Source organism: Gopherus flavomarginatus, chromosome 18 (assembly GCF_025201925.1).
Source record: "Gopherus flavomarginatus isolate rGopFla2 chromosome 18, rGopFla2.mat.asm, whole genome shotgun sequence".
NCBI classification, from domain to species: Eukaryota; Metazoa; Chordata; order Testudines; family Testudinidae; genus Gopherus; species Gopherus flavomarginatus.
In genome coordinates this window covers 6,896,679-6,957,626 of record NC_066634.1, presented here as the reverse complement: position 1 = coordinate 6,957,626, position 60,948 = coordinate 6,896,679, and the positions used below count along the sequence as shown (strand labels likewise).

General features: G+C 49.6%; 1 protein-coding gene across 3 annotated transcripts; it reads right to left on the bottom strand.

Moving 5' to 3' along the window:
* Positions 1–2,447: 2,447 nt before the first annotated feature.
* On the bottom strand, positions 2,448–55,889 carry TRIM28 (tripartite motif containing 28). 3 transcript variants are annotated; one of them, XM_050927595.1, is made up of 18 exons: positions 55,392–55,885; positions 24,138–24,250; positions 21,635–21,767; positions 20,704–20,839; positions 19,409–19,525; positions 18,711–18,825; positions 18,238–18,384; positions 15,387–15,501; positions 14,384–14,511; positions 13,855–14,001; positions 7,027–7,063; positions 6,575–6,611; positions 6,163–6,376; positions 5,680–5,981; positions 5,307–5,427; positions 4,945–5,019; positions 4,499–4,633; positions 2,448–3,653 (listed from the first exon to the last, which is right to left on the bottom strand). In XM_050927595.1, the coding sequence occupies exons 1-18, from the start codon at positions 55,612–55,614 to the stop codon at positions 3,432–3,434; spliced, it is 2,517 nt and encodes an 838-aa protein (XP_050783552.1). In that variant the 5' UTR covers positions 55,615–55,885; the 3' UTR covers positions 2,448–3,431. The 3 variants fall into 3 exon arrangements, with proteins under 3 accessions (XP_050783552.1, XP_050783551.1, XP_050783550.1); XM_050927594.1 differs by having other exon boundaries at positions 3,561–4,633; positions 6,575–6,608; positions 55,392–55,889; XM_050927593.1 differs by having other exon boundaries at positions 3,561–4,633; positions 55,392–55,888.
* Positions 55,890–60,948: the final 5,059 nt, after the last annotated feature.

The window sequence follows — 60,948 nt, the reverse complement described above, 5'->3', positions numbered from 1 at the left end:
TAAGCTTAGTTTAGGTGTTTTACTTGCTCAATAATCTACTTGGATTGTTTACTATTCCTTATAACTACGATCTAGCTTTTGTAGTTAAACGTTTTTGTTCTCTCTCAAACCAGATTGTGGAATTCATAACTAGGGGCAGAAGGCTGTCCATGTCTTCCTCCACACTGAGGGAGGGAGCAAATTTCATGCACTTACACTAATTCTCTGTGCAGCACAGATGATATAATTTTGGGTGTACAGCCCAGGGGGGTGCACTGGCATTTGCTTAGCTGAGCTCTCCCACAACGCTGATCTCAGCACGTGAGAGAAACCGGAGCTGGGTATGGCCCTATCTGTCTGTGTGCTGGAAGGGGGCTTGAGAGCCTGTCATAACAGCTGCATAAAGGAAACCCAGGCTGGTGGGTCAGGCGATCTCAGTGGTACCCCAGTTCTTAGTGGCAACCTAGGGGGAACCCATCACAATGGTGTCTAAAGCTCAGAGAGCCACGGTGGACAAGAGGGAGCCGGTGATGCAGCAGGGTGCTTGGTACAAGCCAAGACCTGGATGAACCACAGGGTAACCACAGAAAAACTTCCCAGGGGGGCGGGGGTGTTTGGTGGACTGACCCCCAGACAGAGCCCTTGCTGATCTCTGGTAAGAAGTCCGCTTGTAGGTCCTTTGGTTTAAAAGGTTTTCTGTGCAATGCTTTCACCTTAAGAATAAATATATTTGCTTAGAAAGAGCTGGGGGGGTAGCTAACCATGTTTACAGCCTCTGAGGAGAAAGCAAAGTGCAGGCACTGGGGAATTCACACTGGAGGCAGGTAACTCAGCAGCCTAGAAATACTCTGGCCAGGAGGGAGGCACCCCACGGTCTGGTGAAAAGAGGGAGCCTGACAAGAGCAGCTGAGATACACACCCCCTTGGAAGCTCTCTGGAGCAGGCTCCAGCTCTTTGCCATACAGACAGCAGCAAGAAGTGGGGGACTGCAGTACAGCTGATTACAGCACCAAAGCCCAATTTGAAGTTCTGGCCCAAAACATGAGTATGGGGGCCCTGCCCTTCCCATCAGTAGCAGGGGGCATCTATTTGTCCACCTGTGGCAGCTGTAGGAAACCACCATTAAACCTGCACTGGTTGGAGCTAGACATTCACATGCTTTCTTGTGTCATCAGTTGCCCTGACCCCAGAGCATCATGCAGCTGGTGGGGTAGATGCAGGCAAAGCAGGGACAGCTGCTCTGAGGGGGAAGGTGGTGGAAGGGAAATTGGGGCCTAGGCAGGATCTCATGCCCCAAGACCTAGAACTATGCCAAGGAGATGGGAACATGGCAGTTGCTCCAGAGGCTACTTGGAAATTCCAAGGGGATCATACAAATTCAGGGGACCAGGCTCCTGATAGGAGCCGGTTTACATCCTCTTCAAAATCCTGTCTGTAAGTTTGTCCTTTCTGCTACCTGTAACTCCTAAAACTGAAATCCCTGAGTTACCTATTTCTACACCAGCCTGGTCTTCGGTCAGTTTCACTCTTCCCCCACTACAGAATTGTTTGCGCTTTGGGGGGCGGGGGGTGTTTGTCCCACAGCAGCTCAGGGGGTTGAAACATGGACTAGAGCCAGCAGCACCATGGCTGGTTTGCACACTAACCCCGCTTAAGAGGGATTTCAGCCCTTCACACCATGTTGTGGTAGAGCTGGCTGCAAAATTAAAACATCCTCCCCTCCATTTCTGTAACAGTGTCTACATTTCCCATGGATTTTTTTAAGCAAATTGTTTCAGCAGAAGACTGGACTATAACTCCCATGATGCCCCAGTCTCCAATGCCCTTCAGAGAGGGACTGTGGTGCGTGATGGTAGATGTAAACCCACTAGGGAGTCTGGGACGCTTGCCCCCACAGAGCCAGATAGGAGTTGTAGATCGGTTGGCATTTTCCACTACATTTCTGTTCCGAGGTGACTTGAAGTTCTGGACTTCAACAGAACACTGTGGACCAGAGTTTCAGCCGCTGCACAACTGGGGGTCAGAGGAGGAGTGGGTTTAAAAATGGTATTTGGGGCCTCAACTCCAGCCCCAGAGCAGGCTCCAGCACACCAATTACTAGTTCTTTGCAGCCAATTTCTGAACACTTCACCAAGGTCCTCACTGCACAGTTGGGGAAACTGAGGCAGGAGACTGGACATAGCAGGTAAAGGAGACCCCAGCAGTCTACCCACTAGATCAGCAGTCCCCCTTAATCCTGTTTGTGACCCCCTACCCCATCGTTGGGAGCCAGTCACAGTTGAGGCCAGGAGTAGAGCTGCAACACGGGTGGGACTGGGAGCAGAACCACAGTTGCGGGGCCAAGGACCAGACGTGGAGCCACAGTCAGAGCTGGGGGCAGAGGAGGGCTGGATGAGGCTCCCTCCCCACCCCTCTGTGGGGGCTGGGCTTGCCTGGCCCAGGGAAGGACGAGGCACCAGGCAGACCAGTACATAAAACCCAAGATTTATTCCGTTCTCAGAGAAACAAGTTTCCATCGCACAGGTCGCAAACAGTTACCGGGGACATGAAAGAAGCCATCTAAAATATACAAGCAAAGCCCAGCCTGGGATCCCCTTGCACCCTGGAGAGAGACAAAGAACCAGGCCAGAAAGTGGCTGCCCTGCCAGGACAGGTACAGGAGTCGGAATGGCCCTGCCTCGGGCATCAGTTACAAAACCACTGAACCACAGCTTCCCCTGGCGTGGGAGAGAGCGAACCGGCACCGCAAGCAGGGGGAGGGGAGAGAAGGGACACAGCTAGAGCTGACAGTGGCTTGGAACAGCTTCGAAGGGGAGCACTTGTGCCAGGGATGTTGAGATGAACATGGAGCATGGGGGCAAACCCAGGGAGTTTCCCAGCAGGACAAGCTGTTGGGAACCAACCCCGCCAGCCTTTTTCCTCACTGACCCACCTGCCCTCACAATCACCCCAAGTTCCCCCACACATGGCAGCAGAGAGCAGCACTTCATCCCAGGACCCCACAATCAGGGCAGGTGAGCCCAGGCGCTGGGCTAGGTCCCTAGCATGGAAAGTAATGACAGCCCAATGCCTGGTGCTCCAGTAAGCCCAGCCATGATCCCTTGGCCTGACCCTGCCTGCAGACAGCACCCCCCACCCACCCTGCACTGAAATCCCAGAGGAAAGATGGGGGGAGCCTGTGTGTGCGCCGCCCACTTGCAGTCAAGGCAGAGAGCAGCGCCGGAGGGGGAGGTGGGTGTGTGACCCTCAATGCAAACTGTGTGTGAAGACTTCATGGCAAAGGAACGGGCATGGGGAGAAGAGGGCTCCCCATTAACAAAATTTCAGCTTGAGTGGGGGGCAGGATGTCCCGCTGCCACCACGAGACCTGGGGCAAGAGGAGAGTCCCAGGCGCTTTTGGTCATTGCCTGTGGGACGCCTGGCGGCTGCGCCGGTCAATGCAGGCCAGCCCCTCACTCCTCCTCCCCAGTGCCCGCCGAGGCAGCGGGGGCCTCGCCCAGGGAGCCAGCAGGGGAGCTGCGGTGGGTGAAGCTGCTGCTGCTCTCGCTCCGCTGCTCATCTAGGGGGATGGGCTCCACCAGCACCGAGGAGAACTTCCGGTCGCCGAAGGAGGCACTCCACTTGGCCTCGAAGAAGCGCTGCAGCCCGATGATGGACTGGACATCCTCCTTGTCCTGGCGAAGGGGAGCACAGAGAGGCTGGGGTCAGGAGCCACAGCCAAAGACACCCACCATCATCTCCAAATCTGGGATATGCCCCCACATCATCCAGAATGGACCATGGCCTGCTCCCAGAGCAGCCAGGGTCTCCCCACCCCTACCAGGACAGAACCAGGACACCCTTCTACTGTGACCCAGAAACCTGCTAATGCTAACTAGCAGAGAGCGTCGTTTGACAGAACGCCCTGGGGCACATACACCATTCACCCAAGGGTGGGGTCTCTACCAGGAGGCAGTAGCCCCAGCAGTCCACTGGCCGCCAGTCACAGCGAGTTGTATGTAGGGAGTTGGGTCTATGGTGGAAACTGTGCGCTCAAGGTTTAGAGGTGAAGGCAGGTCACCAGAAGGGGGTGAACATGCTCCTCTCAGGTAGATGCTGCTTCTCCCCCACCCACTGGCTGGTCAGGTGCTTCACAGTGGAGGCCCAGCTACCATCTGGGCTGAAAGCGCATGAAGAGATAGAGAAAGTTACAGGAAGAAACAAAACAGCAGGAAGGGAGGCCGTTTCGGGGAAAAGGTGCCAGCAGCAGATCTGAAAACCGTGGGTACCCAGGAGGGCGCTGGCCTGAAGAGAGTCGGCAGAGAGAAAAGGGCTGGGGTGGCCTGTGGAGCTGAGCCTCATTCAGGTGGTAGCGAGGTGCCTCAGCTCTGGTCACCCCTGGGGTGCACCCCATACCCGGCCTGGCCGATTCATTACAATCAGGATATACCCCTGTCTGCCCCCCTAGCCCAGCCCCAGAAGGATCATGCCTCTCTCCACACTGCCACCAGGGGAATACGGGTCCCAGGTCACTCCTCACCTCTGTCAACTTGTTGAACTGCTTGATCATCCGCCAGACATCCTGAGCAAACTCCTCAGAAGAGCCGTAGGGCGGGGAGAGCTTCTCCTGCAGCCTGGCTCGGATCAGGGTCAGGTCGATAGTGTCCTGACCATCCTGAGGGGGAATGGCAGGGGTCAGGCCTGGCCCCACCGGCCAGAAGGCCCTGCCCTCCCTGAGCCCCACCCTGTCTCTTATGACCCCTCTCCCTGGCAATCCATATGCCAGAAACCTTCTCCCCAGAACAGGGTCCCAGCACACAAGTACTAGTGAGACTGCCTCATGCTTGGGGCTCTCCACAACCCATGCATCAAGGGTAGCCCCTCCACCTTCAGCACCCCCCACATGCCCCATGAAGTGAGCACATGCCCCACACAGCATCAAGTACCTCCCAGTGAATCAAGCGCAGCCCCACCTCCCCAACTCACCGTGGCGGTCGAAAGCCGGTGGAGAGGCCGACACGGCTCATGGCACAGCAGCTCCAGCAGGACACGCTCACACTTCTGCCAGGCCAAGGGGGACACAGCAGGGTTAGGAGCAGGAACTCCGTAATATCCCCTCCTACTCAGGGCCAGGCCAGATGCCCCCCAGCACCCCAACCCTGGCTGTGGCTCCATGGAATCACACAAAAGCAAGGCCAGGCCCTGGGGCACCAGGCCAGGCCCAGTCATGTGCCCCCACAGACAGCACTGGGCCCATACGCCCACCCCCTGCCTGGTGCTCTGAGGCAGAGACACACTTGCTCTCCAAACAGATCCCTGTCACTTGGCCCCCAGCCTGACAGACGAACCCTCTGCTCCAAGGGGGAGAGTTTATTGGGGCGTTCGTCATCTTCCGAGGCGGAGAAGTTGGTGCCGTCCTCCTCACCGGGCGCCGGCAGTTCCTGGCACAGCAGACACTTCCACTCCTGACTAGGGGGGAAATGAGAGGAATGAGCATCGCCCCCCACACTCCCAGCCAGACAGCAGGGGATTCCAGTTCCGAGAGGACATCTGCTCTCTCAGTACATCAATAGTACAACTGGGATAGAACCCCGGAGTCCTGGCTCCCAGCACCTCACCAGACCCCCCCTTCCCTCCCAGAGCTGGGGGCAGAACCAGCCCCTCCCTTCCCCAACCATTAGACCTCACTCCCATTCCAGGACTGGGGAAGGGGATAGGTACCTGGGGATCTCCTGCAGCACCGGGAGGTGGCAGTCCAAATGATAGCACTGCTCACACTGGTTACACATCACAACGGAGCCTGCCTTCCGGCACACTCTGCAGTGGGCAGCACTGGCCACCTCCTGGGCCCCCTCCTGGCTCTGGCCTGGAGTCACATCCAGACTGGAGCCGATGCTGCCACTAGGGGAGATGAGGCGGGACACAGAGCCCTCAGCGGCCAGGACGTCCTGGGGCAGGACAACAGGCTTGGTGTCTCTGGAATCCTCTGCCGGATAGTCGATTGCTGCCTCCATCTGCTCCTCCTGGGGGGACAGCACGGGGTTAGTGTTGGCTCCCAGCAGCCCAGCAACACACTCCCAGTGGGACAGGGACACCCCCAGAGCTGGTTTCCACATGGCCAGGACCCCAGCACCATCCACCAGGACATAGACCCACACTGGCCCCCTAGAGCAGGCTGACCGGGTACCCCAAAGAGGCACCAACCTTGACTATGGCTCCGGGCAAGATGGTGCCAGGGGGCTGGGCGGCACCCTGCTGGGCCCCACGCTCAATGACGATCAGGTTGTAGTCCTCGTTACTGTTGCCGGGGAAGACCTTGAAGACAGGCGGCTGGCTGTCGGCCGTCAGGTCCAGGTCCAGCCGCTCCAGGCTCACCCGCGGCACCTTGCGCATGACATTGCCATCCGAGGGCCTGGGCCTGCAATGCAGCACGGGGAGCTCAAGGCATGACCCCTGCCCCACACCCAGGCGGAGGAGGTCACAGCAACAAGGGATCCACAGGAGGAAGGGGGACAGACAGCATGCAGCAGGCTGACAAATACAGCCCCACTCCCCACCCCATGACATGGAACCCACTCCTTCCCCAGACACCAGGGCAAGGATTCCGCTGACTTACCTCTTCATTCCTGATACATGGGCCTCAGTGTTGTCTGCTGGGGAGAGAAGCCAGACACGAGTCAGGCAGCCTTCTTCTCCCCCCCCACCTCCACCTCCAGCCATGCTGCCACAGGAAATCCCAAAGGAGCCAGAAGAGGCAGCCTGTTTCAAGCCCTGGCATGGGCAGGAAGGCAGCCTTCCAGCAGCCTACCTGAGTCTACAGGGAATGATGGCTGGTGGGTCTCCTCAATTAATCTCAGTGAGGCATCAATGCTCAGCCCTGATGAGACACTAACTACATCCCTGCGGAGGGTGTGGGCCGCTGGAAGGGCAATAGGACAGGTGCCTGCCCCTGGGGGAGATACTCCCACACGGTGCCATGCCACCCTCTGACAAGCCCCCAACACCTCGCTCTAGGGCCAGCCAGGAGCTCCAAGGACAAGGTGACACACTGCCCCCCCCCAGTCTTACCTAGGTCTCCAATGCCTTCCTCCTGGGTGTCCATGGGCTGCAAAGGAATGAAAAGGAGGACACGTCAAGGAGAACTCAACCAGATCCCCCCCACGCTGGGAGACCCCAATCCCCCCCATTCCCAGCTGCCAGCCCGCCTCTACCCAAGAACCTCTTAATGCCAACTGACAAAGGGGTGCAGAGGGGTGGTGTGATTCTGGTACATGCATCTGAGGTCTCAAATGAAACCTGGTGTCAGCACTGATGCTCAATATCTCAGTGAACGAATGCACAAGTGCTACGAATGCCTGCTGAAAATATATTCCTGAAGTCTGTACTGAGGTATCAGCCAGCAGCAAAAACTGACAAACAGGTTCTCTCAGTCAAGTGGCGTACCTAGCTGTCTGTTTAAATGTAAATTAAGTATTGTGTATTTCACAACAATCTGGACTGGATGCAAGTGAAAGCTTGTGAGAATTTCAAAGAGAAACTAAACAGGAAGGAAGCAGCTGCCCTGTCTGCAGGCGAACATCAAAAGGTTGTGATCTCTGGGAGGCAGAGAAGAAACTTCCCCAAGAGACGGGTAGCTACATCAGCAGCAGAAGCCCTCCCACAGCGCCCTGTCTATATGGAAGGGTTAGATTGGTATAACCACATCACTCAGTTGGGTGCTTTTTTCACACCCCCAAGTGATGTAGTTATACCGATACAGGTCTGTAGTGTAGACCTGGCCTACATGCCGTGGTGGTAAGCGAAGGGGTGGCCCTGAGAGCTGCATCCTACAAGCTGGTGGATGGTACTACCAGGCCTGGAGATTTGATGAGTGTTCAGTGGTTAAGGGGCTGAACTTGCCCAGTGTCTGAGGACTGGTTGTGAGCCCATCGCTATCTGTCTGGACAGCAATAGGTTGCCAAAGGCTAGTGGTTTCAGGGGGGATGACCCATAGTAATCAGACATGACTCTCTCATGCTCTCAGCGAGCAGTGCTGAGGGGCCACGCAACCCTGGGTACTGGCATATACTCATCCTCAGCACCCCATAAGGAGTGGACAAGTTACAGGAATCTCCTGGGTCTGGCACCTATACACGAGCTTGCCAGAGTCATGTCAGGTTAATACTGGAAGCCTGTCTCCCACTGCTCAACTTGTTGTATGCAGCGCTGCTATAGCAGTGTTGGTGTCCCAGGATATCAGACTCAAGCTGGGTGACGTCATATCTTTGACTGGACAAACGTCTGTTAGAGAGACAGACAAGCTTACAAGAAGAGTAGTTTATTGGATGAAAGATTACCTCTACCATCTTGTCTCATCTTCATTGTCATGAGATATGTGTGTGTATACATACACACACGCATGTGAAGAGTTGTCTGTAGACTGAAAATTATTCTCTGGAGGAAATTTTGCACATCTGAGGACGTGAAGAATTTGTATTTTCCTGCCTAAAATTTCTTGCCTAAGTGCTGCAGTTCAGCCTTTTGCCCACCAGAGGCCGATGTGGCACCACAACAGCCAGCAGCATTCATGCCAGCTGTTTAGCACTACAGTGGCCTCTGGTGGGCAACAGGCAGAACTGCAGCACTTAGGCAAATATTTTTGATGCAGGCAAATACAAAATTCTGTGCCCAGTCCCGCAGAACTCCCCAGTCCATCACAGCAACCTGTCCTCGGAGCCAGTTTAGTACAGAGTGGGGAACACAGGGCTGCTTGGGGGTGTCAGACTGGGGTTCAGAACGGCTAGTGGGGGGGACAGACTGGAACATGGTCTCAGAAGCTAGTGGGGTGACAGGAACTGCAGAGATGTATGGGGATGAGGGGCAGACATGCCTGACTATGGGAAAGGCTTGGGGTCAACCAGGGACTGCCTGGGGGAGGCCTCGTAACACCCTGACAATCTCCCTTTTCCCCCAAGAAAAACCTCCCACCCACACCTTCTAGGTTCACTCCTAGGCTCCTTGCCTCTCTCAGCTCCTCTGTTACCCCTGACTCCCCCAAGCCCTTACACTGCTTCTGACAGGTGCAGGAAGAGGTTACTTACCTTGTGCAGTAACTGAGGTTCTTCGAGATGGCTGTTCCTGTGGGTGCTCCACTTTAGGTGTCTGTGCACCTCCGCACTTCTAATCTGAGATTTGTAGTAGCAGTGCCCTAGCTGGCCATGCACACACAGCAGCCATCTCACATCACTCTGAGCAGCTACCCAGCGGGCGCAGCCAACCGCACCCCAATTCCTTCTCTACCCAAGAGAAACCCCAAAGCACAGGGGAGAAGAGGGGTAGTGGAGCACCCACTGGAAAAACCATCTCAGAGAACCTCAGTTACTGCCTTTTCTTCAAGGACTGTCCCTGGGAGTGCTCCACTATAGGTGACTGGAGAGCAGTGCCCCTCTTTGGAGAGGAGTTCCTGAATGCCAAAGCAAGCATCAGCAGCTGAATGTTGCTCTAAAGCATGATGTTTGGGAAATGTATGGACTGATGCCCAGGTAGCTGCTTTACAAATGTCAACGGTGGTACGGCTGAGAAAAGCTACTCACATGGATATAGCTCTGGTAGAGTGCCCGCAAAGTCCATAAGGAGGTTCCAGAGCACGTTTGATAGGATAATCTGATACAGTCAGAGATCCATTTCAAGAGTCGCTGTCTGGAAATGGTTTGACCTTGGGAATGCTCTGTTGTGGATATAAATTGAGATGATTTTTTGAATTTTTCTATATAGAATGCACGCGCGCTACAAACATCCAGTGTGTGAAGGAACGCTTCCCTGCTGTTGGCATGCGAATGGGAGCACTCTGTACTGGTAGTGGAGGTTCCCAAGCGTGAATTGAAAGAACCTTCTGGGCGCCGGATGAATAGTGACGTGAAAATAGGCATCTTGTAGGTTGAGGGCCGACAGCCCATCTCCTTTCTTCAATGCTGGAATTATGGTTGCTAGGGTTATCTTGAAGTGCTGTGTTCTGACAAATAGTTTAGCTTGTGCAAGTCCAACATGGGCCTCCATCAGCCTGTTTTCTTCTGGGTAAGAATAAAACCTGCTTCCTCTGTACTTGCTAAGTACGGGATCTACAGCACCTAGTTGCAGGAAATGGTTTACTTCCTGCTTTAACAGGTGCTCATGAGATGGATCCCTGAAGAGGGAAAGGGAAGGGGGGTGGGTAGGCGGGATAGAGGAAAGGATAGAATAGCCTTTGCATATAATTTCCAGAACCCACTTGCCTGATGTAATGGTTGCCCAGACTGGATAGAAGGGTGTTGGGTAGTTCCCAAATGGGCAGGAGGTTATGAGGGACTTTGACAGTGGAAAATGTGGGGCTCTTGTGCCCTCGACCAATACTTCAAAATGCTTGTCTGGAAGTGGATGGCTGAGACATTGCTGACTGCTTTGGGGCTTGGCAGCGTCTCATCTGATGTTGGTTGTGGTGCTGGTCATGTCATCTGAGGTTGGGCATACAGGGCAGTGGAGAAGCATTGGGTATAAAATCTGCCCTGTTTCTTTCTGTTCACAGGGGCATATATTCCTAGGGTTTTCAATGTGTTAAAGGAATTCTTGAGAGTGTGTAAGCTTGTATCTGCACCTTCTGTAAACTGTTTTTGACCTTTGAAAAGCAAGTCCTCTTCTGTTGCCTCAACTTCCTTGGGGAAGCCTGAAAGGTGGAACCAGGATGCCCTCCGCATGACTATGGAGGTGACGATGGAGTGGGCCACCACGTCAGTGGAGTCTAAGGAAGCCTGTACAGCCATTCTGGCAATGAGGGAGCCTTCTCTTATGTTAGCTTTATATTGTTCTTTATCTGTTGGATGACGTTCAATAAAAGTTGCCATTGTGCAAAAACATTGTGTGTACTTTGCCAGTAATGCAGAATAGTTTGTTAAGAGAAACTGGAGGGTCGTTGAGGAATAGGCCTTTCTGCCAAAGAGGTCTAGGCACTTCCAATCTTTATCATATCCTAGTCAGACATTGCTCTCCCCTTCGATTAACTGCCTCCACCACCAATGAATTAGGAGTGGGGGGATGGGGAGCGAACAAAAACTTGGCTCCCTTAGCTGGGACATGGTACTTCTTGTCTGATCTTTTACAAGAAGGTGGAGCTGTAGCTGGCGTCTGCCAGACAGTTTTGGCCGGGTCCATGATGGCAGCATTGATGGGTAGCGCAATCTTGGGATTAGATGTATGGAGAATATCTGTCAGCTTATGCTGCGTGTCCAGCAGCTCCGCCAAGGAAATGTTGAGGGAGTCAGCCACTCATTTAAATAATTCCTGGAAGGATTTAAAGTCATCGCCTGATGTCGGAGGAGGCGGCATTAGTATTTCATCCAGAGACGAAGAGATGTGGGTGGATGGGATGGTGCCACCTTGTGGTGGCTCTTCAATTGCTTCTGCTTCCTCCTCAAGAGCTTCTGGGGGGTACCGTCAGCACTGAAGAGAGGCGCTCCTGGAGTGGACATGATGTGAAGAGGTCTGCCTGGCTAACAAACTGCTGCAGCACAGGCAAGCTTAGCGTCAACGAGGGCGGCGGGGTTTGATTAGAAATCATTGTGTTCACTGCCAGTGCCGTAGACTTGCTGAAATGTACTGGTGCAGCAGGTGGCTCTGGGTGCTGATGGTACCCACATTTGGTGGGCGGAGATTGCCTTTTCTGAGGCGATTCTTGCCGAGGCAAGGAGCGAGACTGCTTTTTTGTGGCTTTCTGCTGGACTGGGTCCTTAGCTGTTTTGGAAGAAGATATCAAGTCCAATGCCACCATGGGTGAGTGCTGGTGGGGAGGGGTCCTGTGCTCAGGATCAGACACAGGTCAAAGGGATTTCTCCAGCATTAACTGGAGATCCCTAGCTTTTCTAGTTCTTGCTGTCAGTTTTCTCCAGTGGTGGCACTTCTGGGCAATGTGGGTCTCTCCCAGACAGACACACTGAGTGACTGAGACTGGTATTGACAATCTACAGCTAAGAAAGCATTTAAAACCTGGAGAACCAGGCATGTCAGAGAGGCTGTTCACAAAGGAGTGGGAATAGTTCCCTACAAGTCTCCGACTAGAAGCGCAGGGGTGCACAAACACCTGAAGTGGAGCACCCACAGGCCTGGTCCACACTACAGCGTTAAATTGATTTAACGCTGTACCCGTCCACACTACAAGGCACTTTAAATCGATTTTAAGGGCTCTTAAAATCGATTTCTGTACTCCTCCCCAACGAGAGGAGTAACCCTAAAATCGATATTACTATATCGATTTAGGATTAGTGTGGACGGAAATCGAAGTTATTGGTCTCATTCTTTTACTGAGCTACCCAGAGTGCACCGCTCCGGAAATCGATGGTAGCCTAGGACCATGGACGCACACCACCGAATTAATGTGCCCTAGTGTGGAAGCGTAAAATCGATTTTATAAAACCAGTTTTATAAAACCCGTTTTAATAATTTTGATTTTATGCTGTAGTGTAGACGTGGCTGCAGTGGTGGCACTTCTGGGCAATGTGGGTCTCTCCCAGACAGACACACTGAGTGACTGAGACTGGTATTGACAATCTACAGCTGAGAAAGCATTTAAAACCTGGAGAACCAGGCATGTCAGAGAGGCTGTTCACAAAGAAGGAGTGGGAATAGTCCCCTACAAGTCTCCGACTAGAAGCACAGGGCTGCACAAACACCTGAAGTGGAGCACCCACAAGGACACTGCTTGAAGAATAAATACTTCTGTATTGTAATTTAAATTAATTACACAAAGTTCTATATTAATATGCCTAGTAAGGAATCTATTTGTCAAACAACATTTACTGAATCTTTTTCTCTGTATAACTGCAGACATACTTGCTCACAGACATTTTGAAATAAATTACCAAAATAATTGCAACTGGTTTATTTTGACAAATATGCAGAATTCTGCAAACTTTTCAAAGATTGTGTGCAGAATTTTAAATTTAGTGCAGATTTTGCCCAGGAGTAAAATTATGTTCTGAGTGGGGGCCTGTCACCAGAAGTTGATAAACAAGCTGAAAACGTTTGTCTCCATCTGCCTACACTAACTGTTTGTTGCACACTTCACTATGAACGCTTATTTACTGTCTGAGCAAAATGTTAATTAATTGCAAACTTGGGGGGAGATTTTAGATAGGAAAATACAAGCAGCTGGGGTTACCCTGTTTGCAAGGGATGACAACGGATTTTTGTACTGCAAGACTCACTTTGCATCCTACACCCAGGAAGTAAGCAAGCCCACTGCCAGCTTCTGGGAGAACAAAAGATCACAGCATCAAGCTGTTAAATGCTGGGAGAAGAACTTGGGTGAGAGACCAGCCTGCCTAAAACTTCATCTTGTTAAGTTTAGGCCCTAAAATGTGTGTTGTGATTTTTACTTCATATGTAACCGTTCAATTCCCACAGTTCTCTAGCATTTGAATCACTTGTGTTAAATGAACTGGTACTTGCTTTCTCTAAACACAAATTTAGTTGCTCTGTGTTAAGCGGAGCTGCCTTCAAAGCTGCGGTGTACTGTGCCTTTGGGAACAGAGGATCCAGGAATTCTGTGAGTGTCCAATGGACCAGGGAAAGGACACCAAAGAGGGACCCTCTGGGTAGATCTGTCTACACAGACAAGAAAAACCCACAGCTGGCCAGGGCCAGCAGACTTGGGCTCACAAGGCTGTTTCATTGCAGTGTAATGTGCAGGCTTGGACCAGAGCCTGAGCTCTGGGACCCTCCCAACCCAGAAGAGCCTAGAATCCAGGCTCCAGCCCAAACCTGGAAGCCTACACAGCAATGAAACAACCCAAGCTGGCTGGCATGGGCCAGCTGCGGGGTTTACTTTACTGCCTAGACACCCTCCAAGAACCTTGGAGTGCCTGTCTGGCTTCTCCTGGCCCTGCTCACCTGCACAGCGGAGGATGCCGGGATGCTACCCTCACTGATGAAGCAGTCTGCCTGGCTGTTGGGAGAGATGATGGGCTGCAGTAGGGCTTCTGGGGCCAGCTGTCCCTTGCTGATGATGGTGGATTGCATCGAGACTTGCTGCACGCCCTGCAGGGAGAGGGAAAAGTGCCTGTTATCCCCATAGGAAGGGTGGAGCCTGGTACATGGGCCACCCCGCTGTCGCTAGCATTGGAGAGAGGCTCCCCCACCATCTGCCAGGTAGCTGCTGGAGCGTGGCACCCACCTGAGTCCCATTGACCTGGGGCAGGAGTACCAGCTGGCCGTTCATCTGTAGGAGGCCGCGGGGCTGCACCAACTGGAGCTGCATGGGCTGTACATAGGTGCTGCCAGCACCACTCTTAACCACAGGGGCCGTGAGGATCCGGGCAGGCTGCACTGGCGGCTGCAGAGGCGGAGGCTGGCTCTGGGAGACAGCAGCCTCGGGCCGGTTCGGGACCATGACAGGGACATTCGTAAGAGAAGCCAGTACCTGGGGAGTGCCGGAGACCTGTTTCACCCCTCCTCCTGCCGCCGCCGGGCCAGTGGCATTGGCACGCTGGATCTGCGCGTTGGGGGCCGCGGCTTGCAGGGCGCCGCTCCGCTCTGAGACTATTGTTCCTGGGGGGAGGATGGGCATGTTAGGGTGCGTTGAAACAGAAGCACCCAATAAGGGAACAGGGCACCAAGCACCCGATAAAGGAACAGGGCACCAAGGCCTGAGTTAGGTCCACCTTTGGGTTTCCACAGCCCTTTGTGTACCCAGTCCCTGCTCCCAGACGCACGTCTAAGCTACAACAAGCAGGGTGTCCCCCATGAGAGCTCCTGGAAATATAAATAGCACAAGGAGCCGCTGAGGCAGGCTGGCCGTTTGGGATCTGCTCCTGTGGCACAGCGGTTTAATGCCCATATCACACCACAGCACTCCCCACTCTTGGCTGGCCCTGCTGGGAGGAGTAGGGGGAGATTTCAGGTGGAGCCCAATGATCAGAAAGCAGCTGCAGGACTGGGCCACACAGCCCAGCTACAAGAAGTGTGGTCAAGAGCTGCTCTGCCTGACTCCCCTCCACATGGGATCCACTCAGCTGTGCCCAACGGGGCAGGAGTAGTACCTGGGTGTTGGTTGAACCCTGACGTCAGGCTCCCCAGGTGCAGTGGCACCCCACCCACCGACTGCTGCAGTCAACCAGACATTTCTGCACCGTCCCTGGCTCTGACATTATGGTATGGTCTGGGGACCTGCGTACACCATGGTCCCCTGCTGTGCTGCCACAAGCCACTCAACAGCCAAGACCCAGTCCCCGGGGGGGAGGGACAGCCAGGGCACTGGGCTCCCAGCACAGAGAGCACAACTCTTTTGGGGGGCGGGAGGGGGGAAGAGGAATACAGAGGCCAACACAGTCTGGGATCTCTGCAATCCCCTTCCCTCCACCACACATGCCCGCAGCTTCTCAAAGCCAGTGAGTCTCCCAGATACCCCCAGCCCCACGGCTCACCGAAGGTCTCCGCACTCTTGGTCCAGGCATTAAGATCCCACTGGAACGTCATATCTCCCTGGGGCTCCACGGGGTCTACGATCATCTTGAGGGCACGATGCAGCTGGAAGTAGATCTGGGGTGGGGGGAGAAGGAGGGGAACAGATTGTCATAGCCAGGGTAACGATGCTGCTGAAACCCAGGAACCTGAGGCCATGTCTACATCTAAAATTTTGCAGCGCTGGTTGTTACAGCTGTATTTGTACAGCTGTATAGGGCCAGCGCTGCAGAGTGGCCACACTTACAGCAACCAGCGCTGCAAGTGGTGTTAGATGTGGCCACACTGCAGCGCTGTTGGGCGGCTTCAAGGGGTTTCGGGGAACGCGAGAGCAAACCGGGAAAGGAGACCAGCTTCGCCGCGGTTTGCTCTCGCGTTCCGCGAACCACCCTGCAAACCGGAGGGAAGGAGACCTGCTTGCTCGGGTTCGGGGAACGCGAGAGCAAACCGGGAAAGGAGACCAGCTTCGCCGCGGTTTGCTCTCGCGTTCCGCGAACCACCCTGCAAACCGGAGGGAAGGAGACCTGCTTGCTCGGGTTCGGGGAACGCGAGAGCAAACCGGGAAAGGAGACCAGCTTCGCCGTGGTTTGCTCTCGCGTTCCGCGAACCACCCTGCAAACCGCAGGGAAGGAGACCTGCTTGTTCGGGGAACGCGAGAGCAAACCGCGGCGAAGCTGGTCTCCTTCCCCGCTTTGCTCTCGCGTTCCCCGAACCCCGAGCAAGCAGGTCTCCTTCCCTGCGGTTTGCAGGGTGGTTCGCGGAACGCGAGAGCAAAGCGGGGAAGGAGACCAGCTTCGCCGCGGTTTGCTCTCGCGTTCCGTGAACCACCCTGCAAACCGGAGGGAAGGAGACCTGCTTGCTCGGGTTCGGGGAACGCGAGAGCAAACCGCGGCGAAGCTGGTCTCCTTCCCCGGTTTGCTCTCGCGTTCCCGGAACCACCCTGCAAACCGCAGGGACGGAGACCTGCTTGCTCGGGGTTCGGGGAACGCGAGAGCAAGCCGGGGAAGGAGACCAGCTTGATTACCGGAGGCTTCCTCAGGTATGCTGGGATACCTGCTTATTCCACGGAGGTCAAGAAAAGCGCTGGTAAGTGACTATACTTGATTACCAGCGCTGGATCACCAGCGCTGGATCCTCTACACCCGAGACAAAACGGGAGTACGGCCAGCGCTGCAAACAGGGAGTTGCAGCGCTGGTGGTGCCCTGCAGATGTGTACACCTCCTAAGTTGCAGCGCTGTAACTCCCTCACCAGCGCTGCAACTTTCTGATGTAGACAAGCCCTGAGTTCACAACTCCTCTTCTCCCGTGTAACCTTGGTGTGGCCAGAAAACCCAGACATCTCAAAGCGGTTGGACTTTGGATCTCTGTGCAGCGTCCAGGAGATCCCATCCTCAGAAGCTCGGGGGGGTGGGGGGGGAAAGATATGCTGGTCCCAGCCTCCCCCTAATTGTCACAGGTTGGTTCACCAATGAGACAATGCTATGGAAACAGGGAAGCTTCAATGCTAGCCATGTTAGTCTGGATCTGTAAAAAGCGACAGAGTCCTGCGGCACCTTATAGACTAACAGAAGTATTGGAGCATAAGCTTTTGTGGGTGAATATCCACTTCATCAGATGTTTCCTCCCATAGGAGGAGTCAACAAGGATAATTAATGCCAGCCCCACCCCTGCAACAGTGCTTGCGCTGACCTGGCTCAGAACTGCTCAGCTATCAGCTCTGTGCTGGGCAGAGGGTTACCCACTCAATCCAAGAACTCTCAGAAGACTAGCAGGCCAGGGTGCATTTAAACAGAAGCACCTAAACAGCCACCCACCCACAGCAGCTCGGAGCTCCAGAGCCACTGCCCCAGTGGCCGAAGCAGAAAATGTCCGAAGTCCCAGTTCCCATGCCTTCCACGACCTCTGAGACACAATCTTAGCCTTAGTCATGAGCTTCAAGGGGCTCAATGTAAATCCCACTCCTGCAGTTATGCAAATACCCAGCCTTCTGAACATAAGAAGGGCCAGAGTGGGTCAGACCAATGGTCCATCTAGCCCAGTAGCCTGCCTTCTGCCAGTGGTCAATGCCAGGTGCTTCAGAATGAACAGAACAGGCAACAAATGAGTGCATCTACTATCATCCAGTCCCAGTTTCCAGCAATCAGAGGCTAGGGACACCCAGTGCATGAGGTTGCATCCCTGACCATCTTGGCTAATAGTCACTGATGGACCTACATGAACCTAGAATCACAGGGCTAGAAGGGGCGAGAGGTCATCTAGTCCAGTCCCCTGCACTCATGGCAGGACTAAATATTATCTAGACCATCTGTGATATAGGTTTGTCTAACTTGCTCTTAAACATCTCCAATGACGGGAGATACCACAACCTCCCTAGGCAATTTATTCCAGTGCTTAATCACCCTGACAACTTATCTAGCTATGCCCTGAGGAAAGTGCAAGTCTACTGATTGATTTGCCAGGGGGATTTACAGTGTAGTCAGGGAATTGCACAGCCTGGCAATACCCCAAGCAGGAGGAAGAGACATGGGTCTCCGCCCAAAAGAGCAGACAGTTGTGTAGCCTGGAGTCAGCGTCCTTGCTGGATCATGGAGGAGGAATGCAGATGCAATTGCCCGAGCCGTGACATGTTGCACTACACCTGCAGGAGCCTCATCCTTTTCAGAAAGCAAAGTGGAGAGAGGATCTCCACCTGAACGGAGCATGGAGAGCACCTTGCAGCAAGTACAGCTGAGCCAGAGATCAAGGTCTGGGACCTGGCACTAGATGAGCCCCACTGTGCTGCACCCCATCCCCCTGCCCATCTAGTCACTCACCAGTTTCTTGGAAAGCAGCAGGGCAGTGTTGTTGTCACTCTCCAGGGCCCAGGAGGCAAAACGCAGGATGTGCTCCTGATGGCGCTGCAGCTTGGTCATGGCCCAGTGCTGGCGCTCCAGCTTCTCCTGTTGCCCCTCAGTCACTTTCTGCAACACAGCCAGGTGCCGGCACCCCATCAGCAACAGCACAGAGACCTGCCCCCTCCCCCGAAGCAGGATGCTGCCACGTGCCCCAGGCTGCAGTGCAGACTGTGTGGACAAGTGAGAACTGCCTAATATTTTAACAAATGATATGCATGGTTGTGAACTCAGTAGGGATTGGTGCCGATGCAGGACAGACTCCTGCTTGGAAACTTCTCAGCTGGATGCGCTGGGCACTGCTCATGAGGTGGGCCGGAGGGGAAGAGTCAGACCCCTTGAAGGCTGGCACAATGGAAGGGTTCCTCCAAAGGACTGTTTAAATGTGCACTCACCTGTGCATCATTGACCAGCACCTTGCCCCGCTTATTGAGCTCCTTCATGATTTGCAGAATGGCCATCTTCACATCAACCTGCACCCGCTTCTGCACATCCGTCACCTGCCGGATCCTGAGTAGCCAGCAGAGCCACACGCTGAGTATACCATGTATCCACACCTGCTGCCCTCCCCAGGGCCTTCTGCATCTCAACCAGCCAAGGCTGCGAGAGGTTCTGCAGTAGCACAGCTCCTCATCCCATCCCTTTGGCTGGTTAGGGACAGATGTGCTCCCATGCAGCTGCTGCTAGGGCAGGAGTGCCTCTGACAAGCCCAGGCCCAAACTGTCCTCTGGAAGGGGGCACCCTTCTGCCAATCCCAACTACTTCCTCCCCAGCTAACAGCAGCCCTGGAGGCCTCTGTCTTGACCGACCATGCTTGCCAGTTAGGACCCCCTCTTTGGCTCACAGGGAATGCAGAAAGTCAACAGGAGTCTGTTTGGCGATGCAGGCATGGACATTGCTGGCAAAGATACTCTGGTCCGAGGCACATGAATAAATACAGGGACCAGCACTCAAAGCAAAGATCTCTCAATCCCCTCCCCCCATCATGGGTTTCCCTGCGCATCTTTGGGGGTGGGAGAAATCCTTCGTTGGGGTTCAGCAGCGTGGGCAGGGACCCCTTCCCAAGGTCGGGACTCTCAGTAGGGCTACGTACGAGGTGCGCACTTCCTTGGTGGATTTCTGCAGGTTGGCATGCTTGTCCCCCAGGCGCTTCACCAATGCGGCCAGCATCTTGCGCTGATTCCTGACAGCATCCTCCAAGAACTGGTATCTGTGGGGATGGAAGTGGAGAGTGATGCTCAGAGCTGGCCGGGCAGAGAATAGGTGCAGGGGTAAATGTACATACACACGCTTAAAAATATGTTCTTAGATGCTGTATCACAGCAACAGCAGAGAAGCAGGTTTCCTGCTAGAAAAGGGACCTTAACTGGCTGTCTTTTGACCAGCAAGTAAATTAAGCACTATAAGCTAAAAACACAGGCATGCTTACATAGGCAGTCAACAGGGAAGGAAAGAGCAGGGGAAGAGAACCTCATCTTGAGATACACGTCTAAGGTTTGCTGGACTACATTTGAGAAACAGAAGACCACCACCACCACCACCCCCTGATCCCCAAATCTTGTCTTCCCACAGGAAGTAAGTGGGCACTGTGTTCACTTTCATGAAAACGGACACCCAGCCCACCTCGGCTGGAAAGAACGTCTGAACTTTAAGACAGGAAGTTAGTCTCTTAAGCCGATGCTCTAGGAAGTGTGTTCGTATTTTGCTGGGTGTGTAACCGTGTGTGTTCATTTCCTCACTATCTCCTGACACTGATAATAAATTTGTTTTCACTAGACATCTCAGGGCTGCAGAACTATGTAAGGCACTGATCCTGTGTTGAATCACACAAGCTGGGGTACCCCTACTGCACTAAGTGCAGGTGGATACAGCCCAGAGGAGATTGCTTGGGTGGCTGACAGGCTGGTGGTAACAGAGACGAGGCAGGGGTGTAAAATGACTGTTTCGGTTACTCTGAGAACCATCACAGGGGCCCAGGTGAGAACAGGTCAAAGAACACCAGGACCCAACCTACTCGCAGCACAAAGGGCTGGTCTAGCTGTCTCAGCCCCACCAGCAGCCAGGAAACGTGGTGGCGGTCAGCAGTGCCTAGCAGAGAGGTCTGGCACAGCCATCTCAGCCATGCTATCCAGGAGAAAGGATGCACAGGCTGGCAGAGAGGTCTGCTACAGCCGTCCTATCTGGAAGAAAGCACAGCACAGAGTGGTAGTGGGTGCCCACATCTCCAGCCCAGCTGGGGAGAGAGCCTGGCCCAGGCCAGCCACACCATTAGTATCCTCGGCAGAGGTAGGGGCAGTGCAACCCTGCTCCAGAGTGGATAGGGAAGGGGTAGCGGAGAGCAGCCTAGTCGCTCACAGCAGAGTACAGCCAGCGGGCGTGCATGCTTACTGGTGATCCTTGTGGGCGTTGAGCTGGCAGTCCCGACAGGTCAGAGTGTCACAGGTATCACAGAACAGCACCAGGGGCTCATGCTTGTGCACGGAGCAGTAGACTGTGCGATCACCCTCCTTTGACTTTGATGGGCCTAGAACATAAGGCGAACATTACCCTTCTCCTCCAGCCAGGGCCCCAGGGGCATCACAACCACAGCAGCCAGCCTGGAGCAGACTGCAGGTTGGGAGTGAGGGGCACTAGCAGAGCAGGACAGTGGGAGGGGATGATGGTGGGGGGGACTGAGGGATAATGGCAGATCTGTGCATTGGAGTGGATCCAGGGGGGGCTGCAGGTCTAGGTTAGGGGGCAGAGCTGAAGGGGAAGCCTGCTCAGCCATCACGTGCAACATGTCCAACTACACCCTGCATGTCCAGATCTCTTCTCTTTCCCAGATCCCCTCTTCAAGGCTTCCAATGCTGGCCATGGGCAGCAGAGCCCATCCTGTCAGGGGGTGGGCACTGGAGTCTATCACACTAAAGTCCTCTCCCTCACCAGTGGGAACCTAGCTTTCTGCTTCTGGAACCTTGTCTACATGAGGAAGTTGCACACTGCCCAAAGGGGAGAATTCAAACTGATTCAGTTAAAGCAGTACAATCCCAGAGAAGATGCTCTCATTCCATCTGAAGAATGGACTGTATCACCCAAGAACAGGTTAAGTTGAACAGAACATAGATAGCATAAACAAGGGTTTGCAATGATTTAGCCAAATTCATTTCAAACCGGTTTAAGCCAGCTCTCTTGCATAGACACCCAAATGCAGCACTCTGGGTGGGCAAGGAGAAGTAGTTACACTCCATGACCCCAATCCCCTCTTCAAGGGGCAGGCAGTACCAGGCTAGCTCAGCATTCCCCTGCCACGAGTAGGGCAGGGTGGCGGGGCACTGACCTGTGGATCTGACCGTGTGGTCCTTGGTATACTTCACCCTCTGGTGGGCTTCCACACATGTCTCACACAGCGGCTCTGAGCACTCCACACAGTAGCTGGTAGCAGGGGCGTTGTCATCACAGCTGGTGCAGCACTGGCGGACAGGAGAAAGGGTGAGCACCAAGGAGCACACCAGCCCCATAAATTACACCACAACCGTAGCGAGACAAGCCTAGGCACAGGGCAAGGATAGACACTGGGGCTCATTTCCAAAGGTGTTCAGCATCCCTGGCTCCCAGTGCAGTTATGGGCATTTGTGGTATTGCACGGAGCAGATGACCCTGGGAGCACAGCTCCGGAGCCCTCCAACTCAAACTGAATGGAAGGAGATGGGCTGCAGATGTGCAATAGTCTTAAGGCAGAGAATAAGTTATAGTAAAGGCTAGCGCCAAATCTTTCTACACTACATCATTTATAGAGGAAAAGCGCAGCTGTGCCACTGTTGTGCTTCTGGTGAAGACGCTGTAAGCTGACAGGAGAGCGCTCTCCCATCTGGAAAGGGCTGAGATAGCACTGTCCACACTGGCCCTTCCATTGGTATAACTTACATCATTCGAGGATGTGGACATTTTTAGCGTAGACATAGCCTAAGAGGATGACTGTATGAACATAAGGGCTTCATTCAAGCAGGCAGCCCTTGTAATGACAGAACTGAACTTGACCTAACTGCAGCCATTTTGCATGGCTTTAGTTGAAAACCAAATACACCACATAGATAGAACTCGGAGGCAAGGCCAAATAGCCGCACTTTTGCAGTTTTGCTCATCGGAATAGGAGGATGGGACAAGAGTTCATGGACTATGAAAACGGAAGGAAAAACCAACCTCAGTTCTGAGTGTCCCTGACAATTTTTATTGGTATGATTAGAAGAAATGCTTTGCTGATAAGGCATAATGAGCAATTTACTGAAGTTTGAAGAATTGGTGACCACTAGGGGTTACTATGGTGACCTATTAGGTTTGTGCTTTGTTTAAGTTAGCAACTATATAAGGTTCATCAAGAGAACATACTTTGGAGCAGTTTGAAGGAGCTTTTCTTTGAGCATTGATTGACATCTTCTCCCTAGCAGCTGGACTAGAGTTGCCAACCCCTCAGGATTGTTCTGGAGTCTAAGAGTTAAAGATTACGTCAGGTAATGAAACCTCCAGGAATATGTCCAGACAAAACTGGCAACCCTAAGCTGGATGGAAGGAGGGCCCCCAGAACCCTGGCTACTGATCACTCAAAACTATCTCAAACTTTGGGTAAACTACTTGGTGTGCTCTAAAACCATTGCTATGGCATGTGAGAGTGCCTGAGACACAGAAAAGCAGCTTTGGATGAAAGCACTCTTTTGTGCCCATCGTTCAGCAGACAAGAGGAGCTGTGTCCCCATCAATTTAATTCTGACATCGCCTGGGGAAAACCAATTAAGTTACCACAGTTTTGAGTTCTGAAAACCCTGGGTAATGGCCTGACAACTGCTCCAGGTAATGCCTAGGCTATTTACTTTGAAGTTCTGGTTTCTGCGACCTGAGGAGCTTTGGCTGGATAAAAAGACAGGCCCTCAATGACAGGGACAGACAAGCCCTCAGAGCAGAGGTCAGGGTAAGACAGGCCTGGCCTGAGCTTTTATTTAAGACAGACATGCACTTAAACAGCATCTCTTATTCTTTGCCGTGTTCCCACTGTTGCACTTTGTTCTAAAGCAACTGTTTGTATCGGGTCACTATTTGCTGCGCAAACTGAAGAACTGCAGGCACTGGTCTGTTTGGATCTGCTGGGTAAGCATAGATGGTACACAGGAAGACGGTCTAGGAGTGGGAAAGTCAGGGAGATAAGTCCTGAGGCTGGACACCTGAGGGGGTACTCTCAGAAAGGGGACCCAGGGGCAGCAAGACAGGTAACAGTGATCACGGGTCATCTCAGAGGGAGAGTGCATCAAAGAATCAAGGCCAGGACCAAGGGCTCTGCTCACAGCCAAGTTCTGCTGTGACACATCAAGAGTCTCCTCCCGTCCCCTCCTTACCGCTGTCTGGTCTATTTATAATTAAATGCTATGGGCCGAGCTTGTGTCTTGACTGTCTGCACAGCACCCAGCACAGCCGAGCCTATAGGTGCTACTGTAACAAACTGCCACCTCCGAAAGTGGCCTGTCAAAGACTCATGAATGCACTGCCTGCCCTGGGCAGGGCGTACACTGGGGATACCTCAACATCCCTGATGAGACAGCCCCTTCCGACCCCAGCAGCCAGGAGCAGCATGGAACACAGTGTCAGAAAAGGAAGGGCCAGCTGCTCTGCACCTCTTCCTTTTACCAGGAAAACTGAGCTTATCTATGGCCAGAAGGACTGCAAGCTACCCTCACCACAGCCTGGTCTGCATGGCAAGTTGAGAAGAAGGTGGGGAGCAGAACTGTGTTCTGCTGAGGGGGTTCAGTCAGAGCCCTTCTGGGGAGGAAAGGGTAAGAAGGTTGCACCCCTACCTGGTTGGCATCCCTGCTGTGTGTGGCTGCATCCGTTCCGCTGTCTCTCAGGAAGTAGTTCTCCACGATGTCCTTGAGGTAACACTGGTGTCTGCACACAGGGCAGTCCACCACTGCAAAGTAAGGGGAGCAGAAGAAAGCGTCACGCACTCAGGAAGCAGCAGCAGATATGTAGCTAATCCAAGGGGTGCCACTCCTGGTGTGGAGGGAAGAGAAGCCCTCCTGTCAACATAGCGCTGTCTACACTGGGAGTCTGGTTGATATAACTGAGTCACCTCTGAAAATCCACACCCTTGAGCGACCTAGTTATGTACCAATACACCTCTGTACAGCAGACCAGGGCTAAGATACCAAAACTTAGCACCATCTCTGAATGGCAACTGCAGGCATGGATGTGGGATGTAAGGGCTGTCTGGTAGGGTCTCAATCATGCACTGAATCTTCTGCAGCTGCTCACGCTCCATGAGCATAACAGTCACTAGGCTCTCCTCCCCCTCCCCCCACCACTTAGGTTCCTCCAGCCTAAAAGTGTAGCAACATTAGGGGCCTCCATACTTGCCAAACACCAGCCACAGGAACCTTACACATCTTACAGCCAGAATATGTGGAGATGGAGCCATTTCCCTTCCCCAAAAAGAGTCTCCCAACTGTCATGTCAGAGGGCAGAGTCTCTCCTTTCAAGTGCCCAGAACTCAGCAGAATTTGCCCCCAGTGAGCAAGACGACCCCACATGAGTCCTCACCTCTCCATGGGGGAGCAGCCATTAAAATGGAGAGGTTATATAGGGTTACTCGTGAGGAACTGGCAAGCTGGTACTTTTGGTTCTGCCTAGAGTTTGGGCTCATGGAACATCAAGGTGCTTCTGTATTGAGGGCTCAGTTCCTTTATTGAGTTGATGTCGATAACCAGGTTCAGTTTATTAACTGAAGATAAATCAGCATAGAAAGCTGACTACATTACCAGTCTGGGAAACAGTCTTGCAGCTGTTATGCTCACTGTTGCTCATATTTATATTCCGCTTCCTTAAACTCCATAGCCCTTACACACCTCATCTATTGCTGCATAAAACATTCCAAATATTAGTAGACCAGAGACATCTATTTAGTGCACAATACATTTGGCAAACCTCACCAGAATATACATCTGATATATTCTGCATGTACAAAACAGGTTACAGCAATATAATTACAAGTAAGTTTCCACAACATTAATACTTTGCACTCATGTTCATCAGCAATTTAGATGCCTGGAGGTAAGCACGTTTTTAAAATCAGCAATTCAGCGCGCCCCTTGGGAGCAAAACACCACAGACTGCTGCCCCTTGCAGATCGCTGCCCCAAGCACCAGCTTGGAATGCTGGTGCCTGGAGCCAGCCCTGCCCACAACCAATCCCACAATCAGCCATTCTGCTACTTTGCCCGATAAAGGCTCCAAAGCTTCCTACGCACACCTCAGCATGCCCTTTGAAGCCCATCCACAGCAGGATTTACAGGTGAACATTAGAACATGTTAGCTAGAAGCAGGTGTTAACATGACTGAAGAGTACACATTTCAGTTGGCACAGGCTTAGCATGTGTTAAAAGGCACCTGGCCTCAACCTCTCAACATCACACCTTGTCCTATAATGGGAGCTCCTCCACTGAGCAGCACAACTTTCCTCCTTCGGGGATATGACAGGAAGGCAGTGCCAAGATTAAGGAGAAAGGAGTGGTAAGAACTACCCAACAGCAGTGGCACGTCCATTACAACTGTTTTCCAGCCTGCGCATTATCCTGCTTGGCTCTGCTGCATAGCCAGCCTGGCGTGGGCGGCTAAACTGGATGCAGAAGGAACAGCTCGTCTGCCACAATCAACTCAGTATCTGGCATGAATCCTACGCCTTGGGAAGTACCCATCCAGAACACTCAGTTCCTAGTTTATCTAGGAAAGTGCCTCTGATGGGAAAGGACACTGAGGAAGAACCACCAAATAAAGAGATGCCAAAAGGCAGAATTCCTCAGTGCATTTATGTTCAAACTGTAACGGCTACAGGTGCTGTGTAACACAGAAACAGCAACTGGAGTATATAATACACGGTATCCTGGCTAATCCTTTCCCCATTTTATCTAGCTACCACAGCAGAAGGATAAATTTCAGCTTGGCACATCTTGGGTGGGATGGGCAACTTCCAGGAGACCTGTGCAGCTCAGCAAAACAAATGATGCTGTAGCCATCTGGGCATGAGCTGTGGATGTGGCAGCCATGGAGACACAGCTCCAAAGAAATTCAGGTGGGAAGGCGGCCTTAAATTCAGTGTCTAGATTCTGAAGGGAATGATTACTGCTGAGAACTATACTACAGCAGTAATGCTAACCAGGAACAAGACAAACCCTTCAGAGCAGTCAAAGCACCAGAAGTGGTCACCACCTTGTCCCACAATAGTCATAGCAGGCCAGAAACAGACTGAATGTGGCAATTTGCACAGGGTTCTTTGTACGTAGGGCAACCCAAAAAAGCTTCCTTCTCCTTACTAAATTACATTCAAAAAAGTGTGGGCAGGTGTTAAAGCTGAAACATTTCCCCCACTATGGACCTGAAGTTCTCATTTCAAGACACTTCGAACTAAGTATTAAACTAGAGCAGAAAGTCTATACACGAGACTTCTGATAAAGCAATTTGGCAATAAATCTGTCAGCATCCCATTTCCAAGTCTGGGAGTTGCCAGTGATAACATGCCCAACTCCCATTCTGAAACACAGCATTCGACTTGTCTTAGATTGCTGAGCATGGAACCAAAACAAATGCCTTTTAGCTTTTCCATGATTTTAGTTCAATTTTTCATATATGTCAGAACCAGCTGAAGTTTCATGCCCTGCTCATACAAGGAGCTACCACTGACTTTCCCCCAGATCATTAGAGCTTAGGATCGCACAGGGTCTGTGTGCACAAAGCAAACTCATTAACTTGCTGAAGATAATGGCATAAGAGGAATTCAACTGCTTTTTAAAATCTGAATCCTAAAACTTGTACAATAATACATGAGTGTTTAGCCACTAACCAAGTTTGATGCAATGTTGTAGCCATATGGGTCCCAGGATGTTGAGAGAAGGTGGGTGAGGTAATATCTTTTATTGGACAAACTTCTATGGGTGAGAAGCAAGCTTTGGAGTTTACTGAAGAAGAGCTGTGTAAGCTCTTAAGTTTCTCTCACCAACAGAAGTTGGTCCAACAAGTTACGAGAGTCAGCTGCCAGTACCGGCTGCAAGGCTAGCTGCACCCTACCCTTTCTCATTCATAGATTCCAAGGCCAGAAGGAACCTGAGACACCCAGCGCCCCGATATTCTCCACTGTCATGTAATAAGGATATGTTTTGTACAAAGTATGCCTTGAAGTACTCTAAAAGACTTGATCTGCTAGACATTAATATCTTGTTGGATTGTATGTGCTATTGTCATATGAAGTTTGGCTACGAATGTGTTACTGAAACATGTAGGATGAAAACACCCACAAGCAGCCTTTCAGGTACAACAGTAAAGGCCAAACAATGTTAATGGCTTATTGAGGAAATGCCACACAAGCACAAGGATTACCCTTGGAATTGCATACAATAGAAACTCTCAGATAGCACTACACAATGGAAACTGGAACTGTATGGCCCAGGTCACAGCAAGAGCTCTCCAGCAAGTGGGAAGAAGATATAAAGGGGGGAAATGACATCATGAGGGGACCTCACTCTCCCTGCAACACCACACCAGAGGAATAAAAACCAAACAGGGGAGAAGTGATTGTTCCAGACTAAGGGATTGCTAACCTGTGTATGAAAACCTGGGAAACCCAAGCTGCAAAGCCAAGGCAGCTTGTGTCTTAAGAATCTGCCAGCCTGTTCATTACTTAGGTTGAGAATAGTAAAGTAATTCATATCTTACCTATCCAGTATGTTAAGCTCAGTTTCAGTAAATAAGCACAACTTAAGTAACGTGCTTTGATCTATTTGCTATCACTTAACCACTTAAAATCTATCCTTTTGTGGTTAATTAACTTATTTTGTTTTAAGACAACCCATCGTGGTTTGACTAAGGTATCTAGGGAAAAATCTCAGCTTGGTTACCACAAGCATGCATGGTCCTCTCCACATTAGAGGGAGAGGCAGACCAGGTGTTAGATCCAATATACTGGCCAGATTTGACCAAGGCAGGGTAGTGCTGCTCTGGGATCCTAAGCTGGTCATTAGAGAGCCTGCATGGGACTGCAGCTGGGGGTGCCCCTAACTGGGTGAATGCTGGTGAAAGTGCAACCTTGGAGGGCTTTGTAACTTGTCAGAGGGTGGGTCAGAGGACTCAGTGGTACAACAGGGGGGGAACCAGTCACAGAACCACTGTGATGTAGTTTGGCCCCCAGTATGACACCAGACATAGAAATTCCCCAAAATAATTCCTAGAGTAGATCCTTCTGGCCTTATGCCTTTATCTCCTCTGAGTGGGATTACACAATTCTATCACTCAGTCCCTAGGCCACCACATCCTATACATCAACCATACTTTATCACATATCCAACTGGGCTTGGACATCTGTACTACTTCCATTCTGGACACAGGGAACAGCAGCATCCAGTGAAGAAACATACCAGCTGTTCATTTTAATAGCAGGAACTTCAGAGCAAGACAAAAAAAAAAAAAAATAAGACATCTTACCCCCAAGCCCTATTAATCCTGCCATCCTGAGCTAGGCAGGCCTAACCTCTTCAGTCACTCCAGTGAGATCCCGCTTGCCAGTCTAGTCTCCTCAAACTTCAATTCCTCTCCAATGTTGCTTTTTCAAACTGCTGCAGTCTTTTGAATTTCCCAGGCTTGACATCTCAAGTGTTTCCTGAGAAGTGGTTTATCTAGCGCAATTCTTCCCTTCCTGCTTGTTTACACTGACAATTTCTGCATTAAACTAAACCATGCAAGTACCAGGGTCATCATAAATTACAAAGCAGTTCCCCTTCTTCAGCACCAGCGCCTCGCATCTCATCTTTCATCCAAAGGTCTCTACGTTCTTGCCACTTTCGCTATATTAAGATGTGATCCGTAGAAGAGATGACCAGATGGATTTGTGCCCTCTTGTTTCCTTGATGTATAAGAGTATGGGGCTTTGGGTTCTTTAGTTAATTAAGATGGTCCAGTCTGAAAAATTCTTAAATGTTTGGGAGGTATAAAGGCACTGAGAGGAACCCTGTCTGCCTTCACAGGTCTCAAGGCTAAAATGGATCATCTAGTCTGACCCTTTGTGTAACAGTGTATTTCTCCCAGTGTTCACTAAATTGAGCTAATTCACATGGTTGAACAAGAGGCTTTTACTATTATTATTATTATTATTAAGACTTCTGGTTTCAAGCAACAGAATCCATCATATCCCTTAACGAACAGATTTCATTGAGACACACAAATGCTAAGCATCCTCACACATTAGTTACAGGAGGAGAAAGTTACTTTAGTTCAGACACTAAAGGCACTGGGAATAAAAGAACAAGCAGAAACTTGAGCCACCCTTACAAAACAGGGGAACAAAATAAATCGTTTCCTTCAGTACAAGCTGGCAGACAGGTGTTAGCATTAAAATAGATTTGAAAGCTCAAGTATTTGAACAAATCCAGTTCTCCATTAGAAAAAGACTGTCATGCAGGCAGGAAGCCCCAGCATCACTAGTGCCCTAGGAATTTGTGCTGTTTCCTCTGCAACACACCAGCAGAAGCATCATCACTGTTTAAGGAGCATTTCCTGCTGCAAGCCCAAAGGCAGATGTTAAGATCTTGACAAAAAGGGCCCAAAGGCATTTGCTTGTTTAAGGGCACTACCCTGGGAGTACAATGGAACTGACAAGTAGGTGATCAAGGTAACCAGAGATGTGCTTCATTGCAACTCCCATTGCTCAGCAACACCTGTGGCTCTGGCCCAGATCAGACTGCGACATAGCCAGCACTTCAGTGAAGGTCACATTCTTGCCCTCTGGTCAGTGTGGTGATAAGGGTGGGGGAAGCACTGGGGTTCAAGAATTGGGAGTCAGGAGACCCTGCCACAACTACCCCTCTGCAAAATATGGATATTGGTGTCCCCCTCACAGGTCAGCTTTGGCATTGACATGTGTGAAGGGTTTACATCTTATCCCTTCAGGACAAGCCAGGGGCTCACTGGAAATCTCCCACTCAGAAATAAACCTTCCACCACTCGGATAGAGGCCAGCGTCTGCCTTGCCAGCATTCTCCAGGCCACTGACTCACCTTCATCCCAGCTTCCCCACATTGCTCCACTTTCGCTTGCATCTCCTCTCAGGTGTAATCAACTTGCAAACAGTCTACAGCCTGTTCATCTGCATCTGTGGCTGTGTCTTCACTGCCATAAAAAGGTGTTTACACAGCAGGATAATTAATTCCCATTAGCCATCTCACTGCATAGTCCTAGTGGAGACAAGCGCTGCAGCTAGCTGACAACACTGCAGCTCTTTGGGACAGAGACCCTGTTTGTTCTAGGTTTGTACAGTGCACAGCACAGTGGGGCCCTTGTCCATGACAGGGGCTCCTATGTGCTATTAGTAACACCAGGCAGGGGCATTAAGCACTCTCTCTCCCCTGTGCTGTGTCTCCACTGTGATTTTACAGGGACAGCTAACAGGTGTTACACTGCTGTAAACGGAGGGCAAGATGTGGCCTGGGTGCATATCAACAACTCCCTATGATCCCAAGATCAGCTGCAGCAAGACCAAGGCGCCCCAGAGGAAATACACAGCATCACAGCAGAACTGCCTGCCACACAGCTTTTCAATGCAAAGGGAGCATGGTTACCGGCAGACAATACAGAGCCAGGACGGAAAGGGAGCACGTGGACTGTGGCACTCAGCCAGCCGCCATGTAAGAAGTGCTCTGCACTGTAGGGAGGAGTTACCCTGAACTTCCCAGACACTGACATACCAAACACTGCTCTCACCCTGATCAGTGTCCACCAGCAGCCAGTCAAGCTTGGACAGTAGATGCTGTACTGCCCCTTTCCCTTCCTCCCCATCCCGCATTTTAAACTTGCAAGGAAGAAGCACAGCAACTAAACAGAAGTGTTACAATATCCTAGATCCTCCCCAAAAATCTTTTTGGGAAGGAAGGAGCCAGACAGACTGTCTTACTGGGAAAGTGTGTTTAATTCCCAATCCCACATCAAGTTGCCGACTTTGGAATTACTGTAGACAGGGAGGCTTTAACGGAAGAGATCGCAGGGAGGGTATGTGGAATGGCCAGTTTCCAGTGGTATGGCAAGTTTCCTGCATGCAGCCATGCAGGAATGCTGCTCAGCCACAGCAACTGAGTTACATGGAGGAAGCAGGCCAAGCTACCCAGGCTAGCAGGTGGCTCAGCAAGCTAACAGATTTGTGAGTGCAGGCTGGACTAGAAGAATGGGGAAGCTAGCTAGGGCTACTGGAGACAGATCCCTTCACACTTACAACTCTGCCAGAATTCTTGCTCTAGGTTCAGACAGAAGAGTGGATGCTTTCCATGGAGAAGAGGGATGGGGGGAGAAAGGTTTATAGTTTTACTTAAAATAGCAGTTACCGCTGCACACTCTCCCCCATTCTTCCCCCCAAACCACACTATGCAGCTTCAGAGCTAGCAGCAAAACTTCTGGGGAGAGCCACCAAAAAATATACATGTTATAAAAACATATATACACACAAGTTACAGGATACACTCAGCTTCAGGTGTCCAGATGACTGGACTTTTCCTCCAAAAGACCTGCCTCTCCTAAATCCCCCTCAGAAGAGAATCCTGTTTTAGCCCATGAGCCAGGCTGTTCGATGGCATGGCTAAGCCAGACGCAAGGCTGCCATTTCAGCCCCCTGCATTGTGTTAGAACTCCAGACTCTGCTTGTATCCGGAAGTCCCCCTCACTGCAGAGGAAGGATAGCTCAGTGGTTTGAGCATTGGCCTGCTAAACCCAGGATTGTGAATTCAACCCTCGAGGGGGCCATTTGGGGATTGGTCCTGCTTTGAGCAGGGGGTTGGATTAGATGACCTCCTGAGGAGGTCTTGAGGCCCAGCAGCAAATGGGGAAGAGCTCACTTGAAATGCACTCCCCCTCCTCAGGCCTTAAGCCTTATCTGTAGTCAGTGCTGCACCAGTTTGATGACAGTGGTGGTTTTAAACAGATTTACTCACCCAGCGCAGAGCATGGTGTAGACACTTAATCCGATTTCAACCAGGCCTGTACCGAGTTAGTTTAAGTAGATCCTGAAGCTAATATAAAAAGGTTTAAATCAGAAGAAAAGAGTGCCTACAGTGCTTTGTGCCAGTTTAACTAAATTGATTTGGAATCACCCCCTTTAGTCTAACCAGTAGAACTGTGAATGAAGATAAGGCCTTAGACCAGCCTATTTACCCCAAGGATACAAATTCATTCCAAAACTCAATACAGGGAAGCAGTCACAAAAGCCAGCCAGAAGAAGCTGTGTCTGAGTGCTAGAGTTAGTGCATTTAACAGATCTTTAGTGCAGAAAGCACCTTAAAACAGCCTCCCACCTCTCAGCAAGAACTCAGTATGTCCCCAGAGACTCTTCCAGTTTCACCACCACAAAACTATTTCCATCCCTGTAGATGGCCAGATGAGCATCTATTACCAGCTCCAACCTGAAAAAAGGTACATTAAGCCACGCTGAAAACCCATGAAGCATTTAGCTTCCATACTTTCCCCCGAGGAAATGCATCCAAGTAACAGCAGAGTACATCTCTGGGCATTGGTTCAACTGCATTGGAACAAGCCAGCTTCCCCCCCCCCCCCTCCATGTACATGTGCAACATCAGTGCAACTAGTGACTCAAGCCACAGTAAGCTGCATGGGTGCAAGCCTTTTACACTGATGCACCATGTCTAAATGAAGGGTTTCCACTAGTGCAGCTACAACAGTGCAAAAATAAACCCAATGCAACAAGCCCTTATATTTAAGTCGCAGTAGGAAACCTAGGGCAACCCACACCAAACCAAGAAAGTCCTGCATGCATGCGGTGTTCAGTTTGGCTGTCTGGAGCTGGAGAGATGAACCTCATCTGCAAACTCATTTATACAGATTAATCAACTGCAGGTGCTGGTGCCGCTCATTCAACTTATTTAACTTCACCACCAACCCCCTGCCTTATCCCTCAGGCAGCAGCTAAGCAGACATCAGCTGGCTGCTAACATGCTCATCTGCTGACATCAGGAAGTCAGATGACTCGGCAGTTCTTTACCCCATCCTGCAGCGCACTTATGCGTATACTCAGGGAAAGTTAAGTAGTCCAAGCAAAGAAAAATGCTCAGGCTAGGTTGTGGAGTTAAAGCATAGGGAAGGACCTAGGCCAGTGATACTCAGACTGAGGCTCACAAGCAGCTCTTTAATGTGTTTCCTGCAACTCTTTGCAGCACAATATTAAAACACTGATTTAATTATTAACCACTGTGATAAAAATAGTAATAGTGTAAATGAAACAATGAATTCACATGACATGGCTCTTTGTGTAATGCTAATTTGGCTCCTGAACCACTGAGGTCTGAGTATCAACTGATCTAGGCTATAATTTAACCATCCAAAATAGATGCAAAGGTAACTGTGCCCACACTGATATTAAACGGGATTTTCAATCAAGTAAATGCTCTGTGGCAGGGCAAGGCCAAAGGCTATCGAAAAGTAGTGGGAGATAGATATATTAGCCCCAGGTTAAACAAATCCCTGGTACCAGGATAAGTAAATGGCCGCTGTTCCAGGTCAATCAAGACACCTGGGGTCAATGAAGAGCTTTCCAGAAGGCAGGGAGGATGCTAGGTTGATTGAGACACCTGAAGCTGATCAGAGGCCAGCTGAAACTAGTTAAAAGCCTCCCAGTTAGTCAGGTGGACGCACATGTCAGGAGCTGTGAGAAGTTGCGCTATTGGAGAGACTGAGCTGAACACACCATATCAGGCACAAGGAAGGAGGCCCTGAGGTAAGGGTGAAGTGGAGCTTGAGGAAGTGGGGGCAGCTGTGGGGAAGTAGCCCAGGGAATTGTACATATCCTGTTCCTAAAGTGTCAGCTACCATAGCTGATACTATTAAGATCCCTTGGCTGGAGGCTAGAGTAGAAGGCAGGCCTGGGCTCTCCCCCCTGCCCTGCCCTTTGCCCCCTGATTAATCAGGGAGACAGACTGTGCAAGGAAGGATAGCTTCTCCTCACTTCCCTCACTGGCTTATGATGAAAATGGCTCAGTAGACTGTGACCCTTGTCTCTAGAGAGAGAAGGGTTAAGTAGAGGGTCACAGTGAGCTTCTGAAATCCATCAGGAAATACAAGACCCATGGAGACAAGGACAAAGCTTTGTCACAGTACACACACACTTCCTAGCATACACAAGTTCTAAGAGATTCAATCTAGCCCAGGAGTCGGCAACCTTTCAGAAGTGGCGTGCCAAGTCTTCATTTATTCACTCTAAGGTTTTGCGTGCCAGTAATACATTTTAATGTTTTTAGAAGGTCTTTCTATAAGTCTATAATATATAACTAAACTATTGTTGTATTTAAAGTAAATAAGGTTTTAAAAAACGTTTTAAAAGCTTCATTTAAACTTAATGCAGAGACCCCTGGTCTGGTGGTCAGGACCTGGGCAGTGTGCCACTGAAAATCAGCTCGTGTGCCGCCTTCAGCACGTGTGCCATAGGTTGCCTACCCCCCGATCTAGCCAATCACCAGTTACTGGGCTCAAAACCACTGAGAGGTTCTCCGACCTGTTATGCAAGAAACCAGGCTAAGGCCAATTCTGTACCACAGACCTGTGTCAGTATGTCACTCAGGGGTGTGAAAACGCCACACCTGACTTGCATAGTTATACCATCCTTAACCCCAAGCAGACACAGGGGGGGTGTCAGTAAGGAGCTCTCCCCCTATAGCACAGGAACATATTCACTTAAGCGCTACAGCACCTAATGCAGCGTTTTAAGTGTAGACTTGCCCTAAATGACAGTGGTCCTTCCTTTCTAGCCTTGACATTGCCTTTTTGCACCCACACTTAAAATCTAGCTGTGCCCAGCTCCATGTGACTCATTTGGCACCTAAACCTAAGTCACCCATGTTACAAGACTAAAATTTTGTACAAAGGATGCTTTGTGAGATATAATTTGAAAAACTCAATTTGCTGATTGTCCTGATAGTGTGGCAACACTGTAAAGTTACAATAAAATTCCACTGTATGACATTGCTGAGATGTTCCAACAGGCACAAACCAGCTCCTCAGAGACAAAAGGTAAACTAATGCCTCAGGTAGGTGTCAACAAAATCACATGGATTATCACCTGGTTAAGCAGTCATTCTTTGGCAGAAAAAAGGGTATGAACAAGAAACCTACATTTTGGCAAAGACACAGGGTATGTCTACATCTACAATTTTGCAGCGCTGGTTGTTACAGCTGTATTAGTACAGCTGTATAGGGCCAGCGCTGCAGAGTGGCCACACTTAAGCAACCAGCGCTGCAAGTGGTGTTAGATGTGGCCACACTGCAGCGCTGTTGGGCGGCTTCAAGGGGGGTTCGGGGAACGCGAGAGCAAACCAGGGAAGGAGACCAGCTTCCCCGCGGTTTGCTCTCGCGTTCCCCGATCCCCCCTGCAAACCGCAGGGAAGGAGACCTGCTTGCTCGGGGGTTCGGGGAACGCGAGAGCAAACCGCAGGGAAGGAGACCAGCTTCCCCGCGGTTTGCTCTCGCGTTCCCCGGACCCCCCTGCAAACCGCAGGGAAAGAGATCTGCTTGAAGGAGAGGCTTCCTCAGGTATGCTGGGATACCTGCTTATTCCACGGAGGTCAAGAAAAGCGCTGGTAAGTGTCTATACTTGATTACCAGCGCTGGATCACCAGCGCTGGATCCTCTACACCTGAGACAAAACGGGAGTACGGCCAGCGCTGCAAACAGGGAGTTGCAGCGCTGGTGAAGCCCTGCAGATGTGTACACCTCCTAAGTTGCAGCGCTGTAACCCCCTCACCAGCGCTGCAACTTTGTGATGTAGACAAGCCCACAGTGGAGGCTCCCATCTCCCCAAGACTTGCTGTCTCTGGAATCTCAGCTGGAAATGATTTTCAAAGAAAAAACTATAAGAAAAGGGAACAGACAGCAAAAGAGCTCTCCCTTCATCTCTACTCATGGCACTCAGGCGACACCTGAAGGACAAAAAAGTATTACTGGACCAGGGACAGATCCTGGCAGAAAGGAATTCATCCAGTAAGACTGCTAAAACATGTGGTGAGAAACTTTTGCTTTGAAATCACTTAGCTTGATAAGTTAAGATGTTGGTTACAAAGAAATAAAAAGGTAAAATGCAGCTATTTCTGACTTTCATACTTCATTATTTGTAATCACCAAATCTATTTTCTGTAGTTAAACTTGTTTAATTGTTTTATCTAAACCAGTGTGCTTGGATTGAAGTGTTTGGGAAACTCCATTTGGGATAAGATTTGTGCATATCATTTTCTATTGAGAAAATAGACTTTATTATGAGCTTGTGTCCTCCAGCAGAGGGCTGGGCAGTACAAGATACACATTACTGGGGAAAGCCTGGGACTGGGAATTTGCTGGTGTTGCTCTGCAGTGTAATTCAAGAGTGATCGGCCACAGCACTCAAAGTACAGCTGGGAATCCTTTACATGCTGGAGGTTATGAGAGCAACCAAGAGTTGTTACTCTCGCAGCAAAGCAGTGTAAAAGACACTCTAGGTTGGAGAACTATGGGGACAGCTGTTCAGTCTAGATTTCATCCTAAAATCCAACTGCAACCAATAACTTTGTTCAACACTACTGGTGATCATAACTGCATGCAGACATTTCATAGCTACATATAAACAAAAATCACAACAATCTATGTTCATGTGATTTTAGTGGTGAAAATTTTGATAAAGTAATTTAATTTTGAATTTAAGGATCACCCACCAGTTGCAACGGTTATCATAAGTGCATAGAGCAGAGATGGGCAAACTACGGCCTGTGAGCCATTTTAAGCTGGCCCCCACTCCAGCTGGGATACTGGGTCGGGGGCCAGACCACATGGCCCAGCCCTGCTCTGGCGCTTCAGATGGGGCACAGGGTCAGGTCCAGACCACGTGGCTCCTGGAAGCCGTGGCATGGCCGTGCTCCAGCTCGTACACGCTCCAATGTGAGTTGCATGGGCAGTGTCTGCGGATGAGGCAGCATGCAGATCTGCCTGGCCACACGTCCACATAAGAGCATGAGAATAAACATGCCACTGCTTCTGGGAGCTGCTTGAGGTAAGCGCTGCTCGGAGCCTGCACCCCCTGAGCCTCTCCCCACGCCCCAGCCCCCTGCTCCAGCCCTGATCCCCCTCCCATTCTCCAAACCCCTCGATCCCAGCCCAGAACACCCTCCTGCACCTCAAACCTCTCATTCCCAGCCCCATCTCAGAGCCTGCACCCCACCCTCCAAAATCCTCAGTCCTAGGCCAGAGCACCCTGCTACACTCATTCCCAGACCCACCCCAGAGCCCACACCCCCTCCTCACCCTAACTTTGTGACCATTCATGGCTCCCATACAATTTCTATTCCCCATTGTGGCCCTTGGGCCAACAAGTTTGCCCACCCCTGGCATAGAGCAATACAGTGGGACTGGGATCCTGCAGGTCCCACAGGACCGGCTGCCATACTAGTGGGAGCAGGTAAAACTCACTTTATGGTACAGATTGGGTGGACCAAAAAAAACCAGACTGCAGTACTTGTGGGGAAACAAATCTCTCAGTTTATCAAGAAAAGCCTATCAGAAACTTATTTATTTATGACACGGCTTAAACAAGATGTTTTATTTTTAGAGGTAAAAATTGTGCCTGAATTCCTTTTATGTATAAAATATACTAACCAACCTTTGTTTTTTAGAAGCGCAGGGGAATCTGTTGCGGGATCTAAAGTTTGATGGTGGGAGCAGGATAAAAATGCAAGAAAAATGTAGGAGCAGGATTAAAAAATAGTTCCTGGAGAAGACTATAAAATGAAGTTTTTTGGAGCTGCATTTATGGTGTTTGCAGAGTTGAGCAGACATCAAGGTGAAAAGGGTAGATTTTCAGCAGCTTGACAACAGTTGTTTGTAGTGTTGGGTCCCATGAAATGAGAGAGAAAAGGTGGGAGGTAACATCTTTTATTGGATGAACCTCTGTTGGTGAGAGAAGCTTTAGACCTTACACAGAGCTCTTCTTCAGGTTTGGGAATGGTACTTGGAGTGTCACAGCTAAACACAAAGGTGAACAGACTGTTAGACCCTTGCAGTTGTAGGGCAAAGGGTTAGTGGTTCTCAACCAAGGCTACGTGTACCCCCGGCGGTACATCAACTCATCTAGATACATGCGTAGTTTTATAACAGGCTACATAAAATGCACTAGTGAAGTCAGCACAAATTAACATTTCACATCTTGTTTATACGTCTCTATATACTATACACTGACATAAGTACAATATTTAAAGTCATCAATTTTTCAGTAAGTGTGCTGTGACACTTAGTTTTATTTCTGATACTGTAAGCAAATGGCTTTTCAGAGAATGAAACTTGGGTGTCCACAAGACTAATCAGACTCCTGAAAAGGGTACTATAGTCTGAAAGGGTTGAGTGCCACTGGATTGGTGGGTTATAGATTGTTGTACTGAGCCATACATCCAGAGTCTGAGTTCATGATTGTCTAAAAGTTATGAATTTAAGCTCCCAGGTTGGTCTTCTGGAGATGTGTGGGGTTTTCCTTTGAGCAGGATACAGATGTTATGCTTGTGGGGAAGTAGGGCATATAGCTGCCAAGTGCCCTAATGTGGAGGAACCGATGCAGTGCAACCTACAGGATCATGAAGATCTTCATGGCTTGATAAAACTTGTGGGAGTCACGATGGCCCCACATAGATACATGGGGCACTTAAGATAATGACAGACCATTGCATTAGTGGACTCTGGAAGTGCCGTCACGCTGGTCTCAAGGAAACTAGTGGGGTGAGACCAGCTGTAGCACCCCGGAATAACCTATTCATGGTGCTGTCTATTATCCGACCATCCCTTTACAAATTGAGGTCCAGGGGAGTAATACCACAAAGGTGACAGCAGGGGTGGTTCCGAAGTCCAATATCTTGTCTTATAAGACAAGACTTCCCAGGATTTGAAGGCCTACTCCCCAGAGATAAGTCAGAGGAGGGTAGTAACCCTGGGATTACTGATACAATGACCCCAGGAACTAGCCCTCTCCTGGTCTTCTGTGAATTAGCCCAGGACGAGCAGCAGGAGCGGAGTTGACAGGGGAGCTGCAGCTGTCAATCCCGCGCCATGAGGACAGGAGGTAAGTTGAAATAAGATACAGCTACTTCAGATATACACAACTTCAGCTACAGGAATAGCATCTTACATTGACCTCTTCCCTCCTCCCAGTGTAGAATAGGCCCAGGTGAGAAAGGAGGGCAGACAATAGGCTGGGTACCAGGATTCTGGCCCAGAACCAAATTGCTGCACTTGTAGGGAAGAAATCGTGTCCAGCTGGCTGGGGAATGATGCAGAGGTTGAGGAGCCAGAAGCTGTACCCAGTTCCAGAGACCAACCCTGAGAGGGAAACAAAAGTAGGCCCCTTTGAGTTTGGGCATATTGGACCCTCATTTGAGAATTTTGGGTAAGATCAGGCCAATGACCTGCTATATGATAGTATTAGGAAGGAGGTCATTGAGGTGAATGCGGTCCCAGTGGAGGGGAAAACGGAAGGCCTAGGGCTATACTCCATGATAAAAAGGGACCTGTTATACAGAGTAGTTCAAATGAAGAGCAAGAAGTGGAGCAACTCTTGGTACTGCGAAGGCACTAGAGGGCTGTGTTGGACCTAGATCAGTCATTTGTTTGGAGTACAGTTAGGGATAGATAAGACCTCCATTAAATCCTATGGAGGATTGACAATATTGTGCCTCCTGCCCAAAGTGCCAATTACGTGGCCCCGATCACACTTAAAGGCCCCTATAGTACCTCTGCCAATTACCAACATCCCATTTGAGAGGATAGCCATGAACCTGTTTCATCTGTTCAACCTGGAGATGTCACTGCAAGAAAATAAACATCAGGGACAGGTGGGAATATCCCCTGAATTGACCCCTGAACAACGAGTAGAAGTTATCAGTATGAACGGAACCCCGATGTGTTCCCAGAGAAGCCAAGCAGGATCACAGAAGTTGATTATATCATCACATATCCTGGAGTAAAGGTGACCATTAAGCCCTACCAGATCCCAGAGACAAAACAAGGCGATCAGGACTGAAGTTAGGAGAATGCTAGAGCAAGGAGTTGTTGAGGAGTCCCATAGTCAATAGTCCAGTACAATCATCCTCATACCCGAACCAGACAGCAGCATGAGGTTCTGCAATGACTTCTGAAAATTAAACAAGGTGTCCCAGTTCTATGCTTACCCCATACCTCGTACAGACAAGCTAATCAACCAATTGGGAAAAGCCAGATTTTTGTCCACCCTTAACCTGACCAAAGATTATTGGCAAATCCCTCTGGCCAAGGAAGCCGAAGACTGCATTTTCTACACCAGAAGGATTGTGGTACACGGTCCTCTTCCCTTTTGGATTACATGGGGTTCCTGCAACCTTCCACCAGCTCATGGAACACCTGTTGCATCCACATGGCAAGTATGCAGCTGCTTACCTGGATGATGTCATCATCCATAGCCCAGACTGGCGGATGCACCTAGAAAAGGTGGAAGTAGTATTGGATACCCTATGGAAGGCAAGACTCACTTGAATCCCTCCAAATGTGCAATAGAGCTAGCAGAAGCCAAATACATCAGTTACATCGTGGGGAGGGGCATAGTCAAGTCCCAACTGAACAAGTTAGAGGTGATATACAGTTGGCCCCAACCAATCTGGAAGGAACAGCTCAGGGCATACCTGGGAATAGTTGGGTACTATAGGCCATTCATTCCCTACTTTGCTACCAGAGCATAGTCATTGATGGATCTGATGAAAGCCCAGGACCCAAACAGTGAAATGCACTGGTGCAGCTAAAGCAGCTTTTACAGACCTGAGGACCACCCTCTGCAGAAACCCAGTGCTAGTAGCCCCAGACTTTGAGAAGGAGTTTATACTGCAAACCGATGCCTCTGAGGTTGCGAGCTGTGCTTTCTCAAATGGTAGGAGAGGAAGAACACCTAATCCTGTTCCTTAGTAGGAAACTCCTGCCCATAAAGAGCAAAAGTATGTTGTGGTAGAAAAAGAATGTCTTGCGGTAAAGTGGGCCATGGAAACCCTCTGTTACAACCTTCTCAGACGGAGGTTTGCCCTCATCATTGATCATGTCCCCCTGAAACAGATGCACCAAACAAAAAGAAATACAAGGGTAACAAGATGGTTCCTGTCATTACAACCCTTCCACTTCAGAGTGCAACAGGTCAGGGGCCAGGTATGGCAACGCTGATGGCCTGTCAAGGGTGCACTGTTTTTCAACCTAAGTAGCCCAACCCCACAGGGTTGAGCAGGAAGTGGGGATGTGACAAAATCAGGTGGGGTAGCTGCAAGGCAGTCCTGGAAGGCCAATATATTAGCCCTAGAATGTTAAAGGCCCTTTTTCCTACAAGCTAAGAGGTTACACACCTGAATCCAATTAAGGGCTGCCTGAGGCCTTTAAAAACCCCTCCCCTGGGGAGAGCAAATGACAGACCTACAGACAGGACAAGCTGCTGCCAGGCTAGTGGCAGCAGGGAAATAGGCTGTTCCAGGCTGAGAGACTGTTCCTTCCCATAAGGGCAACAGCCAAACCTGAGTGCCTGCTAGGGGAAAGACTGACACTCCAGGAAAACCAACCAGATGACACCTTGCTCCAGTGAGGGGGGGGCAGCAAAAGGCACCTCCCTGGGTTTATGATACTGTTTCCTTTTTATTTAGTGGAGAATCACTCCTTCGAACAACCCTCAGGCCTACCCTGAAAATATGACCAAGGGAGTACAGAAGGGGGAAGGCAAACCCTGCCTGAGTGGGGCTGATTACCTCAGGCCCGTACTTGACAGAGGGGGAAAACAATAAGTCTGGCGAGAGAAAACAGGTGCATTACCATAGTATGTTTACACTGCTATTAGACACCCACAGCTGGCTAGTGCCAGCTGACCCAGGCTATGGAGCTCTTTAATTGCAGTGTAGATGTTTGGGCTTCAAGAGATCTGGGACTTGCCTACCTCACCAGGTCCTAGAGCCTGGCTCCAGGCAAATCCTGAATATCTACACCACAAACAGCCCTTCAACCAAGTCAGCTGGCACATGCCAACTGCAGTGTAGACATACCTTTGAGTACCTTTCCCAGACTTGAATTCTGTGTAAGATCAAAAACATCTTTCACCAGCAGAGGTTGAAGAAGTTGATCCAATAGAGATATTATCTCACTCGACTTGTCTGTCCAAACATGAAAGTTGGAATTTTCAGGCCTTCTGCCCTTAAGGCAACAGTAAGTTTGCAAGTTTAACATTTTTGCCTAAGTATTTAAGGGAGGAATCCGATTGCACACACTGCTAAGATCATATCACGTGTATCTATTTCAGTGGAAGATACAGGCGCAGAGCTGAGACTGCACTACTGTAATAAGCAGATATTTACTATGATTTTTTTAGTATAAAATTGCACAGTCCATGCATCTGGAAAGCCTGTTCAATGACAACAGAAGACCTCCATTATAGTGTCTTTGGGTGATGACATGCATGGTGGCCAATGACCTCTCTCCAATGCCAAACACACTGGGCCTATACAAGTAATTTTTAACTACTTCCAATCAGGAACCTTCCACATATATAGAGCAGCAGCAGCTGCAGAAAAGCGAGACTAGACACCATTGGTAGGCGCAATCCAGAATCCTAGAGCTCTCATTGAGGCCAAAACCTTAGGCCAGAATGAAGACTACCAAGTTAAACTATTTAACATGTTTGTGTAGAGCTATTAAGCCTCATGCTTCAAGGTTTAGGCTCATCTCTAACTATCAGGGATTAGGAGGTTTCACACCTTCCTCTGAAACATCTTCTGCCAGCCACTGTCAGTGATAGGAACTTGACAAAATGGACCATGTATCTGATCCAATCCAGCACTTCCTATGACCATACCAAGTTTCTAAACTAGACTAATGCCTAGATTTTCTTCCCAAACTCAGCAAAGTGCACATTCCTCATTAAAGGTTATACATATCCACAAGGTAAGCTTTTAAAAAAAAAACCTGTTAGAATGGACAGGAGGAAATGTGGAGAGAGATGCCTGACATTTTTTAAAAGCAACACTTTGCCTATTCATGCTCTAACAACTTAAAACCAAGTCAGCCTGTTCTAAGTCTGCTTTGCATCTCAGCACTAAGGACGACTTTACCCACTGATAGTTTGAAGACAAACTGTACCACTGCAATACTAATTTAAAAAAACAGATCTAAAGAACCCTGCAAATCTACAGATAACTGCTTTATATCCATGGATATCCGTATCTTGTGGATAGCGTGGATGTAGATACAAATTTTGTATCCGTGCAGGACTCTGACTGTAAGAGCTGGGAGGGCAGTTGTGAGGAATCACACTGCAGACCATCCATCTACAATGGGTGGGGGACCTGGAGGGCAGGGAGCTGCTCCAGTTCCCCGCCCAGGGCAGATGGACAGCACAGCTCTCCACAGCTGCCTGCCCAGCTCTTACTATGGCTGGGCTGTGGCTCTAAAAACCACCCCAGCTGGAGCTGGGTCAGAGATCAGCACTGGGGAGCCTGGGTCCTTCCCACCTGACCTGTGTGGGGAGCCTGGGGGGCAGAGCGACAGGCCTGAGGTTGCTTTCCCTCGCCCCCCATCTAGGGCAGGTGGAGGGACTCAGGCTCCCCACAGCTGCCAGTGCAGCTCTCCCTGAGCTGGTTCCAGAGGGGGGGGTGGAGAAAGAGGGAAAGCCCAGTCACAGTAAGAGCCAGTCAGGCAGCTGTGGGGGACTCTCTACCTGTCCTGGGCAGGGATCCTGAGCAGCCCCTGAGCAGCTCCACAGGTTCCTCCCCACCACCACAGCACCCAGGCCAGAGTGGAGCCCAGCCAGGGAGCCGCAGCGGACCATCCACCTCACCAAGAGCCCGGTGGGGGGGGGAGGGGGCGGGAAGGGGCAGAGAAGTGTGCCTCAGTCTTCGCCCAGCCCCAGTGTACAGCCCTGCAAATGTGGACTGGATGCAGATATGCATTTTTGCATCTGCACAGGGCTCTATACATCTATATCAGTGTTTAGAATTTCCCGCACCAGGAACTGAAAAACCCCCTCTGGTTTTCTAATGGCAATTCACCCTAATCCCATAATACTTCAAGGGCGCAAAGGTTTGTCATCATGGTAGGACATCACAGGTAATTTCTGGATGATGGTGTTCCAAGTTTGACACTGCCCATATATGGGGTAGCTTCCCTTAGAACACTTATCTTGTCTCACATATCACATCACAGTTCAGGCTCTACAGCAACAGTGCATGAGGACACCAAAACAAGCTCTACAACACAGATACTGTCCCCCAGAGTTCTGCGGGCAAGTAGAGCTTGCGGAGACATATTGCTCCTTTCCTAGCTCAGTATAACTGCATTTTCTTCCCCTACACCCATGGGATACAACACAGCCAGTGCCCCCTTACAGGCCAGAGTTAAGAAATGCTGCTCCAGGGTAGTCACCAGAACAGCTAATCTACACAGTTACAAAGCAAGTCACAATCCTAATTCTGGATCTAGGAGTGACCAGAATACACATTGATACTTGCAGCCAGACAAGCAATTACATGCCAACATACAAGATCTTTACAACTTATTCCACAGCTGCTACAGACTTGAGAGAGAGAGGTTTACATGTCACAAAACTGGACTAAATGACTTTCCACCAAGTCTAGCCCTTCCATGTTCCACTTCATGCAGGGAACCTTTGTCCTTCCCTCCTCCCCTACTCACCACAAAATACAAATCAGGGGATTTCCTCTACAACTTGATCACCTGACTCTGAACATTTTTCACTACTTGTTGTTACAACATTTCTATTTACCAGGACTGGAAAGTTGGAAAAATGCAATACTTCCCAATTCTTCCCAGCGTGTAGACTTTGTGCATGACATCACTGTGCAGAAACTTTCAGTGTTTCCCATTTGAGTGGAAATGTCAAAGCACAACAAAGGGAACAAGAAGCATTTTTAACAAGTGAGCGTGATTCCAGAGTCACCAAAAAGAGTCAACAGGGGGGCTCAGAGGCCTTATCTATTTTGTATTCAAAGTTAAACCCATCTAATTAAAACAATGAAAATGGGACCAAAATAATCAATTTAAACTTGGCTTGCACTGATTTCTCTCAACTCAGGGAAAGCCAGGTTTATGTCAAATTAGGGATTTGCATTGTTTTAATTAAGGCCTTGTCTATACAATGTTTGGGTGTGATTTTCCTACCAGTTAAATCTGTATAGCCCTTAGTGTGGATACAGGGGTATCTGTATAAGGGTGCCTTACCCCTGTAGAGCTTATTCTCTTTCCTTAAATGTGCAGCTATACCAGAATACTGTGCCTTTATGCTGATATAACTGCATTCACATTAGGATACTTGTGAGATAAGTATGGTAATTTCCTGGACATAGGTTACTGAATTCAGTTTAAGGGCACATCTGTACTTAAAACACTGCATCAACGCAGTTGCTGAAGCACTTTAATGAAGATGCTCTAAGCCAGTGATACTCACATGTCAGTGGTTCAGGAGTCAAATTAGCCATCAGTATTACCCAAGAGTTCCAGTAATGTGAATTCAGTTTCGTTTACTATAGTAATGATCATTATTTAAACTATGACAGGAAATATTTAGTTTTTATTTAGATATTATTCTCAGTAAATAAACTAACAACTGATTAACAGCTAAAGCATCCTGATTGGTTAATAATTAGTGTTTTAATTTGCTGCAAAGAGCTGCAGGAGACACAGTAAAGAGCTACTTGTCATGAGATGCAGTCTGAGTATCACTGCTCTAAGTCAATGAGAGAGAGCTCTCCTGTCGGCTTAGTTAACACATCTTTGTCAGAAGCAGTAGCTATCAGTGGGAGAAGCACTTATGTCAGTACAACTGTACCACTCAAAGGCAATTCACTGAAGTAATTCTGTAGTGTAGATCAGGGCTAAGTAATTTAGGAGCCCACTGTATTAACGCAGATGTTTGTGTGTTACTGTGGGACTGTATGCAACTGGTTTAGGAGACGTGATTACTGTAAGCCATTGGAAAGTGTTGAGCTTCACAGGACTCCTTAAAACAATAATCTAAGACAAAAATATACTGTGGAGTAGGTTTCCCAGGAAATACTTGGAGGGGAATGCCAATGCCCACCTCCAGGCTTGATCTTTTCACTCTGTGGAAACCTGTATCTATAAATTACCTACTCTCAAGATCAAAAGGCCCAAACTGCATAAGGAGCAGCTCTCAGATTCATGGGAGGTTCTTGTGCTGAGCAAAAGAGTTCACACTTTATGGACTTGTAAACACAAAAACTACTGGAGGAGTCTGAAGGACTGCTCACCAGCCAGAGCCCCTGCTGGAATCAAGCTTTACAATCTCTAGCTATTTTCCAACTCAGAGTGGGAAGCTGAGAGTTTCAATCTAAAGCGCCCTTTTGAGGGACGGTGCACAAGGTTGCTAAACTCTCAAAAGAGGATTGTTAATTCTTCCTCTTATCTTAGCCCATTCCACTCTGCCAGGTACATCAATCAGCCACTCTCTCCTCCCCTCTACATCTCCAAAAACAGAGGAGACATCTGCTCCCAAGTGAGGAATAAAGCCGGCCTCTCCTCCATAAAGGCATGGAGGCCACAGGATTTCAGAAGAGTTGGTTTGGGGACCTTGGAGGAATTGCATCACAGCCCAGGAGAGGCAGTCTATTAATCTCTCTTATCTGTACCCAAGTAGCACACGCAGCACTGCCAGGAACTGCTGAATGTAAGCACAATCAAGTCACTGGGACTTGGTCAAGTTCTGTTTTTCTTGTCCAGTTGAGCACTACACATATCCCCTCATAGGGAACAGAGATAGCAGGACACTGTACATAAAAGTAGTTGTAACGCAATAACAGTTTACTACTACTGCCTTTGCTCTGCCAGACCCTCTCAAATCCCCCTCCTCCACAAGCCCCCCCAGCCCACCACTTTAAAAGGTGACAAATGGTTTTATGATGCACAAAGGCCTCAAGATGTGGTGGTTTATTTTGAGTGTTTAGCCTACTTGTTCTGTTAGAAATAGCCAAGCTTCCCCACTCATGGATTCCTCAAGTGAGGCTCCTAAAATAAGAAATCTGAAATGCAAAAGACCATACCTCCCCCTAAAACAGAAAGCTGAAGATGCTCAGCATCTCAGGGAAAGGGGGCAGACAAAACAGGCCACTTCTATCTAGCTGCAAGAATATGGTTTCATAACACTAAAAAATTCACATTTCGAAAAAAATGTTGGGCATCAGGAATAAGGTCTGATATGGCGCTCCCTCAGCCCTGAGCTGAGAGTTTCTGTGAACCATTTGCTTATTGTTTACATTAAAAAGGCAAAAAACTAAAAGTTGGGAAGTTTAAGGGCTTTATTCACACAAGTCCTATTGGTTATGGTTAAACAGGTTTAAATCCTGACTCCGTTAAAACAGTGCCACCTGCTGTGACGATAACTGTATTGATTGCGTGGCTGTAGTTTACAAAAAGAAGCTAAACCATGTTTGAATAGATTTAAGTGTCCACATAGTTACATAAGTTTAACTAAATTGATTTAAACATGACTTTAGTTCAGGGGTTCTCAAACTGGGGGTTAGGACCCCTCAGGGGCTCACGAGGTTATTACATGGGGGCCACAAGCTCTCATTCTCCACCTCAAACCCTGCTTTGCCTCCAGCATTTATAATAGTGTTAAATATTTTTAAAAGTTTTTAATTTATATGCGGGGAGTCACACTCAGAGGCTTGCTGTGTCAAAGGTCATCAATACAGAAGTCTGAAAACTGCTTTAGTTATACTGGTGCAGGCCTTGAACAACTGGAAAGAGATCAGGGCTTTACTGGGTCTGAATAGCGAGAGACAAAAGTAGACAAGATACCAGAATTTGTAGGGTTGTTTTTTTTAAATGCATTCAAGGGTATTTTAATAACCAACAGAGAACAGCCATCCCAGTTTTCTTGGCATATATCAGCTTTAAAAAATGGTGCCACTGTATTTAACTCTAGGTGCCCATATGCCACCATCCGTCCTCCCCTTCAACCTTCACTCTCACCCAGTGTTCTGCAGTTTATGTTGCAAAAGCCACTCCATGCACTAAACCCATATTTCTCTAACTTCTCCTCAAGCCATTCTTTCTGCCTTATCTCCCTCAAGATTTCAACATGATCTTCACCCCACCAAAAAGCATTTCCTTTTGGCAAGTTTGAAGTCTCACAAAAAAATTCTCATCTCAGATAGCTTTAACCATGTTTAAACGTTTCAAAAAAAACATGGTAACATACTGGACAACTGCAGGAATGTAATCAGAAACAGACAGTATTTCAATAGCAGTACAGCTTCAGAGAGCTGCCAGGAGTAGAGACTCCCTGAGTCTGCACAATTTCTCTGTGAACCAAAGCATATCCTGTTACCTTATCTCCTTTCGCTACTCTCATAGCTATGATCTCCAAAACAAAGCAAAACTGTAAGCCTGCCCTTCACTCACTTACCCACTTCCTAAACATGATCACTATTCATAGAATATCAGGGTTGGAAGGGACCTCAGAAGGTCATCTAATCCAACCCCCTGCTCAAAGCAGGGCCAATCCCCAGACAGATTTTTGCTCCAGATCCCTAAATGGCCCCCTCAAGGACTGAACTCACACCCTTGGGTTTTGCAGGCCAATGCTCGAACCACTGAGCTATTCCTCCCCCTATTCTTTCCTGTTAGCCCACGGTTTGGATTTTCACCTTAACTGGCTTAAATCTTGGGTTAGACTTGATATGATTACACCCTACTGGCCTCTTCTTAGGAAGGAGACTGCTACTCCATCTGACTACTGGATGGAAGAAAGAAATACGGACCAACCCTTAACTATTACAGGGCATCCCTGAACATGCCCTGCTCAGATTGACACCCTGTCAGTATTAACCTTGGGACTTTTCTCCACATAAAGCATGATCTCTGTGCAGCAAGAAAGACTGGGCCATCATCCCCCCCAACCTAGGGTGACTAGATAGCAAGGATGAAAAATTGGGACAGGGTGGGGGGTTATAAGCACCTATAATATAAGACAAAGCCCCAAATATCAGGACTGTCCCCATAAAATTGGGACATCTGGTCACACTATCTCCACCTGCCTTCAGTAGAGAATGGAGGACTCCGATAGCTCACCATTATATTACACAGCTGCTTCTTCCCCTCCAAGCAATCCTTCCTTTACAGCCATTTTAAGGTAGTGTTTACCTTTGTGCTAGAGATCCCATTTTGAAGCCTTGTAACGTGTGCAGGAAGCACCAGTAAACAATTCGCATTTGCATCTTGTTCACCACATTTCAAGGGGAGAATCTTGCCAAAGCAATACACAAAGGCTTCAAACCATGTCAATGGGACATTACCAGTAGCTTACCTGGTCTGCACAGCAGCACGTGAATATTACAGGCTGGGTGCAAGTTGCACCAATGAACCTTTCCCTATACAAAAAAAATCTGTACCAGACGTGAATGGGTCATTTAGGCATGAATCAGTCAACATCAGTTGCAGGACTGACACCAGCTATTTTTAAGAAGCACTAGCGCCCCCCCAACCTCTCAACTAAACAAACACCTTGCCTTTGCACAAGTGCCTAAGAGGACTTTTTGTTGAATGAATGCATAGTTGGAAACTCCACTTGCTATTCAGCATATGTCCTTTGACAACGCCTACTCACCATTGGGCTGTAAATAGAATTTAAAAAAGAATCCGTTTAAACTATTAAAATTATATTGGTTAACCCTTTAATCGTTAACATGATGAGGGCCCTGGTCGGGGCTGCTGCCAATCTGTTTTAGACATTAACTGCAATATATTAACAGTAAGACTAATACTTATTGGTTAACAGGTTAATATTTTACATCTCTACTCACCACCCAAGCGCCAATCAAGGATACATGCCATCAAAAACAAGGGAGAGTTAAGATAGCATCATCCTTTACACAGTACAGAGAAAGAAGCCCTAATATTGTTGGTTTTGACCTAACAGCTTGGGGGAGTTGCTACAATACCCACAAATCAATTCCCCTTCAAAGGACTCCATCCATAGCCTGTTAACAGTAAATACTCAATCTCTGTATACCCAGGACTTGAAACTTGCAAAGAAAACCAACTAAAAACAGACAGAAGAGGATAAGAACTATTAGTACTCCACTCAGCATCCTAATATGCAGAGTATTGGCATGTGCATATGCACAGCTCATTTGTGTTAAATGGAGGGAGGAAATGGGTAAATGACCCCAAAATGATTCAGTAAAAGAATCCGATTTGTACTTTAGAAAGGTCACTTAAAACCTGCATTTCCAAAAGCAACTAGCTGATTCATGATGCCTGTGAGCTCCTTTGGACACTTTAAAGGAGGCCTATTTTTTAGAAAGCCCTCACTCACCTTCTGTAAACCATGCACCTTCAGAAATGTGTCATCAAATTAGGCACTCAAGATTTTAAAACATCTAAATCACTATTTTGCTTCTGAAAACCTCAGCCTTAGGCACCCAAATACAGACTTTGGAGGCTAATCTATGGTCAAAAATGGGTGCCTAGAGATATTTAAGATCAAGGCTTCATCTGCACACAAGAGTAGTGCTGCTTTAGCTATTTGATGGACATGGAGCTGCTCTGTAATTATTTATGTACAGTGTATGCTAGACTGGTTCTGGGACACTTTCTGAATGATTACATTAGTTTAACTAAACAGGAGTCTGTCTGCAAAAAAACAAGCAGAAAAGAAATGCTCAAGATAAGCCACCTCTCAGCAAATGTTTCAGAGTTGTTAAGAGACAATGCCAGAACAATTAGCACTGATGATTTTGCCTCCAGCCAACCCACAAAACTGGCTTTAAAAAGGCCACTTAAGCTTTGCTGGCTCCTGGTATACTATGTTAAAAGAAAAACTGGTAAGTACTGGAACCTGGGGTACATTGAATGGAGTGTTCTATCAATATGACACACACACACACACTATACATATACACAGATTTTGTGCTCACATTTTGGGACAGACTGAACACTTACATGAGAGACAAGATAGGTGAAGTAATATCTTTTATTGGACCAACTTCTGTTGAGAGAAACTTTTGAGTTTATACTCGTGTGACAGCTCAATCTTTTATTGGACCAGCTTCAGTTGGTGATAGAGAAAAACTCACTTGGTCTCTCCAGTATCCAGGGACCAACACGATTACAACACTGCACGAATCCTTATATGACTGTCTTCCAGGTTTGTTGGTAACGTACTGGCCTTTCTGTATTGTGCTGATCTCTGAACAATAAACGAATTGCGCCTGAATTACCTAACATACCAATAAAATAACTGAATCCTACTAAGGGTAAGAATGGTAGACGCACACAGGGTTACTGCAGCCAGGAACCAATCCAGGAGGGGAGCATTGCAAAATTCCATCCCAAGATAAGTAACCTGAAAGGGGGTGTTGTAATAATCGGGGTCTCACAGATCTATCCCCAAGTGTGAGCCTGACTGTGGAAAGTAGAAATAGCTGATTGGAACAGTTTATAAACTTACAACAAATGTTGATGGGAAAAGGTACTAAAGGGAAATGGTCTACTGCTGTAACTCAAAGACTGTGTTAAAGATCACCTTTGATAAACAAGTAGTATGGACTGGAAATCACACTAAAATTGGCATATTTGGAACTCAGGCCTAACTAGTGACAAAACAGAGAAGATTGGATATTACATCCATCACTCCATTTTGGGATCCCTAAAAAAAGACTTTGGGGAGGGAGAAGTCAGCTAGCTAGCTGAGAGAGAGATGGAATGCAAGGGGCAAACTTTACCATCACAGCTGCTACTCCCACACTGTCTCCTGGGCCCCAGGATCCACTCTGATACCCTTAGGCCTTCAATGTCCTCACCATAACAGAGCATGACCAAAATGACATCCCCACCTTGAACTATTTCAACCCAAGCAGTTGTAAGACTGTGGTTATTGCTGTCCCCCTTCCCACTCATGTGTCCTTTTCCTTCCGCACCTTATTTTTTCCTCTTTCCTTTTGCCTTCTGTTTAATAAGTCTGGCTTAGCCAAAGTTATATATTTTGCAACACTGCTGCAGGCCTGTGACCACAGAGGCAGCCAAAATCAATGCCATATCCCAACTAACTAGCATGATGCTGATACAAGTTTGCCTGTTCTCAAAGTGGCTGATCAGACAGCAGAGTGGGCCTGTGTTTCTCCAGCAGTGAGGTTGCAAATAAAAGTCAGCCCCAAAGAGAAGCTGCATTTTCTATCTTTGTTGTTCTTCTCTCCCCTTTCCCATGTGTTTATCTTATATTAAAGGAAACAGGATCTGACTTTACCAACAGCTCCAACCTAGCAAACAATTGCCCCTAAGGACAGTTACCATCTTTAATACCATCTAAAAGATGGTCAAACAGAGGGTTTTCATTATAAAAACTCTACAGCTCAAGGGAACAAGGAATTTTGTTAGTACAGACTTAATACTTTACATTTCAAATGCTTTAGTAGTTTTTCCTCCTCCGGCTTAAAAAGAATTTAATGGAGTATTTGCCATAGGAATAAGCAGTGCCAGGGTCTTTGCAAACAAACCCCCAAACCATGTGTACTGTTGAAAAGATATATGATGATTTTAACACCTTTAACACTCTGGGTCCATTTATTCTGTCCGAATTAATACAACAGGTGCACCCAGATGCCAAAAAAGGGCCAGAGATGTAACCATGACATCATGCCACTACAAAGCAATATAATCCCCAATGATGTGGATGCAGCTATACCCAGTGTGAAGATGCTTTATACCAGCACAGCTTATTCCCATTCGTGAAAATGAATACACTGTGGCAGGATAAGGCACCATTATCTTTGAATAACTGGAATCAGACCAGGGAATCATGCCAGTGTTATTTCAGAATATCCGCCACCGCAAGTTACCCTGATACAAAACGTGCATATATCAGGCCTAAATCACCTCTTCTCATATTTACAGGCAATCTCCTTGGAGAACAGATTCAAAGAAAAGATGTAGAACTTTTCCTTTCCACTATCTCCAGCACAGTGGCTAGCACATTTGGGTGCAATCTCCAGTCCCATCGAGGCCATGTTCACACTAGAAGCCTTTACCAGTATAGTAATGTTGGTTAGAAGGTATGATTTCTGTACTGCCAAAACCCCTGGTGCAGTTATAATGGGTATCAATTACATCTATATTAGGAGGGTTTGCCAGTACAATAGAACCTCAGAGTCAAACACCGGTCAACCACACACCTCATTTGGAACCAGAAGTATGCAATCAGGCGGCAGCAGCAGAGATAAAAAAGCAAATACAGTACAGTACTGTGTTAAATGTAAACTTCCCAAAAAATGAAGTTTTTAAAAAGATTTGACAAGGTATGGAAACTGTTTCTGTGCTTGTTTCGTTTAAATTAACATGGCTAAAGTCAGCATTTTTCTTCTGCACAGTAAAGTTTCAAAGCTGTATTAAGTCAATGTTCAGGTGTAAACTTTTGAAAGAACCATAACGTTTTGTTCAGAGCTAGGAACAACCTCCATTCCCCAGATGTTTGTAACTGAGGTTCCCTCCCCAAGAGCAGACAACTGTGGTGCTCTACTTTTTTCACCCAGCACTTACCTGAGGGCCCCTGTGCCCAAATCCCAAGGCCCAGCCACTTCACATTGACCATCCCCCAAGTCCTTGCCCCACACTGTGTCTAGCCTGAATCTTGTAAGTACTGGGATAAGAGACACAAGTGGGCATGGTGCAGGGGAAACAAGGCTAGGGAAGTCCAGAAGCAAGAGTGGAAGCAGCTCAAACAGGCATAGGGTAGGGGTGGTGGAGCTGAAGGCCAGTTTGTAAGCACTGAGGGAGTGATTTGGGGGGCAGAGCCACCGTTCAAGGGTATTGAGGGGGATTGGGAGTCAGTGTGGCATCACTGAGGTAAAAAGGTTCAAGGGCACTCCTCCGTAGCACGGAGGGGCAGGCTGGGGGCACTGAGGGCACTTTGGGGGCAAGGCTGGGAAGAGAATGAGGGGGGCATGCGTTCTGGGGGTCTGTTCAAGCAGTGGTTTGAGGTAAGACACTGTCCTGGGGAGGAAAAGGAGAGTGGCCGGGTGGGGCTGCCACAGGCAGGGCCCCTCTGATGCAGGTCTTCTGCCCTCACTCCCCCCCTCCATTCACACTCCCCACCAGCCTGGCCTCCCGCATTCCCACCCCCTCTTGCCTAGGCCTTGACCCCAATGCACAGCCCCTCCCTCTCCCTATAGATAAGCAGCGCCCCCACCCCCAACGCACATCCAGCCTGGCCACCTCCTGTACAAAACTGGTTTTGCTCTCCACTGGACCGCTCCCCACTTCGCCTACCCCCGCGGGCCGGCGCCCCCCCCCCCCCCACGCTCGCTCCCGCCGGCCCGGCACCCCTCCCCCCATGGCACAGCCCGGGCCCCCCCCACGCCCGATCCCGCCGGCCCGGCACCCCCCTCCATTGCAGAGTCCGCTCCCGCTGGTCCGCCCCATGCCCGCTCCCACCGGCCAGGCACCCCTCCCCCCACGGCACAGGCCCCCCCCCATACCCGCTCCCGCCGGCCCGGGACCCCTCCCCCTATGGCACAGCACCCCCCCCCCGCCTGCTCCCGGCACCCCTCCCCCATGGCACAGCAGCCCCCCCCGCCCGCTCCCGCCGGCCCGGCACCCCTCCCCCATGGAACAGCGCCCCCCCGCCCGCTCCCGGCACCCCTCCCCCCATGGCCCGGCGCTCCCCATGCCCGCTCCCGCCGGCCCGGCACCCTTCCCCATGGCACAGCCCCCCCCATGCCCGCTCCCGCCGGCCCGGCACCCTTCCCCATGGCACAGCCCCCCCCATGCCCGCTACCGCCGGCCCGGCACCCCTCCCCCCATGGCACAGCCCCCCCCCGCCCGCTCCCGGCACCCCTCCCCCCATGGCACAACCCCCCCCCCGCCCGCTCCCGGCACCCCTCCCCCCATGGCACAGCCCCCCCCCCGCCCGCTCCCGGCACCCCTCCCCCCATGGCACAGGCCCCCCCATACCCGAGGCCTCCCATACACGCCCCCGCCCGCCTCGCTCACCTTGTCCCTCTCTGTTGTTGGCGGCCTCCCCGTCGGCGGCGGGGGCCGGCTCGGCCCGCAGGCACTCCCGGCAGACGGAGTGCAGGCAGGGCAGCAGGCGGGGCTCCCGCTCGGCCCGCAGCCGCTCGCGGCACACGCCGCACTTCTCCAGCAGCTCCAGCGCCTCGGGCCGCTTCTCCCCGCCGGGGCCGCCCGCCTCGGCCGAGGCCGCCGAGCCCGACATGGCGGCCGCTGCCCCTTTCCCGCCTCCCGCTTCTCCCGGCTCCAGCCGCACGCGGGGCCCGCGCGCCGCTGCTGTGACGTTCCCCGGGAGGGCCGCGCGCGCCGCTGAGGACGGAACGTTCGCCGGGGGGGGGGGGCCGCGCGCGCGCGCCGCTGCCGCTAACGGCGATGGAGCGTTCGGGGCCCCGCTGCACAAAGCCTGAGAGACAAGGGGAGCTGCGCGCGCACACGCACGCTGCGAGAGAGAGTTAGAGGGGGAGAAGGCCCCCACCAGCGGCGCGTCCTTCGCCGTCGCTCCTCCTACGGGGGAGGGGGGGTGAACAAGGCTGCAGCAGCCGAGCCAATCAGCGCCCAAAGAATCCCCGTGGGCGGTGCTGGGACAATGAGAGTCAGACAAATCGACCAATCCACCCGCGTTTGGGAGGCGAGGGGGGGCGGAGGACGTCACCTTATGTTTCGGCGTAGGGCGGGAGAAAGGACGATCGACTGGGGGTTGCACCAATCGTGAGACTCGAAACGCCATCGGGGTGGGCAGGCGTGGAAATGATAGGAAGACAGGCCAATCCGCTCCCTCGTTTGCCCGATGGAGGCGGGATAGGCAGAGACGGGTAGGAGATGGGAGCGAATCCGCTTTCAGCGAGACCTGCCCGCCTAGGCAGAGCATGAAAGGCGCTTGAGAATGATCCGTTAATAAGGTTCCGCCCCTCCGCATGATAACGGCAACAGTCAGTGATTGACGGATCTGGATGCCAATCACCCACCGAAGCCTTCCCCGGGGGCGGGACTTTATTTGATTTACATAGGGCAGGCCCTGTAGGTTTCCAAGCTTCGAGAGGAGGCGGAAGAAATCCTGGGACGGACAGAAGAGAGAACCAATCAGCTCACGAATTACCTGAGCAGCCACTCAATGACTGGCAGATGAAGCCAATTACCTTCTCCTACATTCCCGCTGCCCTGCTCCTTTCTCCTCCGGGAGGGGGGTTCCCCCCTCTCAAAAAACGTTGACATCTCCCTTGCTGGCTGGCTGTAACAGAAAGCAAGACCCAGTTCCCTCACGAGGAGATGGAGACAAATAATGAGTCGATCCGGAGTGACTCCAGAGTGACTCATGAATAAGCTGAGCTCAGTGAAGTCACTCCGGAGTCACTCCAGACTGACCCAGCGCAGGGTCCTGCCCGCTGAGGTCAGTGGAGTCACTCTGGAATCGCTCCAGTATGACCCAACATACAGCTCAGTGGAGTCACTATGGTTTCACTCTGGTTTGACCCAGAGCAGGGTCTGGCCTTGTTGAGCTCAGTGGAGTCACTCCAGATTCACCCAGACCAAAGTCTAGGTCCCCTTGAATTCAGCACTCTCCCCAAAACCAGAACTTTGGTTTCATAGAATCATAGAATATCAGGGTCGGAAGGGACCTCAGGAGGTCTTTTAGGTAACCCATTCCAGTGCTTCACCACCCTCCTAGTGAAAAAGTTTTTCCTAATATCCTACCTAAACCTCCTCCACTGAAACTTGAGACCATTACTCCTTGTTCTGTAATCTGCTACCACTGAGAACAGTCTAGATCCGTCCTCTTTGGAATCCCCTTTCAGGTAGTTGAAAGCAGCTATCAAATCCTTCCTCATTCTTCTCTTCTGCAGACTAAACAATCCCAGTTCCCTCAGCCTCTCCTCATAAGTCAGGTGCTCCAGCTCCCTAATAATTTTTGTTGCCCTCCGCTGGACTCTCCAATTTTTCCACGTCCTTCTTGTAGTTTGGGGCCCAAAACTGGACATAGTATCCAGATGAGGCCTCACCAATGTCACATAGAGGGGCAATGATCATGTCCCTCAATCTGCTGGCAATGCCCCTACTTATACAGCCCAAAATGCCGTTAGCCTTCTTGGCAACAAGGGCACACTGTTGACTCATATCCAGCTTCTCATCCACTGTAACCCCTAGGTCCTTTTCTGCAGAACTGCTGCCTAGCCATTCGGTCCCTAGTCTGTAGCAAATAATGAAAGGGCGGCTGTGAAGCATTGGTGATCGTTCAAAGAAAGCCACAAGAACAATTCTAGGTCTTTAAAACTTGTCTCACTGTAAGAGATTAAAGATGTTTGATCTTTTTAACTAACTTGAGGGAAGGGTACCAGGTGAGGGTGACTTGATCATGGCCTATAAGTACCTACCAGTATTGCCAACTCTCATGATTTTGTCATGAGTCTCATGATAATGATTGTTTTCCCGGAGTCAAGTGGATACGTGATGATTTCAGCCTTCCTTCTTACAGAAAAATGAAGTTTCTAGCCCTCATGGTTGTGGAGGAAGCTTCAAAATGTGACCCCAGTGCACCCTAAAGACTCAAAAAGCAGAAGGCAAATTAAAAGAACATCAATATTTATTATTTGTACATAATCTCATGATTTTAAAGCCAATCTCATAAGCCTGACCCATGATTTTTGAACATTTTGGATTGGCAATATGGTCTACCCAGGAGATTTCGAGCGCTTCACAAAAGTTTAACAAGATCCAACAACTGGAAGAGAAAGCTAGACAAACTGAGACAAGAAATAATGCTTGGGTTTCTAACAGTGAGTGTCATTAACCACAGAAACGTCTCTCGAGAGGGTGAGCATCCCTGTCCCTTGAGAGATGGGGTCTCCATCACTTGGCGTCTTTAAACCCAGACCAGGTGTCTCTTTCTAACAGATCTGCTCTAGCTCTGCCAGAAAGCATGTGCTGGATGCAGGCACCACTGATTTGCTATACTGGAAGTCAGACTAGATTATTAGAAATGGTCCCCTCTGGTCTTGAAATCTAGGAGCAATCATATTTTTCAAAACAAAACTCTGTCCTTGGGTTGCCTACAGCCTCTGCAATTATTAAAGCTAATGTGTTTTTTTTTAAATCTTGGTGATCCCCACCCTCCCCAACACACACATACTTGCTGCCCTTTGATTTCTGTACAATACAAAAAGATGAGTCAGTTTAACCTGTTTCACTCCCTGACTCCCAGGGTACATCACTGCAATAAAAGACACAGAGCTGACCCAGGTCAGCTGACTCGGCCTGCAGGGCTATAAAATTGCTGTGCAACTGTAGACTGTGGGGCTTGGGCTGGGGTACGGGTTCCTCACTCTGAACATTTACCTTGCAATTTTATAGCCCTGCAGCCCAAGATGCAAGCCTGAATCAGCTGACCTGGACTCAGGGTTTTTTATCACAGTATAGATGTACTGCCAGCATCCAGGCTCTTAATACTGTAGGAGATGGTTACATCCAAACAACACTGTCCCACCTGCTAACACTAGTAGTGTCACAAATGCCAAACATTGAAAAATCAGGAGTCAGGTCTCAAAGAAGTCGTGGGACAGGCTTAAACTCATGATTTAAAAAAAAAAAATCTGTTTGAGGGTCATTTTATTTGCTTCCTGGTCTGAGCCCTTAGTGGGCACTTTGGGTCATGTTTTTAAGCCTTTCTCAGCAACTCTAAGGGGTAACAAATTGCTTTCTAAAAAAAAATTCAAGTTGAAAGTTTGACCTAATCCCAGGACTCTAGGTGCTGGGACTTTCAGAAAAATATCCAGAGTGAGAGTCACTTATGCAGGTGCTTAATTCAGGCTCGCTCTCTCTCTCTCTCACACACACACACACAGAGTAGTAAAATTAAGCATATTTCTCCAGGATTAGGGGCCTTGTGCTTTGTTTTTAATGCTCTGACATGGAAGGTAGAAATGGGGGACCCTGGTAATGGGGGAATGAGGAGCACACACAGCTATTGCCATGGGGGAAGTATGGGCGACCCTGGTAGGGGAGACAAGGGAAATGGGGGACATACATAGCCATTGGAGGGTGGGGAGAATGGGAGACGCTGGTATGGGAGAAGAGGGGAATAAAGGGGCAAACGCAACCCCTGCCATTGGGGGAGAATGGGGGACCCAGGTATGAGAGGAATGAGGCTGCACGTAGAGCCCCGGGTGATGAGAGAAAGGTGGGAATGGGGGGCATACAAAGCTACTGGCAAGGGGTAGAGGGGATGCAGAGAGTCCCTGAAATCCCGGAAGCTGTGGGAGGGGTGGCACCCAAGGTCTGGTGTGGGGGTGGGTGGAGGATGGAAGGATGCAAGAAGCCATTGGGGCTGCAAGGAGCTTGGCCTGCAGAAGCTATGAAGCATGTGACTCCTGGTGTATGTGACTCCCCTGGCTTCCTAGCCTTGACCTTGCCAACTCAAGGTGCAGTACATCCAAAACTCATTAAAGTCAATGGGTGTTTCCCCATTGATTCCCAGACTCCCATTGACTTCTGGGGTGGGGTTGGATCATCCCAGCCCTATAGGGAACAATGGGCCCCATGCAGCTGAGAGAAATGCTAAGGGCACAGCCCATTTGAATGCTAACGCAGTTAAGTGGAGCAATCCCAGACAAAGGCATTCAGCTGTCTCCACCTCAACCTCCCTTCCCTCTGTGCTGCATCATGGCCCCAGGGTCCCTGCCTTGGCGTCCCTCTGCTCCTGCACCCCTCCCTGGCTGCCTCTCTTCTCTAGCCTGTGTAAACTCTTCTCGGAGGAGGGGAGGAGAGCAATGAGAAGTGGTATTTGCCATTGTAAACAGACAGAGATAAGAGGGAAGGTCCTTTCATGGATCAGTAACTGGTTAAAAGACAGGAAGCAAAGGGTATGAATACATAGTCATTTTTCACAGGGGAGGGGTTAAATAGCAGAGTCCCCCAGGGATCTGTACTGGGGGGACCAGTGCTGCTCAACATATTCATCCACGATCTGGGGGAAGGGGTAAATAGTGAGATGGCAAAATTTCCAGATAATACAAAATTAGTGTCAAGACAGCTAAGTCCAAAGCAGACTGCAAAGAGTTACAAAGGGATCTCACAAAACTGGGTGACTGGGCAACAAAATAGCCAATGAAATTCAATGTTGATAAATGCAAAGCAGGGCACATTGGAAAACATAATCCCAACTATACATACAAAATGATGGGGCCTAAATTAGCTGTTACTACACAAGAAGGAGATCTTGGAATCATTGTGGATAGTTCTCTGAAAACATCCATTCAATCTGCAGCGACAGTCAAAAAAGCTAACAAAATGTTAGGAACCATTAGGAAAGGGATAGATAATATAACAGAAAATATCATAATGCCACTATATTAATCTGTGGTATGCGCACATTGTGAATATTGAGTGAAGATCTGGTTGTCCCATCTCAAAGAAGATATATTAGAATTGGAAAAGGTACAGAGAAGGGCAGGAAAAATGATTAGAGATATGGAACAACAAGTTTATAAGGAAAGATTGATAATCAGACTGGGACTTTTCAGCTTGGAAAAGAGATGAATAAGGGGGC

Coding starts and splice junctions, on each gene's coding strand:
- TRIM28 (XM_050927593.1), bottom strand. CDS start 55,614: ATGTCGGGCTCGGCGGCCTCGGCCGAGGCGGGCGGCCCCGGCGGGGAG. Junction 20,840..21,634: donor CCACACGGTCAGATCCACAG/GTCAGTGCCCCG, acceptor CTTATGTTCTAG/GCCCATCAAAGTCAAAGGAG. Junction 14,512..15,386: donor CAAGAGTGCGGAGACCTTCG/GTGAGCCGTGGG, acceptor TCCTCCCCCCAG/GAACAATAGTCTCAGAGCGG.